The 61,927-nt window shown below is 42.3% G+C and overlaps 1 protein-coding gene across 2 annotated transcripts; it reads right to left on the bottom strand.

Moving 5' to 3' along the window:
• Nucleotides 1-5,102: 5,102 nt before the first annotated feature.
• Nucleotides 5,103-51,370, bottom strand: RIMKLB (ribosomal modification protein rimK like family member B). 2 transcript variants are annotated; one of them, XM_050898753.1, is made up of 6 exons: nt 50,051-51,370; nt 43,526-43,747; nt 12,257-12,487; nt 10,251-10,337; nt 7,116-7,319; nt 5,103-5,659 (listed from the first exon to the last, which is right to left on the bottom strand). In XM_050898753.1, exons 2-6 carry the CDS (start codon nt 43,698-43,700, stop codon nt 5,196-5,198), a joined length of 1,161 nt encoding a protein of 386 aa, XP_050754710.1. In that variant the 5' UTR covers nt 43,701-43,747; nt 50,051-51,370; the 3' UTR covers nt 5,103-5,195. The 2 variants fall into 2 exon arrangements, with proteins under 2 accessions (XP_050754710.1, XP_050754718.1); XM_050898761.1 differs by lacking the exon at nt 10,251-10,337.
• Nucleotides 51,371-61,927: the final 10,557 nt, after the last annotated feature.

The following is a 61,927-nucleotide window of genomic DNA, read 5'->3' as shown; positions in this document are numbered from 1 at the left end:
CAGCCCCACAGTCGTCTTCTTTAGCACACATATTCTCCCATCTGTCCTCTTTACAGGATCCTGCTCTATTGAATTTTAATAGATTTAATTTAACGTTCTTAGTACTAGTTTTTCATACCTATCAACTCCTAATTAATGTAGTTATATTTTATGTTCACTTGGCAAATGGAAAGCATCATATCTTTCAAAAACCTAAGCTAAAACAATACGCTTGAAGGCAAACTAAAAGAGGTGGAATTAACGTATTACAAAACTATCCCTCATATACTTACATGAGGGGACTCACTTTTGTCTCACTTGAGTAAAGCAAAGGACGACGACAGTTTTCTTAAAGGTCAACATGTATAAGGAGGGGAAATAAAGAAGAAAAGTAGGATTTTCGCTAAATATCACGGTTAAAGAAATCATTCAAGAAGTTTCACCCATAATGAACTGATGGGAAGAAAGGAAGGCAGACAAGTTAGCAAACTTATGAAGGTTACAGTAAGAGCAGAAAAGAGTCAATTTACCTGACAACAGGTCGGTTTGGGATGTCACCAAACTGCTGCGTTTACCATTTTACCCGCTTGCATTACTGGGGGGAAAAGTTTAGGAAGGAACATTCTCAAGGACTTTTCATAAGTTCTCACTCTCGCCATCAGAAAGGGGAGAAGGGAAGGTTTTCTCTGGATTGTTTGACTTTTTTGGCTCCTGAAAAGTTTTGCAAAGAACAGTAACAAAGTGTGAACTGTTAGAACACATTTCTGTAAAAAAAGGGAGAATGTCACACAAAATAGAGCAACAACAAATCCCACCCGAAATCCACACATCTAATTTGTGTCATCGGTTTAAACAAATAAACAAACCAAAAACTTTTCAACTCAAATTGGAAATATGAGAGGCTCGGAGACTTCCAACAGCAGGCCAAGATCCACCATCAGAATGCTCCAAAAGTCACCCTCAAAGGTTAAGAAAGACATAAAGAAATAAAACAAAGGAAAAGGCAGCAAACATCTGGTTATAAATCCTGCAGCGTTCAGTTTAAAAGAATTCCTAGAACAGTGAAAAAATTAAAAATGAAAAAAGACAGTAGCAACAGAAGTTACCTGTCCAAGCACCTACTATTCCATAGAGAGAACAGGAGTGGGTCGTGTGTCTCACACCAGCCATAAAGCCCATAAACCTCAAAAAGAGCGAGCCATGAGAAAGATACTGGACATGCGATTTGTTTTCAAAGTCTCTCTATGCCCTTAAGGTCCCTTATGTATTTAAGCGACAGATTTTTGCAATAAGGGGTAGAAAAGATTTAGCAAACGTCACTGGTTTCATTTGTTGGATTTCGAAGTCCAGTATAACATCTGAAGAAGTATCTCCTTTGCATCTGACATACACGGATGTTCCAGACGTTATTTCCTGAGTAAGTATCACACATGAAAGATAGCACACGAAGTGGGAGAAAACGCTCCAAGAGTGACCATCAGCTCAGAACAAAAACGTTAACAGTCCACATATGCATCAAGCATTGACACTGTGTTATGGACAAGGTGTTGTAACGTTCCAAGAAAAGATTTTATAAAACACATTAAAGCATTAAATACAAGGCTTAAGATACAATCCGTACATTGACATAGCAAGACATCAATTATAAACATGGTAAATTGAACAGAAGAAAATCTCCAGTGTTACAAAGAACAAAATTTCATCAGATGTAGTTTAAGAAACTTATTCTTGCAAACAAGAGTTTCTAACTGGCTCTTTCAAACATTAAAATATACAAAAACAGTTGCATCACCATCAGCTGTATTAGTACTATTGTAATCCAGCACTACGCTGACCATTTTTTCAGCACATGCTTCCAAACCCACATACTGAGGTAGTGTTAGTGCAACTGTATGAAAGTTTAGCATGTGTTTTTCAGCATACGGAACTGAAGGAAATACAGTGTATAAAGCTGATGTCTGTAAAGTTCACCTTCAATGGGAAACACTACCTGTTTACCACAGGCTAGATTTGTTGGTGTTTTTTTCCTTTAAGTAAAAACAAGACACCCCTCTCGCACCCCCAGCCCATTCTATACATTTCACTATTTCAGGAGCAATGGGTAAGTAGGGAGTAAATACATGAGACAAGTGTGCCCATTTGTACCAATGAACCCTCAAGCAAGGTTTTCATGCAGTATCAATACCCAATGTCCAAACAAATGTACATCATGTTTCAAACCCTGTCTCCCTCCCTGACCACTATGACTTACTTATCTCCAAGCTAGCAATGGAAGCACCAACCACAGAGTAGCATCTTATCCCAAGGGAGTCAAACTGTAAATCTCTCAATCCCCTGTTTGTCTTTCAAAAGGTCTTATGTTTACTTCACAAATTTTACTACTTTGAGGTGTAACCTGGATATTCTGAAAGGGTGATAGAAATGTAAAGTTCCTGTGAGCCACAAACTACTATGGAGACTCAAACACAGTCCAGAATGTTCAGTTACCAGCTCTTTCCTCTAAAAGATGTTTCCTGTGATAGAAATACAGAGGTCCCACTATACCGACTAGCACGTTTACTCCCTGCTGTTATTCCACATATGCTTAGTGTGTGACAGCTGAAAAGGGAAGGACTGACCCTATCAGCCTGTCAAGGAGTGCAGGCACCTACCAGTAAAAAGAAAAAAGAAAAAGAAAAAGAAAAAAAAAAATCCACCACCACCCAAATTCCCCTTAGATAAACAAGCAAGGAGAGAAGAGCCTCTGGAAGAGAGTTTACTACTCAGTGACTAGAAAATTAGGTTTCTTTCATGTTCTGTGGTTCTGCAACTCTTCATGGAAGTTAAAGACCTTTATATTCTTCAAGTATAACCTGTGCACTTGAAGGCTCAGGAAGAAAGATTTGAAAATACCTTTACTGCTGAAGCTCCTTTTGTTGCTGGACCAGCTGGTCCACTCTCCTGCTTAACACCAACAGTCAACCTTTCACTTGATTTTAATAATAATAATATTTAATTCTACAAAAAAAAGCCATTTTATTACATTCCTTTTAAAATAAAAAAACCAAACTGTACAAAGAAGCATGATCAAACCTCCATAAAGCAGGTTAATACTGTTCTGTTTATTGCCTCTTGAAGACTCTCTGCATAGTGTCCGTGAGTTGTGTTTAAGGTCCAAGTGAAGATAAAACAGCAGAGCAGCAGAGAGGTGAGGAAGGGCCACAGAGGTGGGCAGTGCAGAGCCTCAGAGGGTACATGGGACATGCTCCATTAAAGTATCCAGAAAACAGCAGCATTGCACACACACAACCCCCCTCCAAACAAACCCTATTTTCACAAGATTATTTTTCAATTGTAAACATTTTACTTCTTGTTTTTTAAAAAAGAGGCTTATCTTTTTTTATATATTTATATATATATATATATCTATAGTTCCAGGGCTTTATGAACCCAGAGAATGAGAAAGGAATGAAAAGGGAGGGAGGAGAAGGAGGAGGAAAAGGAGGGGGAAAATAGGGACTGAAAAATGGACTCAGTATCTGTTTTGGTTATCTGTTTTCCAAAACAGCTCAAGGCTAATGAGAAAATGCACAGCCAGAAGGACTAAGGAAAATCAGGCAGCCTGGAAAAAAATCAGGAGCTGAACAGCCAAAACTCAAAAAGAAATAAAGCAAAGCAAATGCACACACACAAACACACACAAGTGTGTGCACTCACACCACACACACATAAGGGTCCAGGATCAATTTGTTAATTGTTTGTGGACCTAGGTTATAGATTTTATTTTTTTCAATTCTGGCTGAGCTCTCTTCTTTTTATTCTTTTTTTCCCCTTCTTTTTTCTTTTTTTTTTTTTTTTAATTTTTCTTTTTTAAATCTGCTGCATGTTTCCCAAAGCTCAGAATTGAGTATTTCTCCCCAGTTATACTCTTTGGATTTCTGTCAACATCAGCTTTTATGTTCAGCGGGGAAGAAGTAAGCCTGGTAAGTATTGTATGAACTGCAGCTTTATTCTAAAGTACCTCTAGATGTCTAATCACTTTTAACCAACTTTTCTCTCCTCCACACCTTACCACATTTCCCCCCCAAAAAAAGCAAAAAATAAAAACAAACAAACAAAAAAAAACACCCCACCAATGCACAGGCTTTAACTCAGTGTTTTTGTAACAAATAGTCTGCAGTGTTTTCACTTTGGCCACTGTTAAAGATGCAGGCATAGAGAAGGGAGTGTTGGACTAGCATGTATTAAAGAAAAAGGAACATTAACATTACAGATCTCTCTCAAAAAGACTAAAACACTAACAAATACAAGTCGATGCACGTTTGCTTTAAACTAGTGTAATTCTTTTTCACATTGGATTAAACATTATTTTGTACACCAAACATTACAGTGCTGTTTATCTCCTCCAATCATGCAAAAAATAGTTTAAACGTGCCACTTCTGCCACAAATAGAATAGGACCAATTCCCCTACATACCTTCCAAAATCAGGATTTGAAATGAGAAACACAGGTACTAAAATCCTCCTTCAAAAGCTTTATAAAGAAATACAGACACAAAGCTGCCAATTAATACCAAGATGGCACAAATTACAGATTTGTACAGAAAGCTCACGTTAAGTCAACTGACACTTCTTTTGGCCTCATCATTTGAAAGGCCATATCCTGTAAGGTCAGAAAGTGATGACTTTAAAAGGATCCTGAACTTACAGCTCCCATCTACAAGAGTAAGAACAGTAGGTGTCCAGGAATTTTGAAATACCTGCTTTTTAACACCTTCAACTCACATTGAGAATTTGAGGCACTCGGCAATTTACAGGATCAAGCCTTACAGAGGTAGAAGAGACTTAACTGGTGCAGTAATTCACAGAAGTTTGTAGAAAGCTACCAGACAGCTTTCTGAAAATCTTCAAGTGTGAATCATGCTTCAATGCTTGCCAGTGAACAGACATGAACTGCAATACATCTGGGGACCAAAGCAGCATCCAAATAAAATTCCCACTTAGGTTGTGAACTGAGCATCTTCATTAGAAAACTGATGCTGAAGAATGAACACAATTTTACGTTCTGCAAAAAAGTAGGGGCAGCAGTCACAGCACGCGTGCCTTTTACTCTTGCCTTCTTGATTGACATACCCCCCCCCCATTCCTCTTAGCTTCTCTGATAAACAGCATTGCAAGTTGGTTTAAAAAAAAATTTACAAGAGAGAGTTCTGTCGGTCATCTATTTACATGTGGCATCACTCCACAAGAAGTTTGATCTCATTGGCTAATAGCTGGTTCATGTTGAATAAAGCCCCCGGGAGCTTGGTGAGCAACTCTCTCTCCGTGGTCTCAGGGTCGCTGTCGACAGAGCTGGAGCTAGCACTCATATTGTCGACAGCGGCACTAGCTGGAGGGCCCAGCTCTGGCTCGCTAGTCTCGCTTGCCGTGGACACCACAGAGAGCAAGGACATGCGCCGCGTCAAGCGACCGGGGGTAAGGAGAGAAGCGGCATAGTCCGCTATGATACCAGCTACATCTAGATTACAAGCCTTGTCAAAGGCAATGAAACCTACATTTGCATTGGCCTCGCAGACGTAGAATGAACCGTCGTCCTTCATCAGCAGGTCAATGCCACACACGTCCATCCCCAGGATGTTTGACACTTGGACTGCCAACTGCTTGCCTTGTTCACTCAGTGAGCACATCATCCCTACGCCACCTGGAAAAAGTGAAAAAAACTTGCTGTCTGTACTCTGGTCACAGGTGACTTGACATCCTTCTCAACTGGCTGGTGTTTTTTGACTGGGAATTTCCAAAGCAAGCCTGCAAGCATACTGCCGATGACTCAGAAAGCAACCTCCTTTCCTCAGTGACTACTAATGAACTTGAAGCCACAGCAGGATTTCAAAAGATTCTGACCTGCCAAAGCCAGGTCAAGATTATGACTTGTTTAAAAAACAGTTAAGTGCTGACCTTTTAGTCAAGAAAGATATCATACATTTTTATGATTCTGGGATATTAAAAAGATGACCTAACAAACCACCTTTGTTCCTTCTAAGGTAGCGGTCTCCCATACATATTTGTAAGTTATCACAAGAAATCTTTCAGCAAAATTAAACCAAGTGTTCCTGATAAGACTACAGCTTTAAGATATAATTGAGGGGGATGGGGGCTAAGACATATCACCTGCTCATGTCCCCCTCAGCTTGCTATCATAGATTACTGTCTCTAAAGCAAGAATTAGGGAACATTTGTGTCTGAACCTCAGCTGGTCCAGTTCACAGTCCATCATCTAAGTATTAACCGACTCAGACTTCATCTATCACAACACCTAAGTTTAAAAACAAACAAACAAACAAACAAACAATAACAAACCAAAGAACATTTAGCAGAAAAATCTTTCAGGCTGTATTTCCTCAGCATCAAGTAGTAACTAAAACCTCTCAAGCACTTTGGACATTTTGACTAACCAAAACTGTACTACACATGAACACATTTTATCCCATCCCTGCTCAGGTTCAGTACAGTTTCAGCCAGGCAACCTCAACCCTCTTTCCTCTTTCTAACCTTCAGAAACCTCCCTGTCCTACACACAAAGCTATGCAGAAACTCAGTTCTGAGTATGCCACAATCAATGCAGTAACCTTCCTCTTCCTCCCAGACATGGTCTTTGGGGGAAAAGGTTGCAGGGAGGAGCCTGACAGACTTAAGGCAGCACAGCAGCTGCACAATGCAATCCGCCTGTTTATTGCCTTCAACAGTTTCCTCCCTTAACGCTCTCTTCTACCCTCTTGCCAACTGGCTGTCTCCACCTCCCCGAGTCTCGTCTTCTGTCTTTCTTCTTTTTCTGTTCCTCTTAACACGATGAAATGAATGATAACATGGCATTAGCATGTCTGCCAGTACCACATCAGTTGCTCCATTTGTGTTCCTAGACCTTCCCCCTCCTTTTCATCCGTCCTATCCATCTAATACTTTGGGCAGAGATTGTCTCTCCTTCTGTGTTTGCTCAACACGCATCTCGTTTAATCCTCACTCTCATGTTTCCTCTATAAACCCCCAAGAGTAAGCACAATTAATACATCATAAAAGCTGCAGCTTATTTCAGTTGGGTTTGTGATTTTTCAACTGGATTGAAAAATTCTGATCAAAACCATGAACAATGCTTTTCCTACCAAGTGAGCAGTTACTCTGCATCCTCCCATCTGTTGAGCAGCGGAGCATGGTGCCCACCACACGGCCTCCTACTACGATGACACGTACATCCTTGCCATGGGACTCTTTAACGTATTTTTGAAATAAGTAAGGGGCATCGTGACGGATCAAATGGCTTAGGTCTGCCAAATGGTGCTTGTCTCGTGCCAGGAACACAGCTTTACCTGTATGAAGAAAAGAACAATGGAAGATTGGAAGAAGCTACCGATTTGAGCTGCATCAATGATTCAGTGCATAAAAGTAAAACCTCTGACCAGTATGCTGCCCATTCTCACAGGCCCCATCTGTAGCTTATACCCATTTACAAATTCTTCTGTGGACATCAGTGTTCCACTGCTTCAGTGCTTCTAAGTGTTCAAGTACTGACAGAGTTAGAAAGAAAAAGAAAAGAAAACAGCTTTAGATAAAGGAAGTGGTCTTGTAATTTCAACTCCTTTTCGTACAAGTCCTTAATGAGAGAAAAAAGGAAGAAATACTTAAAGAGCAGAAGACATTTAATTAATAACACAGTTTTGTTCATCCAAAAGGACTGGACCCGCAGCCTACAGCTTTGACACACACGAACCAATGACATGAAACTGTTAAACACCAGGCAGCTAAGAACTCTGAAGTCACTAGGGTGCCACTGCAGAACCAACCGCTTCTCTGTTGAGAAGTTGCTGAGAGCTGCTCTTCCCAATACTTACAAGAGCTTGCAACTCCAGAATGAGGCTTTGCAGTGAAACAACTACATTCAGAGGAAAACACTAGACTCCACAGTATCCAAGATAATTTAGCAGAAGATTCCACAAGACATAAAATGAACAGGATGTACTACAATTTTGAAAAAATCTCTTTACAAATCACTAGCTTTTCTGCAAGTAAGCATCTCAAGGACTTGTTTAACCTAAACCATGTCATTTCATTCCCCTTCATTTCTAGAGCACACCAAAGACTTCTTTGGTCTTTTCCAATTTTACTAATACTGATGAAAGTCACTCCTGAAACAGACTCTACCGCTTTCCATCTCATTTCTAGTCTCACAAGACGGCATTCCTTTCCATCTTTAGCTACATTTCCCAACTCCTCTTCCCCTTTCTTAAGGACTCTTATGTGTCATATCAGATTCATGTTTTGCAATCAGGCTGCACAATTTTTTTTTGTGGCAGAACTGTCATTCAATTATGCTACAATATCAACAGAGTACAAAAATCAATTGATAAACTGCCTATCTTAACTAAGGGAACAGAAATGCAGCAGTAGCAGAACTAGAAGAAATAACATGTGAAGAAGAATTCTACCAAGTGTTCCAAAGCCCAACTGGAGCCTCTGCTTCGTCAGGATTTAAGGTCTCCATAACACAGAACAGAGGAACACAGAACACTTGAGGAACATGGAATTTCTCGTCACAAACAGAGTATCAGAATGTAGGCTTAAAAATCGTGACAAGAAAGCAAAAACCTCCATGTGCTTTCTCCCATTCCCAACTTCAGCTCTCCTACAGGCACTTAATAATCCTACCGTATTCCTAAAATGGGATAGGAAGAATGATGCCTTGGAGGGGAACTACTTAGTTCTTGGGAAATATGCAGCATCATGACATCTTGGCAAAAATAGGATTGGCATATTTGCTGCAGCAGCAAACTATGCAGAAAATGGGCCTAGAAGAGTATGACTTTTATTCATCAGCCAGTACCTATGACCATGTTTGCCTGGGTTTTTTTTAAATACAATTTGCAAATGGCTGCTCTTCAATTCATTTGAGTAAGTTCCCCCAACTCTCTTAATGTGAAAGGATATGTACTGTGCACAAATTTGCATTAAAATGCCTGGAATTTTAAGTGCTCTAAAGCAAAACTTGTAAGCAGAGATTTACATGAATTCTGGCTAAAAAAGGGAGAAGAAAGTCAATAGCTGCAAACACTGTAATTATTTAGTAGATCCTAACAAGAAGCAGTGTTAAGTCAAATCCACTGTCTCAGATACCCCACAGTTGTCAAACTCAGCTTGCTGCAAAGTCAAACTCCAACTTGGCTTCACAGCTCCACAAGCACTTTAAAACCATATAAACAGAACTGCCAACAGAAGCAGGTCTGATCTTCCTCTGCCTCAGCCTTTTGCTCTCACTCTTCCATTACATCAACACAAGCATTTGTGTGAGTAAATGATAATTCATGTAAGGAATTAATCCAAGTAAAAATAACCCATCTAGATTCACCCAACATCAGTTCCTGAATCCATTTACTACATGGCTACAGAAACATGCATGCCAGCAGAAGAGATGCACCAGAGCAGCACAGAGTGGGAACAAACTGATGGACAATCAGAAGGAAGAAGTGGTGTCTTTTTGTTATGCTTTTGTTTAAGGTAACTGATGTTTTATGTCCTTAAACTTCAGTTTCAGTCTCTTTCTTCTAGTATTTATTAAACTGGTTTTAAAGTAAATTAAAAACAGTGCAACCTCCTGTGCAAATAACCTCTGAAATGGATTTTAAACCTGGTTTCCTTTAGTAGATCACTAACTAACATTAAACAAAATTGATGTAGTGTTTCATATTCAACACTTAAAACAAAAGACTGATAACAGAACAATTTCATCTGAACCTGCTGTATTACCACCAGCACTGTCAGAGATATTTTTCTGAAAAACAGAGAACCAGTTTGACAAACAATACATGAGATTTTATTTAAATCAGAATCCTAATTATAGACAAAGTGAAGTAGAAAAAAAGTCAAATTAAGACTAAAGGAACTAAGATTTAATTTCTTACGCCTATTTAGAAACACCCCTAAAATCCACGTAGGCTTCTCCCTGCTTCCCTAAGGCCAGACCTTCCATTATTCCAGTTCAAAGTTCTCCTCACAGAAGTCACCAATGCACCATAATTTTGAACCTCTACCCCTCCTGTTATTGCAAGACTAGGTTCTACTAAAACTGCTTCCCAGTGTTGCAGCCTACTCAACATTCAGAAGTCGAAGGGTGGTAGAATTTAGATGTACCTTGAAGAAGTCCAACACCTAATAGAAGACCTTCTTAACTATCACCCCTTGACGAGACAAAATCTTAGAGTGCTGCTCAGAATACTCCTTGCCCTCACCCCTGACCTCACACCCACCTCGGTGACCCCGCGTGTTCTTCACCACCATAGGGAACTCCAGCACTTCCGCCTCATCAATCATTTTGGCAAAATTCTCATGACCACCTGGCAAAAAGAAAACCAACAACATTATGTGCCACCAATCTGGTGAGGCCAAATTGGGGATGTAATTGCCACACATTCCTCCCACCCTCACAGCTTAGACAGTGCAGAAAAAACTATCAGTTAAGAGGAACTTGGTCAGGGAGCATGATCAGACTTTGAAGGTGTTTGTGACCTGTGGGATACTAACTCCTACTTCCTTTGCAATGGAAGACACAAGTTGACAAAGGCCTCTTGATCACAACCCCAAAAGGCTCAGTCCAATCCCTGAATGCCCCAATTCTACCATCTTATTCCAGTTTATCCCTTTTACTTTATCAATTCCCACCTTTTCAAATGTCTAGCAGGAAAACAGCACAGACGTAACACCAGTAACAGTTCCATCCAAACTACTAACCAGGAAAGCAACATGGAATACAAAGACAAGGCATAATCCAGAGAGCAGCAACAACCCAAATCTTGTCACTCCACCTCCCCCCTTTCCAAGGCTTAAGTCTCCTGCATCTCATTCTCCCTATTTCCTGAAGTAGTACTTCAACCTTTTCGTCTCATTGCATCTGTAAGGACCTTAGAGAGTAGCTTTTAACGACCATTCACATGATTATGGTTGATACTTCAAGGTTATTTGAGTTCAGTTCAATTCACAGAAGGCTGACCACAGTACAAGAAATACAGAAGAGAAAGTCAGCAGACAAAGGGATGACACTCCTCTAACAGCATGTGCAGTAAAGCGCAGAAGTCAAGCCAAGACACTGGTCACAAAGCCAGCAACAGCCATCACTACCCTGCCATGGATTTTAATGCATGTCATGGAATAACATGTCATTCAACACAACCTGTTTTTCTTGGCAAAGCCAGCTCTCACTGATAACTTGATACTTATTTAAAAAAAAAAAAAGAAAAAAGAAGAAAGAAAAAAGAAAAAAAGAAAAAAAAAAGGTCATGCTTCTGTCAAATTCCAGAGGCAGGCATTAAAAGAAGTGGCAGGGAGTTATGAACAAACAGAGATGTTCTGCAATTACCCCATCATTCGTGGTCTCCCCTTCCCCCCAAAAAAATTAAAAACTTATTCCTTTCTCAAAGAGCTAGAGCCACCACATCTATAAAGAAAGGGTATGTTTCTTCTCAAATGTGTTTTCACAGTAATTGATGGAAATAGTAATTCATAGTAATTGATGGAAACCCATGTTTTTGTTGCTGTCAAGTTCCCATTACAAAAGCCTATTGGTGCAACCACACAAAGGGGAGGAAAGCACTGCTATTTCCCAAGAAGGAAAGGAAGGCTGAGAGGTATCTTCAATTCTTTAATATATTGTAATTAAAAGCAGAAATAGCATCAGGGTAGCTCAGACAAATGGTTCCTCTAATCTAGCACTCTGTCAGGAACCACAGACTCCAGAGGCAGGCACAAGAAACATCAATAATTAACTGTTCTGGTGGGAAACAAACCCCAAACCATTGATAAAAGTTGAACACGAGGGCCTGTACTCTTTTTGTCCTTTCACAATAACTAATATATTTGCAGATATTTTTATTCATATGGAAGTTTAATCTACTTTCAGGTTTTACCAAAGTCTAGATCATTATAGTATCCTATGATATTTAGTTCCCCAAGTTCTTGTCTGTTGTTTCGGGCAATTGGAAAAAGAGTTCAAAGTGTTTTAGTAGCAACAGCCAAAGTTAGTTGCTTGGGAGGCTGAGGTACAGTTAAAAGTACTCTTCCCAAAGCATCACAGCTAATCAACAAAGCCAAAACCAGAATCTGAGTGTTGTGACTTTAATTTCCTTTTCTGGTTACTGAATACTGATCTGTGGAACTAGCCTCATGTTATTTAATTCTATGGATTTCCACAACTTGACTCATACCTTTTGCACTGCAAAAGCATAAATAGTATGCTATCCTTTTGATCCAAAAGCCTTACCATATGAAAAAGTGTCTGGAAGAGGCACACCATGACCAGCAAGTTCTTGAAATGTCCAGAACTTGTTGACACAGTTGAGGATGGCTTGGGGACGATTCATCAATCGACAGCCCATCTTCTCTAGGTGGCGAAGGACTGTGATATCACTGTCACTCTGGACCCAAGGTGTTGGTACACGCACAACCACCACTTGCGGGTAAGCAGTAATGAGCTCCCCATTCACCCGGAGACCTAAAGAAGGAAGAAAAAAACATCCCAATCAACTACACGGTCTTCAGGAGAAGGTAAAGAGGCAAAGAAATACTGCACTATATGTGATCACAACAGAGATCAACAGTGAGCGTTAAAACAGCGCAACTCTCCCTAAAATGCATCTTGTCAGCTGTGCTGTTTCATACATGTCACTCAACCCACTTAAAACTAGGACTAGGCAAAGAACAGACTCTATTAGGGCACACAATCTTGGGCTCCTTCCCAGGGTGAAGGACTTTTTTTATAGGTTGACATGTCATCCTTCCTATGGGTGTTAGCTGCACACTACGCTCACACCAGCAGTATCAATAGCTCAGGAGGCTCCTACCTCCCACCGCTGGTTCTTGCCTACATAATACAGTTCATACCTTTCCCAGTCCCAGCTGTATTGAGCCCTCTGTTTGTGGTATCATGTTATACAACATATTGCCAAAGTAACAGAGATTAGATATGACCCTTAAAAAAAAAAAAAAAACTAGCAGTATTTTTAACACAGATAATTTCAACGATCTGATTTATACTAAGTAAGTACTCAGAAATAACTTTATCAGCTAGCAGGGCAGCACCCCATGACATTAAGGCAGGAACTAGAAGGAAAGCCAGCTTTGCCACCAAGACCAATGTATTATTTAATCATGACCTATAGTTTTACAGACGATGCCTCTGAAAAAGAAACACTGAAAGACAGGCTGCAGGAATGGGAATACGATAGGATTGGACGGGAAGGCGTCAAGCTCAATGAAGATAGTCTGGCATCGGAAGATGGGAAAAGACAAACAGGATTTGATACTCACTTTATTTGCCTTATGTTCAAAGTAAAACTTTCTGACTTCAGCGTAAAACACACAGCTCACACTGCTGTCAGCACCTTAAGGGTTAAAAAGAATGTGAGCTGAGAAATCACAGTGCATCTGCATTTTTGTGCCTATGAAAGGCCAGCTGTAACTATTCAGATCCAGCCCAAATTAATTACCTGATTAGCTCTATTCCAAGGATATTTTCAAATACAGACTTGCAACCTGAAGACACATATTGCCAGGCAATATATTTCATGTCAAGGTGCATTTGAATTAAGGGGGGGCGGAGACAGAAGGGAGGGTCTCCCCCTCTCTGTACTTCCTGTTTTCTTTTCTTCTCCCAACCAGGACGTATTTTAGAGCTTGCCTTAAATATAATGAAGCAACCACCTAACTCCCAAAATGGAAGCAGAAATATGCTGCCCAGTCCTCAGGACAACACAGAACCACACTCTGGAAAGGCCAAAACAGAGCCATATCCAATACAAATCCCTTTTTCCAATCCTCATTGCCATAACTGCAGAGAGATGAGAAAACATAAGCAGACGGGTGCTCTGGCTGCTCACCTCATTAGCACCAAGCACTGCCGCATTGCAGCTGACATGACTTGCGTGTTTAAGCAAGCAGGCTTCAGACACACACACACACACACACACACACCATTTTCTAGAGGCATCTCAAGCAAGATTAAAAACAAGACACTGCTAAAAACCCAAGCAGAATGTGAACATCAGGAAATGGACTACCATCTCCTTTAGCCAGAAAAGGAGTACAGATTCAGCAAGCAAAAGATTTTTAACTTATTAGTCAGATTCCACCTTACACATGTATTTTCTCATTTAGGTGTACGCCCAATTACACCCACTTTTTGCATGTCCTGATCCACATGCAACCGGTGTAACAATAATTTTAAAAAGGACTGCATTTTCTACAGAGCCCCAAAATTGCTACTGTATCTTTGCTGGGAACCAAAACTACATAGTTTTCTAATTCATAATCTCTCAGAGTCTATTTTGTTGTTTTGCTTTAAAGTCACACCACATGCTGATGTTTTGCACCATGGAGTCTGAAAAACAGCAGTTTGAGGAGATGTATATGCCTCACCTCGAATTCTCCTGAATACCTGCATTAGACTTAACTATCAGACTAGTGTAAATTCAGCCAGGCCACCATTCCCCCTGGAGTGACTTTGGAAGTACAAAGATGTTATCAACAGACGAATCTGAGCTTTTGTTTCAGATTCAATCATTTTCTCTGGTCTGGATACTGTTCTCCCCAGAACAAAAAAAATTTCTCTCCCCTCATAGAAGACAGTTTACAAACAAAGAGAAGAGCTACTCAATGAAATGTATAATTTGAATCACTACTACTGACATGCGCCATAAAAATTAGCTGCAGTCTCCCAGCAACACAGCACTGCAAACAGAAGCAGCTTTATTACAGTAAAAAGGAAGAGCCAGATTCTGCCATTTTGGAACAAGCTTGTATTCAGCATTCCATCTGAGACCCAGCAGTTAACAATCAGGTTAATGGTCATTATTGCTGAGTGGGCTGATAAAATAATATTTTTTCACTATGATGTGCTGAAAGCAGTAACACAGAAGATATTAATGCAGACAATTAATTTCTTTTCCTAAGAACCAATTCATGACTGCAAAGAGGGAGAAAGGAAAAAAAGAGATGTTATAGAGATGTTACTTAAAGAATGGTTAAGAGGTAACCAAACTTTTTTTGAAAATGGAGATGAAATCTCTTTCCTTTGCAGTAATAGTACCGTCCTGGTCCCAGAACCATAGTAGTGAGTTACATTCACAGTTGCTTGTGCACAATGAACCGACCTCACAAACACGCAGAAGGCAGATGTTCAGATCATACAGAAATACCTTGACAAGTAACAAGTTGGTTCATTTGTTGGCTTTCTCAATAGATGCCCATGACATCACACACACAGCAAACAGACAGCTATACAGTCCTCTGAAGTACCAATACTGAGAGCCAGGAAAGGGAGATTTCATGCTTCTCTAATACTATGAACTTCACCAACATCTAACCACCATTTTACCACTGCCTGGGGAACAATTTCTTCGGTTGTTATAAAATTTTTTGGGTATTCTTTGGCCCCATGAGATAAAGACTCCTGAGTTGGAATATCACACTATAAAACCAGATGTAAATCCTTGAACAAGACTTGTTCTTTCACTCAGTACCAGCTTTCTTTCTTCTTCCTCTGCAAGATGAAACTCTCCAAAATGGAATATGGTAGACCTTTAACATTATACACCAAACATCACAGTATTCAGATTAAAGTGCAAAAGGAATTTTTGCAATGCGAACTGTAATCACCTGGGAATGAACTTGACCAGTTACACCACATCCCTCAAATAAAGCTGAAAAGCCCGAAGTTTCTCTCAAAGACAGCTCAAAGCAGCACATGATAGAACTGAGTGGGTAAACGCATGATTCCTCATCAGTTCGCCCAACCAGTCCTGCTGCTTTTCATTCCCAAAGAACAGCAGGTGAGCTTAAACTGCAAAGTAGCTGGTCTCTGCTAAAAAGCCTTATTTTGACCCAAAAACAGATTAGAAACCATCACATGAACCCGTGAAGTCCACAGAAAATGGATGCAGCATTAAACTCTAGTGAAGACAGAAGAAAGAGGCAGAAACTTCTACTGCTGTTACCAGTGAGATCAGAAGACATATATCTATACCCTAAGAAAGTTCTCAAGACAGTAACATCTAACATGGTAGAGCCTGTCTGCATAGCAAGACACTCAGGATGACAGTTGCCTCTCAACAACCTGTTTTAGTACAATTTCATGGTGGATGCATATATTTTGAAAAAAACACACAATTCTGGAACTTCCCAGCCCTCATTCATGCATGTGCAGTCTTTCTAGTACCTTCTGTCTTCTTCCCTATGACAAAATTATCTCATGATCACAATTTCTCAATTAAAAAGCCTCACTCTTAAGAGTTATCATTTAGGCAGCACACATTCCAAATGAAATGCCTCAAAATACAGACATACAAACAAAACTGAGTTATCCTGACTTAACAAGTTGCTGCCCATCAGCTAAGACTCCTGAGCTGACTATGTGCTTGTTCCCACCCTACAGCAAAACACAAGGCAAAATGCTTGACCTTAAGCCTCAACGAGTCTCAATACACAACTGGGACAAGCTAAAAGTGCCCAAATACAGGCACTGTAACAATAACCCGTAAAGCCTGCAAGCCAAACACACTTCTGCAGGTAATCACAACCACAGCCAGAGTATGTAAATTCTTAAACTGCAGCCTCACACCTTTTACAATCCGTATGCATTCATGCTTCATCTACCCAGTTATCCTACTTTCTTGTGCTTTAGAAACTCTAAGAAGCACTTCTGCATTGATTGCGTTATGGATGGCTAAAAAGGATCAAGATTTCAAGAAACTGTGCGGCTTCTGAACATCTTAATTCACACCCAAGCAGCATTTTAAATTGCTAGACATTTTTGAAACTCATTCTATTCAGTTTGCACTCTACACAAATTCCTTCCAATCTCTATAAGAATTAGTTCATCAGCAGATTAACAGCTATTGCAAAGCAATATCTCATGTCCAGTTTGCATGTTATGAACAATTGTACTTTCAGCTGAAACAATGAAAATGTTTTCACAGAAGGAACGTAGTTTCAGGAGATAGGTCTAAAATCTCAAAGTTTTGTAAGGACATAAAAAATAATTACAGAGCTTTTATAGCTCTCGTTATAGCAAACATCAAGCATTTTTAACAAAAAATAAATCTCAGTAATATCAAATAAATTTATTAAAGTATTCTCATTCCAAATTATAATTTTGGAAAACAGCCATAAAAAGCAAACTGAGTCACCAAGACCACGAAGTACTGAGTCGTCAAATTCAGGTCTTCAAGTACAGCATGTGACTGTAAGAACCATAGCCAACTTCTTCAATAAAATGGTATGACACAAAGCTAAATACTTAAAGTATTTAATACACAAGCAGAAGGAGATATGGGTAGGTTTACATGTAAATCAAATTATTGATATCAAGCTTCTATTTTTATACAATTTGAATCATCAGTATTAACTGAGAGACTATGATAGATGAAAAGACTGAAGTAGCTGGAAATGTCAGAAGCTATGGCCTGGGGAAGAAACTCAAAGGACATTGACACAAGAGTAACGAAGAAGAAACTTTCTCAGGGAGAAATACTACATTTACTTGTATATATACATTAGAAAAACCTACATCAGTAAACAGGTTTCCATGATGAAAAACACCAAGCGTTTCAATCTGTGCCTGAAGACAACTGATAACTGCCTTGCTACCCATGGAAGTTCATGACCTATCACATCACGTTTCTGACCAAATGGATCAAAAAAGCAGGAATGATGCACAAAAGGTGGGTATGCAGAAGTTCCCTATTCAGTGCTGCCATGAATCCAGCAACATAAAAAATTCTAGTCATTAAGCCTTCTTCTGACTTCCGAATGTATACATTTTACAGAATTTATCTGAGAACTGTGTGACTATGAGAAGTGCCCAAACATGACAACAAAGTTAAACTGTTCCCTGTAGAGCATGGATAGCTATGAAAGGAATCCTCGCCTCTGCAGCCACAGCTGCCACAAGCAGCCACTTCTCAAAAGAATCTAATTTAAGTGACTGCCTCTGTCTTTGGCAAAACCCCTAATAAATGTGCACTGCTCTGAAATATGTAAGTAAAACAAAGCAGGAAAAAAGTGTTTCAGTATTCAGACAGATCCAGTATGTGGAATACATTTCTAACAGGCATAGCATACAAGTGGAATAATGCATGGTCATCGTGCATGCAGCATTCCAAAAAATAAAATTTGAATCAAATTTTCAAAAGCACTAAACGTACACCAGCTCCCATCACATTCCCAACAGGAGCTAACAGGGACTGAGAACTTCCAAAAATATTACCGAGATTTTTCCTCAGAGATCTGTATGCTATGCTGAAAGTCGCCAGCTCTCTCAACTTCGTTATAACAATTTATTCATCCATCCATCCATGGAGTTGCTAACGTTTCCCAAATGAACAGTCACTCAGCAAGCAGGCTATAATGAATTCAACTTAATTCAGCTGGGAAAAACAGGCTAGCCTTCCAGCACACAAACCTTTCCTCGTTTTTTGAGGACATCGCATTCTGCTACCTGCTTTTCCCAATTCATCAGTTGTTCTAACAAAAATCACTGATTTTTTTTCCTACAAACCTAGACTCACTCCTGTTCTCTAAACAGTGCATTACTATTTCTGGTTCATTTGTCCTCCTGATATCTGTCAGCCACAAGACGCTGCATAATATTTGTGTTAAAGTTCTAAAGTGTTTAATAATTACTTACAGTTTACTTGCAGAGAATTAAATGTGTTTCATCCTAATTGCCGTATAAAAGCAAGCTTAAAGCTCAAAAGGGAAATGCCCAAACTTCAACAGTAGATTACTGGCAATGACTAGACATGCATTCCCTCACCAAACTCAACAAACAGAACTAGATCTCTAAAATTTTTAAAACTCAGCATACTTGGAACATACATTCTGCCAAGACAGTGGCAGAATTTAGGAATAATTAACAAAAGTAGAATTAACATTAACAAAATACTATTGTATACCTCAAAAGCTTGCTGCAAAACGTTGATTTAACCTTACATATCTATCTTATAAAACAAATGTAAGCAACATAAATGCCCACAAATTGGGTGATACATAGTAAAGTGTAGCACTTTAAACGCAATTGTACTTAAACTAGAACTTAACCTTTGAAGATCAGCTAAGCGCTGAATTTTTAAAAATTCACCAATTTATTAACACCAAACTAAACTTCCCCCTTGGGAGTTGCACAGGCATTTTTTCCTCTGCATCACTTACCACCTGACAGCCACAGTTTATTAGTTTGAACACGAAGTTGTCACAATTTCTCCAAAATTTCACTGCCATGCATAAGCCCCTTTGATATCTAGTATTACCAAGCTATTTTTTACTCTACCGTACACAGAAACAGATTTCTACAATAGTTCTGTGCTGGATGTTTTAAGTTCATATTCTCTCCCTTTCTATCCTACTTACTAGTTTTTCAAACCAAATTAACAAGTCCTGACATTTAACCCTATGGGTTTAATATGACCTCAATCTCCTTCTCCACACAAACTTAACCAAAAAAGGCTTTCTCGCCAAGATACACTTCCATAGCTCAGCAGTTCGAATGAAATCACACGTAGCAGAGACAAAACTGATCTCTCTAGAACAGTACTACGCCATTCTATTCTGAAACAGAGAACAGAGAAATAAAGAGGAGCAGCTTCAGCTTCAATTCATAAATTCCTAACGCAAGCATTGTGAAAACTTTCACATAGGGCCACTGCTGCAGCTCCAAACAGAAAGCTAGCAGGTACCCGAGTTAAACCAGCTCTACTTCATGTCCCATCCTGGACTCAAAGGACCTGTTCCCTTCCCCAGGAAGAACAAGGAATCATTCTTAGAAACGCACGGGCTATTGAAAACGGTGAAAAACTTGCAAAGGATGATGATGCTCAAAGTGATTATGGCCATTCTGGATTACGGGTTCTTTTTGGGCACAAGGGGGAAACAGACCAGATGCCTATATGCATACCTCACTAAATCAATACTAAGCAGACTAATTACAGCTAGATCTGTGTTTCTGAGCTACATTTCTAGTCACAATATATTGTTTGCTTATAATCCCAAACCACAAGCACTTCTTCAGAGTCATGCATAAATGTGAAGTGAATGGACCCAAATACAAAAACATATGTAAAAGGTATATTACAAACACAAATTAATTCTAGACCACCATCTTGCTGTGAGAATTGATTTTATGGTAGGTATATAAACATGGAAACTATACTGAAATCATGTTAAAGCCTTAGCTACCATTATTATATGTATACAAACACTCACACAACTAAGAAACTTTGCATCACTAACAAAAAAATACATTTCCAGAGACCACTTAAAAGACATTCAAACAAATATAGAAAGAAATATACAGTATTTTAGCCCTATTCCCAAACATGGATGCTTTAGCGATAGAACTGTTAAGATGCATTTTAAATGGAGTCTTGTAAAAAAACTGTAAAGAAAAATGCCACAAAAGGAGAATCAAGTAATTCATTAAACAGAACAAAACAGTGTTGGAAAAGACATGATTTGAAACACCTTGAAAAGACAATTTCTGCTTTTCCCACTGAGTTTACTTAAAGTTCTCATCACACATCTGCTTTTATAATTTGTTCCTGGCCAAAGTTAGAAGAATTTTAAATATTTTCCATAGCATAAACTCAAAGAAAAAATATTCAGGATGAGATCCATTGAAATTTACTGAAATTAAAAATGAAGTGTAGCTGTTGATCAAAGTTTTAAATTATTTGAATTATAACAAAGCAGAGTCTCTCACAGCTCAAGTTAAAGACTGAGTGCAAGAGAGATTGTTTTGACTTGAATGTTGCAAAAAGGTGCCCCAATTCTTATACAAGTATATGCGTGCACACATGCTATACAGCCACTCCATAAGCAGTGATTAGATTGTCTTTTGTCTATTACATTTCCCATCAAAGCTCTCAACGAATATAACGATTCTTCATATTAAGACAAAGCTCAGGCTCACAAACAGGATTTATGTATCCTGCCCTCACTCACTATGTGCCTTTAAAATGTATTTCTAGCAACTGCACTACAAATACTTTGTTTTTACATGTAAAAAACAAAAAACCTTGGGTTTCATGATCAGTTTAAGCTGATCTGATCTAAGCCAGAGCTGACATACGTGGGGACAATCTTGTCTTTTACTACACTACCAGCAATATGCTCCCATCATCTCTCCTTTGTCCAGGTGCTAGTGACCAAGAGGAAGCCGGGGGAGCAGTATTAAGTTTTCAGCTTACCATAGCTTTGCTGTTGTTAGTATCAACATTGTAAAAAAAAAACAAATAAGGCATGATGAGAGGGAGAACACCACTGCTACTTTGAGTAATAGAAAGGTATTAAATCAGCAAAAGCCAAAAAAAAGTGAAACTAACTTTGGGGTGAGGTTTCACAAGATAGCTGAGAGAACAAACTTATCACCGAAACCGAAGGAGGCAGTCTCACTGCCCTGTTCTGACCATTCAGTTCCACTCTCCTTTGCTCCATTTCTGGCACTTGTCTCATCCTCTCAGTGAGTTAGGTCAGATAGCTACATTTGCAGAGCACCATTCAGGGTTTTTTGTGCTCACTTACCCGACACATTTGTGAGGCAAGACCTCAGTTAAGCAGATCCCATACTGCAAGAGCAAAGGGTGGGTATGCACAGACAAGGAAAGGTGAAGAGTAAGACACACTGCCTTTTGGGCCGTGAAAGTCCAATCAGTTCTAATGTCTGACAAACCACCACACTCGGCCACAAACACTATAAATCAGCACAAGTCAGCACTGCCACCAAAAGAAATAGTCCTGCTCTTTTGCTATTGCAGCTGCTGCTTCCAAATCCCATGATGCCTCTCCACTTTACCTGCAAAAGTACTTGCACACCTACCTGATGACCTGAATCCACAGCAAAGAGAAGGCAGCACAGCAGCAAAAACATGTAGGTAAGAATAACAGGGAAGGCTTTCCTCCACTTCTTTCAGTGTTATCTTAAAATTTCCTGCATCTTGAAATCTTTCAGGTTACTTCTGAAGTAGACCAGAATTTTAGAGATTATTATTTGGATTAGCAACAACAGGTTCATCAGCCAGTGCTACTACCAAGTTTGTTGCAGCATGCTTAAAGTAACTTTTAGCTTTCTTGAAGGAATCTCAGTCAAAAACAGACAAAAACTAGATAGTCTAAACTCAGTAAGAAGTAAAAAAAAAAAAAAAAAAAAAAAAAGAACCAAAAGCATTTAGTATCTTTTATTATCTTTTACCCATTAGCTTCTTCTCTAAAAGGAAAGAAAAAATCCTTGGCCAGAAGAAAACAGAAATACAAATGCAAAATACAAAAAGGTAACAGAGGAAAAACAACATTTAAGAAACTCTATATGAAAGGAAGCTCTCAAAAGGAATTTAAAAGAGGTTCTAACACAGCACTTTTCCTATTTGCTTTATCAACTTCTTGTGTTCTCCTCAATGACCAATGGTGTTAAAGGTTGCAAAGTAATTCCAAATTTTAAGCTCAAAAGTTTGCTGGGAGAAAAGGTTTGGGTCATTCCTTCAATATATTAACACTGTACATTTATTAAAACAAGTAATGCCATTTTGATGCATGATTACAATTCCCAAGTTCAACAGTAATACAGATTGTGAACAGTAGCATCCACAATCAGGGAAAGCTTACACATCAGTAGTAGTGAGACTGTTTCAGTACTAACATACCGATTCAAAGTCTGACTGTGTAGACCATGGGAGTGGAAATGCTGCGCCATTGCTTCAGTAATCTCAACTGCTCAAAAACAGTGTGAAGGAATGCTGACCAATTTGGGGGGTTAATGCAGTTTCTCCAGAAATGTCTAGAACATGCCATAAGGTGTTGGTCTTCCCTAAAGATAACATGGAAATCTTTTTATGTAGGCAGACCTCATAAAACATGGATAAGACTCCAGAAAAGAGAACTGTTCAAATAAAATACGCAGTTTCATGTTATATTTAACCTGGTTCAACTGCATGCTGCAGCAAAAAGAAGTCATCTCATCTCCCGTACACCCATACTCCTAATTCTCACCTTGTATCAGACCTAATGATCATACAACCATATAGGAAGTCAGATCAGCTTGTTGCTCTGAGAGGAGGGGGGAAAAAAAAAAAAAGGAAAAAAAGAGGGGGAGAAAAAGAAAACCAGTTATTATTTTTGCATTTGATAACTAGCTAACTCAGCTCACCGAGTAGTCATGAAATCATTAGACTGCAAGGGAAGCAACAGGAACACTTAATGTGTGAGGGGACAGCAGGACCATTTCTTTCAGCAATGGTCTGCTTTTTATGTTAGGAAGCATTTTATTGTGTTTTTCACTTAATACTAAAGTTGCAGAGTCGTAAGACCTGAGTTTGCACTGGCATTTAAAGAAAGTGGTCCTATTCTGCTCCTAATACTCACACTCTATCTCCTCACACTGCTCCTTTTGTGCTAGCGGCAACATTCATGTGCCTGTAAAGTGACTCAGATGAGGCAATTACTCTGAATTAATACAAAACCAGCAACACTTTTTTTTTTTTACCCCAGAGCAATTTCTAAGTTTTATTTGTTGCATAGCCATAAAAAAAGTTTGAGCCAAGTGTGGAACCAGTGTGACAATTGAGCAGACACCTCTCTATATCTACTGAGAATGCATATTGTGCAGAGCAGGGTATCGCTGAACAAGACTTGTCAGAAACAATAACAGAAAGCAGTGAGAATGGTCAGGAATACAGCCCTATTTTTAAGGATTTTGTTTATTTATTTATTTATTTATAGAGGACTGTACTACTTCCTTTAGATTATGTTTTGTCTTTTGCATTATGGTTTTTAAATAAGATAATCAATTTAGAAAGATATTCAGATAATCAGATAATTTTTTAGAGAACTTCATTAGCTTGTGATTAGAAGATGAGTGGAAGCACCTGCACAAGGGAAAAATGATGGTATTACTGGGAACAGGGGTGACAGAGGGAAACAAGGGCTCCCCATTTTGGAGGCCAGGAGCTGTAAATTTAGCAAGGCCTCGTGATGAAACCTTTACCTAAAACTACTGCTCAGTACAGACCACGCTTCAAAAGCAAAAACAAGACATCTGTTTATAATCCAGATATGATCTTTTAGTTTCTACGTGGCTGTAGGTGAGACCTCTTGTATCTCGTTAGGATTTTTGTACAATGGTTCCCACTAGGAGATCTCAGAACATTCCTGGTTCAAATAAGCACGCTGTACAGTGTTTTAAAAGTCTAAAGCATCCTCAACTGACAGAACAGCCACTTGTGGCAGATATCTGTCTGTCCTTTTAGATCCATCTATCCAGAGCCCACCAACACTGACAGCCTTAGAAATAACAAGTTCTGGAATCCCCCCACCCTCAAATGCAGAAAGTCATAAGCATTAAACAATCCCATCCTCAAATGCAAGTCTTAAATGTTACAGAACAAGAATAGAGACTAAATGTATGCAAACTAACCTTACTGCCAACTCACTTCACTCTTAACAGTCAGTCTCTCCCATATTTTAAATGTCCAATTTCTGTTTATTTTAAATAGCAGGTGAAGAAAAAAATTAAGGACACACCTGAAAAAAAATTGATAATTGGAAAGGTGTAGTGGGTTGACCCTGGCTGGATGCCAGGTCCCCACCAAAGCCATTCTATCACTCCCCCTCCTCAACTGGACAGGGGGAGAAAATAAAACGAAAGGCTCGTGTGTCGAGATAAGGACAGGGAGATCACTCGCCAATTACTGTCACGGGCAAAACAGACTCGACTTGGGAAAAAATCAGTTTAATTTATTACTAGTCAAATCAGAGCAGGATAATGAGAAATAAAACCAAATCTTGAAACACCTTCCCCCCACCCCTCCCTTCTTCCCAGGCTTAACTTTACTCCCGATTTTCTCTACCTCCTCCCCCCGGAGCGGCGCAGGGCGATGGGGAATGGGGGTTTGGGTCAGTTCATCACACGTTGTTTCTGCCGCTCCTTCCTCCTCAGGGGGAGGACTCCTCACACTCTTCCCCTGCTCCAAGGTGGAGTCCCTCCCACGGGAGACAGTCCTTCACGAACTTCTCCAACGTGAGTCCTTCCCACGGGCTACAGTTCTTCGTGAACTGCTCCAGCATGGGTCCCATCCACGGGGTGCAGTCCTTCAGGAACAGACTGCTCCAGCGTGGGTCCCCCACGGGGTCACAAGTCCTGCCAGCAAACCTGCACCAGCGTGGGCTCCTCTCTCCACAGGGCCACAGGTCCTGCCAGGAGCCTGCTCCAGCATGGGCTTCCCACGGGGTCACAGCGTCCTTCGGGCATCCACCTGCTCCAGCGTGGGGTCTTCCACGGGCTGCAGGTGGATATCTGCTCCACCGTGGACCTCCATGGGCTGCAGGGGGACAGCCTGCCTCACCATGGTCTTCACCAGGGGCTGCAGGTGAATCTCTGCTCTGGCGCCTGGAGCACCTCCTCCTCCTCCTTCTTCACTGACCTCGGTGTCTGCGGAGTTGTTCCTCTCCCATCTTCTCACTCCTCTCTCTCGCTGCAACTGCTACTCCCCTGTAACTTCTTTTCCCTTTCTTAAATATGTTATCACAGAGGCGCTACCACTATTGCTGACTGGCTCGGCCTTGGCCAGCAGCGGGTCCGTCTTGGAACCCGCTGACATTAACTTTATCGGACATAGGGGAAGCTTCTAGCAGCTTCTCACAGAAGCCACCCCTGTAGCCCCCCCCGCTGCCAAAACCTTGCCACGCAAACCCAATACAAAAGGCCTTTCCAAAAGCAGAAAGAAATCCAGAGGAAGAATTCAAGCAACCCAGAATGGCAGAGGGTTCTCCTCCCATCTGAGATGAATCTAAAATTTTCCCTGCAATGCCAAAAATCTACTAAATACCTTTAAAAGGCATAACTTAGGCATCTCATCTCTCTCTGCTACCAAACAATACCTTCTTTCATCTCAGTAATTCACCCTTATATTACTTAAGCGAACTGCTGAATGGAGAAGCATCACATGTAACGGAGACATGTATCCTTCATATCTGTCTCCCATAACAGAAAAGACATCTAGAAGCACTTCTACATTGTCAGAAACTTTTAATAAATAATATCCAACTACCTGTCCTTTCCAAGTGTTCCTAAACATGTTTAGCTGAGCCTGAATTCTGGGGAATGGAAAGAGCCCTTCAGCTTACTGTTTTGACCTGTCATTGCAGTCTAAGGACTTTCTAGTCAAAACTGCATTAAATTTATGAATTGGAGGCACTTATTTAGGAGAAAAATGTGTCCTTCTTAAAGGAAGGAATTTAACTGTGATATTTCAGGAAAATTTTGGGTTAAAACTGACTCTAAAGCTTGCAGAGATAATATCAACTCCCATCTCCAGGGAGATTTTTTTTTTTTTTTTTTTTGGTGTGTCAGATTAAAACTTGATTTACTCAGATACACACTATACAACAGTTCCGGGTCTCTTCATGAGTACAGTATTTTCCTACACCAAAAAAACCCCAAACTAAAAAATTGTTCTAGACCAAAAGATACAACCAAAAATTTCTTAGTTTTGACAGACATTAACATAAAACCATACACAAAGCAAAGCTAGAGAAGGAAGAATTCCATTTTCCCCACACCTCTGCAAGCTTGCTCACTGGGCTTGTTTCCTCTTCCCAGCTTTAGAGGGTTAAAACTACACTGCAGTAGCTACACGTGTGCTCCATGCCCATACTGTAATGAAAATACAAGTATAACACCACAGTATTATTTCTCACCTGTTCTGGCTGTAGAAGCTTCCACCTCGTGCCAAAAAGATGTTAACTAATTAAAGACATTTGCTTAGTATGTTCGCTAATTAAGACACTCCACACAATCTGTAACTATCTCCTTAAAAGAAAATGCTCCTCAGAATTACACAGCTATACGGTCCTTCCAACCAGACCAGTCAAATAAAAACATCATGCAGTGGTAGCATTGTACTCACAGACAGCAGACTGAAGCAAGCAGAAGGGACATCCCCCACTGTCAGCTTGTTTTGACCTTTGAAGGCAACACGTTTAAGAGATTAGCCATCTTACCACTGATCTCTAGATTGTAAGTATAGTCCTGAGTTAACCAATGCCTACAAATCGACAAATATCCGTATATGCATTTACTCTGCACTACAAGCTCTAAAGCTCTCTTTGTCTTGTCTTTTCTGAAATAAGCATCTGCCCAATTTACGAAGAAACAAAAAGCACTGAGGGGCTCCTGATCTCATCACAAACAAATCAATGGCAGAGATGGGAAACAGAAGCTTTTTTACCAGCATCAGGTATGACAAGTCTCCTTAGTTCATTTATCTCACTCCTCCATAGATTCCTCTAAGAATCTCCTTTAAACATTTGCAGATTACATTTTTCTTCAAGTTCTTCCGCTTTACAGCAACACAATCACAGAAATCTCATTACCAAATGCCACTCTTGATCCGTTCTCAGTAACAGAATTGTAATTTACATTCACTCCTAGACTCTGCCTCTAAAAATTTAAAAAGATCAAAAATTCTTAGAGGAAAAGGTTTAACTGCATGCTGTGCACCTTGGAAGACCCAAGCAAGAATGGTGAAGAAATGAGCACCTCTTTAGAAATCCCTGTGTTGGACAAAACACTCACATAAGGTTGTGGTTCTAAGACAATTTAAGGCACTCTGTCTCTGCAACAGTTTTACTCTCCAGCCCCATGCAATCCTACAGTGGCACGTAGTACCACCCACTCCTTACCACTCATACTAGCGGTCATCAGACCCACTGGTGAGCAGGTAAGCTTCCAACACCAGCAGGAAACTATTCTGTTCTTTTGTGGAATTCGATTTCTGCAGGTATCGCAAGCTGAACCAGCTCACTGTAGGATATGATCAATCCAGATGTCAACTGCAATTGTCAACTGTCTATAGTGAGATTTTTGTTTTTTCTTCCTACATTCACAACTCTATGGTCACTATGCTAGCCCAGCTTCCAACTTTGTAAAAACAAGCCTGTCAGACCGATTTCTCTTTCTCCAACTCTTGCTCTCCTGTCCTATGCAGATCATACATTCTCCAGTGGCTCCCACTCTGCCAGGTAAGAAAAATTTGCAACAAAATTGCTATAAAGGCCCAGCTGCCAGCCTTGCTCGAGCATGACAAACAATTACAAGCATTAAGACATGCAGTTTACACATACGGCATCCCTTTCGCCTGCAGCCACAGACCTTATTCACCTCAAAGCATCCACAAAGGACATGCACTTTCAGAATCCTGCCTCACCTTTAGTCCCAAGTATGTAAGGAGGAGTGCACAAAGAACCATTTCAGTCTTAGGCCAGAATGATCCTGGGAAGATTGACAGAAAAAAACAAAACGAAGCAGGATATCAACACGCACATCTCAAAAACTTCCAGTCATTATTAAGTAACTTCTCTCTACCTTTCTACCTACACTTACGCCATGACTCCAACCCATAATCTCTCCTCACTGGCAGCTGGATAGTTCGCATGCCTGGAGTACTGCAGTGAATGGATAAAGGCTCTTTCAGAAGGACAGGCTGTGAAAGTGAGGAGGAGGGTTTGTGCTCCACACAAAGGAGCGGATCACATACATGCAGCTTTGCTTTGGAGTATGCAGAGCTAGTCAAGAGACTAGCAACAGATACAACTTGCAAACACAGTTGTGACCAGGTATTTGGCTTTTTTTCCCCCCCTCTGTGAGGATGGTCAAACTTTGTGACAGATTGCCCTGAGAGGTTGTGGAGGCTTCATCCTTGGAGATACTCAAAACCCAACTGGATATGCCCCAAGCTATCTGATTTAACTTCAGAGCTGGCTCTAGCTTTCAAGTTGGCCGCTTTGAGCCGAAGGTTAGTCCAGATGACTTTCAAAGGTCCCTTCCAATCTCAATTATTCTATGATTCTCTGTGGCATTCTCCTGCAGTATGCATGGCCTCTTACGTGGCTGCAACAGTAGGATGCATGCTCCTCAATGCATTATTTCACAGCTCAAACTAGATTTGTGGGTTCACTGGGAAATGTCCTTTCTTTCTTTTGCACAATCAAGATCATCTGACAAGTTTTTACAGTCATTAAAAAAATAAAGGTGTTCATGCTGAAAGTGGAAAGTGCCTCTATAGGTTTGACAGTTGCGGGGGGAACCACAGCCTGATTCCCTGACCACAATGAAACTCGGAAAGAGATCTAAGAAGAAAACCAGCATGTGGTAAAGGCAAACCCTGTCTAGAAAGCAAAGTAACTAAGAGGGCGAAAAAAGTTGTGAAGCTTTTATTGTTAAGCTATAAATAAACAACTGAAAACAGGTCTTGCTCACCACCATTCCGTCCTCCTGGCAGAAGCAGTCATCCAACAATACAGTCCTTCACAGAAAGATGCAGAAAGTTGTCAGGGGCACAAAGAGTAGTCCCCTTTAGGTCCTGAGTTGCGTTTGAATCTAGTTTTGTGGAACAAGTAAGAGCTACTCCAAACCTTTAAAGAATTTTTAAGGTACAACTACCAAAACTCTGTCTCACTGGGAATAAGCAGAGGCGGATTGCAACCCAGGCAAAGGAAAGCTAAACCTTTGATCTTAGTCTACGGGATGTTCACGAATATCATCTGAATCAGGGAAACAAGGACACATAGTAACGCTAGCAGGAGAACGTGATATGGCCTCTTTTGTTATCAATAAAAACCTTCTTCACTGAGGAGAAAAAGGCATGATATAGGAATGAAAGCCACCTCTCAACAATATAAGGAAGTAAGATTTGGATGGCTCTGCTTTCTAGAACAGTGAGCTAAAAGATACGTGCAGGAAGTCCTGGAACTCTAAAAAATAATTTCAAGATCATAACAACTTGACTGCCTCTACCAAGGCACTCCCTTCCTACTTCATATTAAGAAAAAACTCAACTCAAAGCATGGCATGCTGCCTGGCCACAGAACTAAGAATGTAGCTCACCCTGTGGGTCTGTTCCTCATCCAGGAACAGAAGGTCCAATACTTCATGTTGATATCCAAAAGTAATATATTACTTTTTTATATGTATATGAAAATGTTCTTAACCATGCAAAACAGCCTGCAAGGCACCTCATAAAATATGAAATATAAACATTGAAAACAGTGCTGTCAAAAGAACCCAAACAAAAAGAATTCCAGGAATGGAATAAGCCATTTTCCAAAGCAGTTGAGAAGTACAATAACAATGGGGACACGCCAATTTACATATTCATGAAACAAGTATGAGGGAGAACAAGGCACAAGTGCAACATCTCCAGGTATTTAGACTGGTAAAATAATTCCTCAGTCTCACTGACAGGATGCGTATGTATCTTGAATGTAAATATATCCATGGACTATTATTCAAAGACAGAGTACTGAGGTACCCAAGTAATCGGTTATCATTGCATCACTCCTGTTTTTCCCTACATCTACATCTTCCAAAGCCTGGCTAGTAAACAGTGTTGATGCATCCAGCACAGTCCCTACGTGACTGTACATACATTATTTACAAAGAATGTATGCATACAATATTACATTAAAAAGCTACATTAAGAGAAAACTAGTGAAGCCACAAAGTCAAGCACATAAAGCTTAGAAAAAGCCACAAGGTTGTGTCTGTAGCATTGGTCTGCTACCCCACCCACATACTGTCTTCAATTACACAAAAAAACATTATTTTTCCCCACAGCATTTATCTAATGTGCACAGGAGGTACAGCACTCACTTAACAAGCAGCTACTTAGCACTGTATTTTCTTTTATATTGTTCAGTGTGTAGTCCATGGATTGGTGTACTGAAATCCTTGCCTGAAACACACCATTATTAATTTCTTCTTGAGTCTTATTTATTGTGCTTATCACATTAACATCTAAGTAAGTGCTTCATAATCTTAATTTATTTTGTCAGCACCACAGGAAACCAGTGAGTATTGTACTGATTTCCCATATGGGGAAGGGAAACCCAGAGAGAAGTGTTAAAGAAGGAATTCTAGATGTCGCATTTGGGAGACCATGACTTCTTCTCAGTTGCTGACACTGCTCCGATTGATTTTATTTGTGGATACAAGTATTCAGCACTTTCACAAAGCTGATCCTAGTATCCAAAGTTCGGGCATTCAGAAAATGCAAAAACATGCAATTAAAGGCATTTTCTGAAGTCCAATTTAAATCACCAGACTAACACTTTTCTTCCAGCCATGTTCTGCTTCAATTGTCACAAATTCCTGTAACCACAAAGAAGGCATCCTACAAACTGTCCTCTCCTTCACTATGCTGCAGGTTACGTTTCCAGGGCAGAACACCCTGTACTTTAAGGAGGCTGATGAAAAAGTAGCATGTGATCAAGTAATTTAAAATGTAGTATCTGAAAACAAATACAAAACAAAGGAGTCAAAAATGCAAATTTGTTTTTGCCAATTTCTAATTTTTGAGTATTTGCTGTTGCTACTCAGTATTTTATCTTTACATTTGCAGATAATCAAAAGCAAACTTCATCACTTGGCATCCAAGTAACACATGCATGACACTGGTGGAATAGCGCATGAGGGTTACAATAGTTTTATCTACCATACAGACCTTTGACACTTGAGCTGACAGCTAAGTGTCAGCAGCACTGGGTCAGCAGCTTCTATGTGGACCAGCACTTAAGGTGAATGGGCTCCACTGTCAGCAAATATTTGTGTAACCAACTGGCAGAGGAATGTTTCTCTGCAGGACAAAAAACCTCTGGAAGGTTTGATTCCACTCCAGGCACTGAAGTCAGCAACTACAGCATGCAGCTTGCTTTGCCCCAATTTCTCACTCCCCACTCACCCCCCATAGGATTCATCCCTCTAGATGTAACATCTGTGCCTCCACTTCCTTTCTGTCCCACCTTCATTCTATTCTCCTTATTTTTCCAGTTAATTTCCAAACTACAGATTTTTCCTACTGTCACGTAGCTTCTTTGCCTGCAATTCTGAATACCACCTGAACAACTCAGTTCCCTGCCTTGCCTCCAACCGTGTTTTCCATTTGAGGCTCCTTGTTCAGTTTGCATCTCTTCAAGGAACTTTCAACACACAACCCATGTTCCCACTGGTTTCCAGCTCCAATTTCCTTCCTGAGGGAAGCAATTTCTTATCTAGCAAGAGTTTCACTGCAATCACTTCCTGTTATCATTTCTTGCTCCAGCATGTTTGCAAAGCATGCTGCCTTCACACCAGATTTTTCCCTACTGACACCACAGTCCCCAATCCCAAACCAATTTCACTCTTCTTGTCCCCGCTACATTTGAATGGAATTATTTACTCTGTTCAGGTCTTTGTGTCAGTGAGAGGAAATATAAGCAACATGAAAGAAAGCCTCCATTTTAAATTGTGTGCTCAGACCAAACTGTAGCCCACCCCACAGCAGACAAGGCCACAACACCAGAAGTCCTTTTTTTTTGCATAATACAGAGGTATGTTTCAAATGTTTTAGCTGTGAAGCTTAAGCAAGCCTCTAAGACGCTTAACAGATTATTTTTTGAAAGGCTAATAATTTGGGACAAATTTGTGTCTACTTTTACAGGTATAACAAGCAAAAGCCACTTCAGCCAAATTGAGTTCCTGTTCCAAGCTAGTTCTTCCAAAAACATCCTTACAAATTTAGGGAAAAATAGAAAAACTTTTTTTTTTTTTTTCCTTGAAGAGCCCTCCTTCCACTGAATCACTTGACAGAAAATTTCCAAAACTCCCTCAAAAAGACTTAAGGGGCGGGGGGAGCATATTAATAAGGAAGGACAAATTATGAGCAATAAAAATCTGTTTTATAATGGAAAGTTTTGGCCCATTGTAATGTTAAGATGGGTGATATGAGACCCATCCGCAATGTGAAAAAACACCTCATACAATGTTTCATCAGATACAGCACGTCGCTTAAGAACAGAATCAGTACTAAAACCCAAGATTTCCTCACCCAAACTAAGCAAAGTGACAGTTTTGTATCAGTGTCACCCGCCTGGCCAACAGATGAAACCATATTTTTGTTTTGCTACAGACAGAAGAGAGAAAGCAAGCAATATGCTCTTCTGACTGGAAAGCAGGGAAGAAGGCATTACAGATTAGGACATCTCATCCATTTACCATCTTGAGTGTCTGAAATTATACTTTTAAATAAATCCTGACTTTCACAGGAAATAAACATAATGTCAGTACATCAGTAATTTCAGCAGTTAGGTCACCCATTCAGATGTCAAAGCATAAAATGAGCAAATTAAGTTAGAAACACTGGTCTTAGTACACAGAAGCAAGCAGCTAGCAATCTAGTCACGGGCATAAATCAAGTCTTCTACTTACTGTGGTGCCTTAGACAAACCTTTTAACTTTCCTATATATTGTTTCTGCATTGGTAAACATGGCAAACCATTGCATTCATACTACAAGAATATTACTGAGGATTTAATCTGTGTTTTCAAAAAGCCCTAAAATTTTCAGATTAATATTATTTGGGGACTACTGAGTAAAACAGTTATACAACTGAAAGAAATCTGTGATCTCAATCTCCAAAAGCTATCTACTACCGATAGGTCACTCTTCTGTACTGAAAAAACATATACATTTATGTTCCATCATGATATATGGTACTGTCACTTTGTAAAATACTGTTTGAACAAATGGTGCCAATATAGCAAAAACAACTAACAAAAACACTAACGGCCACGATTCCCTTGAGTGCCAAATTTAATTCGTTCTAATCTACTTAAGTAATGTTTCTACCAAAAATTAAATCCTCAGATGATTCTCAATTGGGTGGTCTAAGCAGCTTCAAGAGCTAATTGAAAAATTAAGTCAGTAATTTTTATTGGCAGTAGGGGAAAGCAAGAGAATCAATTCATTAATTCAAGACCTTCACAGTACTATTTGGAGCATAAAAAGAAACTTGGAAGAAGCAGCTTGACTTTTCACACTAGGTTCACAAAGGGATTTTGGAACTTTTCACAGTAAGCATTTGGTGGTGATGGAGATATTCTTTTACCTCATCATTCAAGGACAGTTACTTGGATATGGAATCCAAATATTGACACAGTCATTAGGCTACAGAGTCTTCCTAAGTTGGTCTCTCTCTGTTCATATCAATCTCTTCTGTGTTACAAAAAGCAAATATCTACCAGGTCAAAGATGAAAATATTACATCTCCAAGGTCAGGGCATGAACCTGGGAAGAAATATACTTGTGTTCCATTACTTCCTCCACCTAAGACAGAAGTTGTAAGAGAAGTCTCTTACACCCAAGCAAACGCCCCAAACTCCAGATTCTATACACTGCCAGCTCTTCTCTCCATGTGATGGATCAATAAACTCCTGAGAAGGCTCAGTGGAGATGGGAAAGGGCCATGTGCTTGTGAAGCTCTGGGAAGAATGGGGGAAGTGACTGACCACACCTGTGGCAAAGAAAGCGGACCTTATACTGTAACAAAGAGGACCGGAAGGTGCCTTTTAAGATAAAGGGTTATAACAGGGGGATTGGCTGACTTTCAGTTGAGTGTATCAACTGGTTGTGTAAATGTTTGTCCAGGAAAGCAGCAAGATTGTGAATGTCTTCCTGAGATAACTAGACCAGCATGGGGGAGCGTATACAGGGCTCAGCCCAACCTAGAGTATAAAAACTGAACAACTACCCAAAAGAGCTTTGAAGAGAGCAATGGGCTTCAGCTGGCTTAAACCCCCTTATGCCTTCCCAGTGACTGGGGATGCCCAGCGTTGTGATGGTGAGCATATCAGAGACACCATTTGTATTGTGATCTAACAGCTCTGTCTATGCTACTTACTTATTTCTATTCCTAAACTACTTCTCAAACAATAAATAGTTTTATATTCTGAACAACTAAAGGGAACACTTACACAACTTTTTACAAACAACTTCCTCTTCTGTCCTTGCAAAAACATAAATTAAAAGGAAACTCCCCCCCCAGAAGTTCCACAGCATTATACCAACACAACAAGACAACAGGTTAGATACCTAAAGGACACTTTCAAATGAAGTTCTTAGAACTCAAGAGAGATATTTATTGATCTTCTGACTGCTATGTTTCTCTATCAGATCTAATTCTTCTTTAGACAGAAACTGCCAAGAAACAGGATTTGATAGCACGGATTTTGAGCATATTATTTCAGTGATGTTACAACTATTACTGTAATCAAAATCACCTACCCTATTTACTGTGTCAGTGCAGCCGACCCCCCTTCTCAGCTAAAAAAATCCAGGAGAGAACACTGGCGTATTTAGTCTTTTTACCTCGCCCCTTGCCAAAATGGATCAAATCAAGCCCGTCTCTTCCAATATCTGTTCCTCCACTATGCTAGTACTGGGCATGTTCAACTCTCCAATATTGCTACCTATATCATGCAACATCATGTGTCTGAAACAGAACTTTCTTCATGTTAAGCACACAGTGCAAGTATTCCATTGGATTACTTTTTTACTTTAGCTTAGAAAGCAGCACGCTCCTCTCCCCTCTCTTCCATGAAAATATATTCCTAGGGTCTGGAAGCCAAATTCTTCACTGGTACAATTTCACTGAAAGGAAAAAAAAATAAAACAGAAGCATGCCCTCTCAGGAAAAGAAAAAAAAAAATCAAACACATTTTACTCGCAGATGTGTCAAGGTGAGTTACAAGCACAGCAAGACAGTCCCCAGTTCAATACTTGCACTATACGGAAGTACAGAGCAAGAAAATCTTTCTGTATGATAGGAAAAGCCTTCTATTAGTTAAAGCAGTTAATTAGTGTAATTCTAGCAGGGCTTCTCTGACAACATGAGCAGAATACCTTTGTTCTCAGGTATTCTGCTTATGTTGTCAGAGCACATATAACACATTTTACTTACCAAAGCTTGCTTAAACTTTTGACAATTACAAAGGCATTTTAAAACTCCATATCACACTTTTAATTCTAAAATGGACTAGACCTTTAAACACATATAGAAATCATGTAAGCTCTTCCATTCAAAGAACAATCATTAAAAGGACACCATCACAGATTGTTGTGACATTGTAAATGTTAATTATTTACAATATAAGGAAATAAAAAATAAGTGATAGTTTCATTAGTGACACTTTTTTTTTTTTTGGTTCTCCTTTTCATTCCAGTCTTTTCATGCAAAGGGCAGACATAAAAGGAAAGTGTAATTCTTGAAACCGGTATTTCACCACATTTTACAGACAGTTTATAAGAAGAAGAAAAAAAAGGGACTTGTCCACGGCCGCTGGCACTCCTAGAAGCCCCTATCAGTTAAAACACAGGTCTGCACACTGGAAGACCCATCTCAACACTGAATGAAGTTCAGCAGTACCAGTCTCTCATACTCACAGTCACTGAGGATCAATCAACTGCCCATCATTCACAAATGGGTAACAACTAGACTTGGAGAAAAGGTGGAGAAAACCAAAGCTACTGTCATTGCTTAAAGAACAGGTAATACAGTACTTCTCTGATCACAAATCTAGTAAGGCAAGCATAGTTGTCAGTTTTGTAAGTTTTTCACATCAATACTTGTGGTATTGATACTTGTGGTATCTCCTAATCTCTCACACCCCAACACACACACACTTTGCTCTCCTGATTTAAGTGCTGCAGCACACTACTGTTTGTGCAGTCATGTTGTTACCTGCCTCAGAGGATAGATACAGCATTAAAAAATGCCCTTCACCAAGGAGAGGCTGGTTTGGTTTAAAACTACACCGTTATGCAGACCTGGTTCACAATGCAACTGCTCAGACAACTGTGCCAGCACAACTTGCTTAGGTGACAGAGCACTGGAACAGGGATTGTTGGAAAAGTGACACACAAACCCCCAGCCAGTTAAAGACTGTCTTGTGAAACGTTAGGCTAATCTTCCTTTCTTGACTGTGATGTATGGAAACACCTCTTTCATCTTGCTTTTGTCTTTTTTTACATTGTTTTTCCCCCAGATGGCCATTCCTGAGAATTCTTACAATAATTAAAAATCTGGCAATGCTTTCTGGCATTTTCAGATATGATAACATGCACGTGTGTTCAAGATGATGTGCCCTACAAGTCTGGTTTTCCTGGCTGACTGTTCTAGAACACGTGCAAATGAAGAACTTCAGTCATTAACATAGCCCTCTGAAATGACCATAATAAAATATTTCCATGCAGAAAGACTCCTACTTCTCCACCTTGCAAAGGTAGCTTTGGGCTAAGCCCGTATCTACCACTGATGACATACTGACATTTACTGAAGAAACAGAACGATTCTGAGATCAAATTCATTGTTAGCCTTTGTTATTTAGCATCAGCTTGAGATAACAAGTGATCGTTCATGTAAGAATAGAAACTTCTGATAGTAAGGAAGAAAACTGCAAGGACACGCAGGGTCACTGAGTATAAATCCTTTCTTCCTATACGCATCATAAGAAAGTTGTGTTTGGTGTCACAGTTCTGAAAGAAAACAATTCTTCCTAAAACATGTGGCAGCTGTTGAAATGCACTGTTATTAAAATGTGTTTCTATGATAATAAAGCAAATGTTTGAAATGCTGTTTTTTCTACTAGAGATGTGTTTGTCTTAGGTATCTAAAGTTGGGGTGGGTCACATAGTCACCCACCTCTAAACACAACTACCATACCAGAATCCCCTCTACATAGTCCATAACTGCTTACTAGGAATGCTTATGGCTCAATAAGGTTTAACACCAATCAGACTGGCAAGTGATTGGTTTCCACAGTGAAAGAGCATCAGAAACACTTTCAAGTGGTTCTGAGCCCAGCACTTTCAACAACACAAAATTCACTTCATGTCTAACCACCTTCCAGTCCTTTGCACACAATGCAGTTTCTTCTCCAGCTCTCACTATTGAATTACAAACCAATTTCCCAACTCTGCAGAGGAAGCAATGGCTGCTCTGGGTGTTGTTAGTAGCAGGAAACAGACCAACTCTGCAGTGCTCAACAAGGCACCTTGCCAAGGCCACTTGCCTCTGCTCCATCACTCCCAGAGCCATTGCTGCACACCGCAAGAAAAGCTCTTACAGTAAGGTGCGCTGCTGGACTAACAAGTGCCAGGGGACTGCTGAAATAGTCAGCAGGAAGAGGAGGTGATTATGTTCCCTAGTATGTCATAGAAGACAGTCTTTCGGTGACTGAAAGATGATTCAAAAATATTAAAGAGTTTTGATATTTTGATATAGCAACCGTCTTGTAGATGTAAAAGCCCTCTCTTATCGTGGATCTAGCTCAGAGTGCTTTTCCCACCATTACACTGAAAACACAGGAATTTGTTATCCAACCTTACCCTTTTTTCTCCAGCTTTCTATACTTCACAGAAATCTTTCAACTATCCTGATTCCTCCATGTTTAGTTCCAATGCTATCTAACCCAGTGTGAGAAAAAAAATCAAAGATCACAACTATTTGTTACTAGTTCAGACCAAATTAGAAATGAAGGACCGATCATGTGAAACAAAATCAAATTTTGCAAGATTAAAGACTTAAACGAAATAGTGACTAATACTGCAAATTTCAGGCCCACACAGGAAACCCAGATTCCTAAACCAGCACACCAGCAAACTTTACCAAGTGAAAAGAATCCATCCTCTAAATACTTCCTCTGCAGAAAAAATGAAGACAAGAGATCAGTTCCCAGATGTCATCCATCTGACTTAAGAAAAGCCAGCTGACCATGCACAAAGTATTACTGTTTAAGAACAGATGACTATTATGTCCTTTTCATTCCTCACCTAGGCTGATCACTTGCTTTTACATTCCCAAAGGAAAAGCCAAGAAAGTCTTAGGAAAAGTTCACACTTTGTTTTATGCTTTAGGGCACTCAAATTCCACTCACTCTAGCATCTTTAATAGTTGAAAGTTCATGAAAGCAATTTTCCTTAAAACTATTTTCCTTCACAGGACAGTATCAGAAAATACGGAGATTCCAAAAACCTACAACAAAGGAATTGGTAAGTTGCTGGCTCAGTGATCTCCAACTTCTGCTATTCTGGTTGCAAAGAATTTTAATGAAGATATTATTGTATATAATTTTAACAAAGGAAAGATCCAAATTTCCCTAGTGCGTTCTTCACCAACAAACAGTTCTTGAACTATGTTTCCCTACAAGTAAGGTGTGTAGTCCGTGGGGAAGGTTACTGCTAAGTCCTAGACATGGGGGAGAAGAAAGGAGTGTTCTATTCAGAAAGAGGAGACAACCAATGAATTATCTTTTGTCTCTTGTCCACTAAGTCTCATAGCATGCTTATTCCCTACAGGCTTCCTCCACCCCCATCCCACCCCACACACTCTTGCTCACAAGCTTTAATTTGTCTAGTTTCAAATTCCCCAAACCTGTTATATCACTGCGGTAGAAAACTTAGACAAATAGTTTAAAATTACACGTTTTAACAGGACTCACTGTTAAGACTTCAGATGTGTGTCTGAAAATGTCATGCAGAGTTCTGTTAAATTACCTGCTATGTATTTCAAATGAATATAGGAATTGCCAAACTAGATTAGGCAACTAGCCACTTAATTTCGTAATCCAGTGCTTTCCTTACAGCAGTAAATACCAGATGCTTCAACGAAACACACACACAAAAAATCCTAAAGCAGACACTATCAAGCATCCCAACCATAAGAAAATTCCTCTGTTTTAAAGTATGCCTTGAAGCTACAACTAAATCAACATAAACACAAGCCATTCCCTAAAAGAGCAACGCCATTCTCCCCTGCCCTCCTGTACCAGAGCTAGCAATTGTGTGACCACAAAATGGGTTGATGCAGCAAGCTATTCTAACAGAAAATTGTTAATTATTTGGGCGGAGGTAGTGTTCCATTGGATTAGCCAACTCAACTCACACAAATGCCAGATCCTCCAAACGAGCAGAGAATTTGGTCAACCTTTTTTTGAATTAGATGAGCTTAGCTACAACATGAAAGCAAGCCAAGAGAGACATGAAGTCCTTACACAAGGCAAGCAGCAACAGCAAGGCTGGGAAGGGACAAGAGGAACACGACTGCTCCATTCCGCAGTAGATCATACTAGACCGGTTTAGCTTCAAGAATTTAGCTCTTAAGAAACTTAGGCTACAGCCACACCATAGTTTGAGCCAGTTTAAATCAGAACAGCTGCAATATCACCCTCCACTTTTTTCCATACATGCATTCCTGTCCATTCCTGTGCACCAATGTTGTGCATGTCTGATTCAGTAACCATTTCAGCAGGTTCAGCCCACCAAAGCAGCAGAAAAATATTCACTGTTTTATGCAGCTGGACTTTTCCACTTATTTTAACTCAGCTTTTGCCCTGGAGATGTACAGAGTACTACTGCCAGTGTGCAAAGGAAACAGGAATGCATGCTTGGGTAGGCAGGCACTTACTTAAATAAGGCATAAACCATAGTTATTTTCAAAAACTATTTGCTGCACTTAAACTATTTCCAAAACAGTTTAAACATAGATCAGTTTAAGAGTTTCCTTCTAAACTTAAAGGAAAAATTTTATTTCTACATCTCTTAACTCGCATTTACAACCATTTTTGGACTCATGCTGTGTTGAGGCACCTAACATGGATCTTGAGCTGCATGCAGGTTCATCATGTGGCCAGTAATACTGGGGCTGTGGGGGGTGCTTGGGATGCTGGCTCATCCCAAGTTTCAGCTGTGGAAGAAAAGGAACCAGCAGGGACTGCTGGGGCTACACTGTTGGCTTGCCTGGGCATCCAGCCACACTTCCCATCCAGCCCTGCATTACAGCAGAGTAATGCCCCAAGGAGTCACTACTGCTGCATCCACTGACTGAAACAACCCTACATCTCCCTCTACCCTTTGGCCACATCAGGTACACGGCAAATCTTATCATTCTCTGATATACAGAGATTTTGTAAGAGTCTCAGCATCGCAGAAGTTTTCCACGTGTCTTTGGTTCTGGGCTTCAGTGATATTTACATCAATGTGCTCTACTGTCAAGGTATACACCACGTAATTGGTGGAAGGGCCAATTTTCAATTTTGGTACGTATCCCACTGTTCTTCTCAATCTTCCTAAGTTTAGAAGTGTCTTTTCCACTCTACCTCTGTGAGGTAAATAATTTCAAGCTTTTTAATGTCCTGTGCTGAATTTTTGGTCTCTGAAGTCTTCAGCCCTGTTCCTGACAGTCAGCAAGTCCACAAAGAAGTATCACTGATTATACCATCTACAGAAATACCGCATTTTTCAAGTTTTAAACAGCATCCTGTAATTTCCAACTTGACTCTGTCAAGTTAACATTCTTTTAACAATTTACTTAAGAAATTGCCTAGGTTTTAAAGGACAAAAAAACCCTCTAATCACAAGTGTGAGTATGTGAAAACCTATTACTTCCTCCAATACCATGTATTACCGTCAAAGTTTGAGCCCTGTATTGCTAAGCTTTCAACACAAGTAACGGTAGAACTGGAAGCAAAAGCAAGTTGTTATCCACTGAAGATACATTCTCTTCGCCAACTCCTCTATGTTGTACAAAATTTTACTCAACTTGGACCCCTCACACAACAGTAGATAACAGAAAGGGTACAGAATGCATTACCTCCTGGATTTTGTTCCAGGACACCTTTTCCTAGGCCAACTGAGGACTTTAACAAGGAAAATGAAAGACAAAACTTTTGCTGATGTCCTCCACCAGAAATCTGTATCAAAACATGTGTGCAAGCATTAGCAAAAAGAAAACTGGAAAACGAAGAGGGAAGATTTTTCATCTCACTCCAACAGAAAGAATTGTTTGATATAAGACAACTCCCACCCACACCCACCCCCCCCACCCCCCCAAAAAAAAAAAAAAAAAAAATCACAGTTAGCCAGTCCAGGTTATTTATAAGGAAATTTCTATCCGCAACCTTTCAGCATTTTTATCTCACTCCTTTTCAAAAGGTCAGTTATTTACATAGTTTTGAATGAACACTTTGTATGAAAACAGTTTCCTTTTTTGCATTCTCTTTCTAGTCACTTCCTTAATTTTTCTCATTCTTGTACTACACATTCCTCAGTATTAGTTTTCCAGCTTGCATACTTTATCTTTTCTTCTTGCAATAGATGCAGCGTTAGGAGACATTAAATAGAAGAGAGCAGAAAGGCCCACAATTGCTTGCCGTATTTAATTCCCCAAAAACAGGCAGAAGACAGGAAAGAAGAAAACATCACCAAGAAATAAAAACAATACTGAAATGCCGAACAACCAATTATGCATCTTAGAGGCTGCAGCTGCAGTCCAGGATGGCTGCCTTCGCAGAACACACTGTCCAAAGGACAGCACGCTCAGAGCAATAAGATGTTCAGACTTTCTGACAAGAAGTTGCCTTGATTTGAAGACATCCTACAGAACTTCAAGCCTCTGATAAAAATCATAGACACCTCAGAATAAAAGACAAAACACGTAAATAAAAGTTTAGTAATACCAGAATCAAAAATCCTGTTTTCCCATGCATTTGTTTTATGCTTGATTCATGCTACAATAAGGTACAAATTCTGACCAAAGTTCTTTCCCAAAGCCAGTTTTAAGATTTCCCTCCTATATAGATTCCCCAATAAGGAACAAGGTATAAGATCACATGGCAGCCTCTTCTTCAGGGCTGAGGGCACTTTTGTATTTTCTTCCCACACAGAATTATTCTAATACAACCTTCAGAAATGTAATTCTTCCCTGGATCTCCAGGGATTTTTTTTTTGACTGACATGGGGAAGAGAAATGGAAGAGGTAAAGGTACAAAACAACACTGCAGTCTCCTTCCTTTAGGAAATCCAAATTAAAAAGTTGAGGGAAAAAAAAAAATTATAATAGTGTTACACAACTTGACATTGGTGGTATTAATATTCTTCCTATAACATAAGCTTACTATCTACAGCATCATTTTACTTAACATTTCTAACACACCTTAACATCTTGCTCTTCCTTTTTAATCGCCACAGAAAAAAAAAGCTAATAGGAAAACAGAACAGAAATCTTACGATTTAGTTTAAAACACTGTAAGTTGTAGTAATAGTTCAAATTATTCTGATGCACATACTTTGTTTTTCAGCCCCGTTCTTTTTTGGCATATACGTAACTACACATCCATACAGCAGCATGCTTTAGTTATGTCACATTATTACCTCTAGCTCCGTGACAATTTGTACTGTCCATTGAAAATTCCTTTTAGTTTATTTCAAATGTGTTTGCCATCTTGGAGTCAGAACACAAACAGAAGAAAAAAGTCCCCCTGAAACTCTTAAATGTGACCCTTAAACTTCAAGCACCTATGCAAAAATGAAACTTCGTAATTTCTTCTTAATTCAGAGGTCATATAGTCCTTATCCTGGAATCAACCTACTAAAGCAACCTTCCTCTCTGTCCTACAGAGGGAAGGCAAAAATAGTTCTAATGCAAATTAGCAAAGTTAACAATTATATTTGATTATCACAATAAATGCTAAAGAACATGGTATCATGTAGATCTACATGATTTAGATGATGTATGGTAGTCTCGCACACATGGACTTCATTATTAAAGAGCATAGATGCTCCATTTCACAATCTTTTTCCAAGTACCCTTTCAGCACATTCCCAGCCTTAGCTCATTCTCACCAAGATTTCCATCCTCAATGGTCAGCACCACTTCATCCATCACCAAGGCCCGAAAATCTAGCTCCTCTTCACAGCACTTGGCCTTCAGTGCTCTCAGGATCTCCTGCTGAGGGTAATCTTCTCTGATGCGACGGTCTGTTAAGAACCACAGCCTGGGAGCAACTGAACTGCACATCTTGGGACTTGTCTTGCAACCTTCAAGGTTTCCTTTCAATGGAACTTCTAGATGGTGGAGAAGACGAGACTCTGTTAGAGTACATAGGCTCCTATCTTCACGTTCCCCACTATACCAAGTCCTACTCCCTCTGCACAAGTCAGTCCTTTTCAATGGAGTGCAACTTCCAACCTCCAAGTAGGAAAATAATGTCTACACCTAATCTGCAACAGATGTAACAACAACAGAAACAAATTCATTTACATTCAATGGAATGTAAATGCTAAAAATCAGGTCCTGGTCCTCATCCTAGTTTCATCCACAAGAAGTACACACTTGACGTAACTACTGGTACCGGTAGTAGCATCCCCCTTTCTTTACTAAGAGGCATGCCAAGGACTGAAAACATTTTGAATGGCCATCTCTGAAGGCCAGAATTTCAACTTCACAATTGGGATAATTCCTTACAATTGGAAATAACTCAGCCCCTCTCCTAGGTACTGCTAAAACACCATTGACAGACTTGATGTATCCCTTTCCACCATATATGGAAGACAACAGTGTGCCAAATTCTTTATGTTAAAAAAGCAGTCCAGACGAAAGGAAGAAATCCATTAACACAGAATTTTCCACATAAGTATTTCAAGACTGATTTGCTCTTACAAATACTTCACATCTACTGTGAAATGTATTTAGTATTATCCAGAACATATTAATGGAAAAACCAATGGAACAAGGAACATCAACAAAATGTTAAGAATACCAAACATTAATACATGTAACCTACAGCAAAATCAAGGTTTGAATCTCAGTGCTAGCCCTTTCCTGCTCCAATTAAAAAAAAAAAAAAAAAAAAAAGGCCTTTATACATAAACAGCACTAATGAATTCAGCACCAAAACCAGAAAAAACAGTTCAAATTGAAGAATTTCACTGGTGTTGTTAGAAGTGCAAACTTCTTTTGCTCTGAATACAGAAGACTTGGACTAGTTTTCACTATATACTAAAATATTTTAAAAGCTGTAAAACAATTACAGGCACGTTAATGGACTACTCATTTACACTCAGGAAAAACAAGCAGCAGCACGGTGTAGGGAAAAAGAATTCTGGAGAAAAACAGAGGTGTTTTCTGTGACACATTTTAAACTTTCATATTAAAGAGGCAGAAATCATTGTTTTCACCAATATAGCTTACGTGAGTTTCAAACAGAACTGAACTCTGGGATAGAAACAGGAGTTTTGCCTGGTAGTCCTAATGACAGGACCTGGTGTCAGCAGAAAATGTAAATGCAGAAAGACCACAGGTATACAACTGTTTTCATTAAATATTACAAAGAATTTTAGTTTCTGCAGCAGGTCTTGGGACAAAAGGATTGTTTTGCTACAACCATAAGAACAAGCTGATTTTTTTTGTAATTAAAAACCAATTTTTTTCTACTAGTACAGCTTTTTCTTAACAAGAAGATAGAATTTTAAGTGGCTATTTTAATTGCTGGTACTGACAACCATAATGACAACGAGCAAAGACTGTGACTTTTTTTCCATTGCTTTGGTACATGAGGAGCAACAATAAAGCCAAGGACTAAAGTTCTTCATACTAACAGACTGAAAGAAAGCAGAAGCTAGGGAAAGGCAATCACAGATGCAGACCAGCCCTTGACAGCAGTCAAGATGCTCAAGGTAAAGCAGGAAAAGGAGCGTTTGCTCCCTGCAGGAAAATAGGTATGGGAGGTTGTAAAGAATATCTTTTGATATCTCAAAGAACCCCTTTTTTCTTCAAAGCAGCTGAAAGTGAAAAGGGCAAGATGAGGCTTGGGCTTGCAATGGCTGACAACTGTCAGATCCTGCCCCACTTTTGGCTCTCTCAGCAATGGATTTCTCTACATGGTAGTTTCCAGAAAACTTCCTGGGACAACATCCTCAGCTAAGAATTGGGACAAGCTATATTTTTCAGAAATGGCACTGCTACGGCACAGTTCAGAAGGTTTCTCATCAATTGACCTTTATTTCTGCCATTTGCATGAATAACTGGGGAGACCAAACAGCCCCACCTACTGCCCCTCTTTTGAAAAGCAGCTCTACCTAACAGGCTAGCCTATCTCATTTTAAAAAACAGCTATAGAACATTGAGTACATAAAAAAAAAAATATACTAGACAGACTTTGTCATAATTAAAACAAACAAAAAAAAAATCAGAAGCCATTACAGATTTTCAGCCTGGTTGGGTTTTTTGGTTTGGTTTGTTGTTTTTGTTTTTTTCCCCTCAGTACTAGTTCTAACACTTGTGCAAAGAAAAAAGTATTTTCTCTCTGGCAGCCTTCTCCCCATTTTTGCTTGTTACTAACCCTTGATTTGTTTGCCAATAGGGACCTGCTCCCATTTTTCTCAAATCTCTTTTCTACGTGGCCCCACCTCCACCCCCTTAAATCTTCAGAGACTACGCCATCATCTCTCCTCGATTGCCATTTCAGCACTTTCTTTCTTAAAAATCAGCAAAGGGTTGAAGAAAGAAAAAAAGGTATATCCTTTTCTTTCCTCCATCTTTCTTCTCTTTTTGAAAGGAGCTACAGCATCATCAAGAAGAGCCATCCAGATACCTCAATTAGCACATTAAACCAGCAGGCATACAAAAATGCCTTGGGTATGGGTATCCATCGCCCTCCTAATACTGTGTCTCATTTCCTCTAAATCTTAGAAGTTTTATAAATGTATATACAAAGGCTCACATCTCATCATGACGCAGGGAGGTAACAACCTCAAGTCTGGAGGCAGAGATTAAGAAACTCACTTTAGATCAAGCCACAAGCCAGCAGCAGAGGCAGAAACTACTAATCCTAACTATCGTTTCCTTGACCTCCAACTCAATTCCAAATTTTTTTCCCACCTGGAGAAATATCCTTTTCACACTAACATTCTGCTCCTAAAAACAGAATCTACTTATCAGTTTCAGCCTCTCCTTATAATCTCTATTTTGATTGTGTAAGAAGTGGCACGGAACACAAAACCTGCAATTTACCCTATTAACCCAAACATCTTAACAATCCCTCCCACATTCTCAAGAAAATGGTCTGTAGGAGGAAAGCTTGCCTTGCAGTCAGACGCACAAGAGCATTAAGCTCTCAAGTTGGATATGATTTCCAGAATTTTTCCCTGAAAACCAACTCCACCCATTTCAATCTAAAAGACACAGCCTCAGACAATGCTGGGTGTGCATGGAACACTTCCTAATCCATGAGAGCATCTATTGCAAAATAAGTATAGTATACATAAGGGGAAGAGCAGATGTTTAAATGTCTTCAAGATGACCAGCTGAAATGCAGTGTTCACTCAAAGCTACTACGGTCCATGTAAGTACAATCTTTCAATAACTACTTAATAGATTTATGAAATGGAAAGGAAAAAAATAATCTTAACTGCATAAACTAGACCACGAGAGGTAAAAGGGTGGCATCAAAGCAAAAGCTCCATCATAAAAATCAAACTAACTGTGTGACACGCCAGCCAAGCAGACACCACTGCATCTGCTTCAGAGAGACACTGTGTGGAACAGATTCTTAGCAATTTATAGAGGGAACGGAACGCTCACCTCAACTTTGAGCTGTGGCATCCCTGTATTGCTTAAGCTAGGCTTTATTCTGGCATTCACACAGCAGCTTCCTCCCCTCCCCATCACAGGGAAACGTATTTCCTCCTGCATTCCTTGGATCTGTAATACATCTTTAGCAGCTGTTCTAACAAAAACATTCACTGTGCTACTTTTCTACTTTACATTATATGCGAATATGTTTTATTGACATAACAGGGAATTCAGCCAATCAGATCAGCTGTCTAGAGAGATCTGGAAATCTTCTCTGAAGACCACTCTTCTTCCCTTGAAGGGGTCTTCTTTTCACAGAGAGAGCCTTAGAGACCTGCCTCCAGGAATGGGAGACTGGTCGCCATTGTCCATTCACTCCTTGTCCTGTTGTCAACACCCAAAAGCAGGAGAAAAATGGACTAGTCTCTTTTTCTTTTTCATCATGATGTATTTTCCCCTAAGCTGAAACAAGAAACCAGTTATTAGGAGACACTAATTCATTTAAGTATTACTGATAAACGTGTAACATAAAAGATACCTACTATGCAAAAAGATCGTTCCGTGTCCTTTCTATTCAGAATGCAACTACTCAATGCCCTTGTAAATTAAAAAGGCTAGGTTGTTTCTTCCCTGTGGGAATGATGAATGGAATCCCAGAGGTTTTGTGGCATTAGGAATCAATGTGATCTAGCTATCTCAACTGCTCAACTTGTGATCTGATGTTGTAGCACACTCCCATTGACTATAGTGCGATCTAGGAAACAAGTTAGTGGAACAATTATTACCGTCAGCCCCTCCCAGAATCACCTCTTTTTTAGACCTTGGCTCAGACTCTTGGCCTCCATTACAGCACTATGCAGCTAACACAACTCCATGGATTTCAGCAGTTAATAGAGAGGTAAAACCTAATCTTAGTTTTAGCGTACCTCTAGGCATGTTTAATCCCTACAGCTCAGATAATGATAATAAAAATCTCACGGAAGTGAGAAAGAAAGAGTGAAGAGACTGACAGCCATGACTGCCATGGGAAAATGGAGAACTAGGAAAAATATAGCCCCAAGCACTCACCTCGCTACGAATAACACTGCACCTTCACATTTATCATTAATGCATATCCCTTAATACTTGTTTCCAGAACAGTGTTATTCAAGTTGGAAAAGGTATTTTGCTTTCCTTTTTATCATAAATTAGCTAAGGCTTCAAACTGAATACGCACTTCCAATAAACCAATTGTCTCTACCATTACAGCAGTTTCTAGAATGTTATTTTGGAGGCCACACCTCAAGACACTGAAGACCTAAGAACAGTTCGCAGATGCTCATAAGTTATCTCCTGTAGGAGATACCTCAAGGCAGATCTGAATTGTAGTCAATCTTAGGTAGCAGACCGGTTAAACAGCTAACGAAGGGTCGTCTGACAGATGACCCAGCATATGATCCATCATACGCTGTCATGGAAGTCTCTGTCTCATCTTAATGAGAGCAGTATTTGAAACATCCCAGAAATATGACTTTCTATGTCATAGGGAGAGCAGGTCTGAAAACAGTTCACAGCTGTTTCAAGTATAAAGCACAATTAATTTTTTTCCACACGAAGATACCAGAATGATGATCATCTAAAGAAAACCTTAAGGACATATGCATGGATGATGAATATAACCCATGGTGATACATAGAGAGATAAAAACTGACATCTTGAACCACTTGTTAAAATTGCTTTAGAAAAATAAATCCAAGATAAATCAACTTATCCCTGGCACTGCTGCTTCATGGTGATGCTTAAGGACAACCTCAAGAAAAATTACTATCTTACATACCAGACACTAGTTTTCCTAAGACTGTCACATAACTGTTTGAGAATCTTTGGAAAGAACACATTCTTAAAGAATCTGAAAAAATAAAATATTTATTTAAATGCATTTTATATAATACATTGAGCAGCTGCTGCGCAATCTGTCCAGTGCTGCTGCATTATCATCCGCCCTCTACACACGCATCATAGAATTTAAAGTCACTGCAGGCAGGTGAACCCCAAGCACACCTCTTTGAAAGCATATCACGGTATTCACCTCCTTTCCCCTGTGAGATTTGCAGACTGCAACAGTCAAAGGATATGGCAATATATTAATCGTTCCCATTCATCCCAGTACAACCCCCCCACCCCCGCAGACAGGCAACTGCACTCCCTGCGATGGCTTTCATCTGCTTGTCCCCACTTTGCACCGAGTGATGTTAAAGATGCTAGCAGCAATCCTTCCAGGCACAATTGCCTCGAACAGGCAGACATCCACACACTCTCCCCCCACCCCCCCACCCCCCGTCTTTCCTCCTCTATGTTCATGCTCGCAAGGAGGTGATAACATTCCTCATTCACACGCTCCAGTTCCTCATCTCCAGTGAATAATCCATTCTCTTCCCTTGCTGCAACACTAGCCCGATACTGGTCAGCATCAGCTATCCTTCTACTTCAGTCTTAGTACTTTTTTTCCTACAACAGGCTCTCAGCTTTTTCACCCCCCTCAACTCTGCCTGCGTGTGCATGCACGCCCGTGCAAATAAAACACACATTTCCTCCCACATCAGCCGCTTTTCTGAAGCGAGGTTCTTCCACCTCTGCCCAGGTTCCCCTGCAATGTGGTACAATACCCTCCTCTCCTCCCCATCCGTGTGCGCACAGCCAGTTTTCCCTCCTCCCTTCCCCCACCCCACTCTCTCTCTCTGTGCATGCCTCTCCCAGCGCCTGGAGTGGGGGAAGGGAACATGCACTGTATAAATGAATGGGCTGAAGAGACTTACCAGAAATTTGGCGAGGAAGGAGTGGAAGACGAAAAAGACACCAAAGATGGGTGCTTCCTTCAGCGTGCCAAGCGCTGCTTCAGTTCTGGCTCCCTTAACGAGGTCACGTGTCTTGCTAGGTACCCCTTTTCCTGAATCCTCTACTAACCAAAAAGGGTGGCAAGGAAGTCTTCTGGATGCCTCTCTGCACTGCACTCCAAAGGAGGGAAGGGTACTACTGAAGCTCCCAAAGCAAGCAAGGGATGATGATGATAACGTTCTCCTGGTCCTATAATGGGCAATGTCTAGCAGATGCCTCGGGGACCAAGGTAGATTTCTGAGGGGGGAAAGGGGGAGTAAATGACTGTTAAAATAATTCCCAAATTGTCCTCCCCTACGGAGGAGGAGGGATGGGAAGGAGGAAAAAGAGTATTGGTGAAGAGCTGTAGCTTTCTACGTAAAATAAGACTCAATCCTCGTGTCTCTACTTCCTCAGAACTAAACCCCTAAATGACTCTGAAGTCACCAACACCTACGGAGAAAAAAAGGAGAAACATCCCTGTTAGATATAAACAAGCATATAAAGGTATCTAATAAAGATGAACTAAATCCCAATGGAAGAAAATGTACCGTACAAGACAGTACGCAAAGCCAAAAGAAAAAGATGGGATGAACACAATCAGGGGAAATGTGCAACTTCAAATAATTTACAGAAATACACTACCACAGAAACCCATTTTATGGGGAAAAAACCCAGAAGATTAAGCAGTTTGTTCCTTTACTGAAGAATATGCGTTCAAATGAAAGATAAATCTGTATCGACACGTGAACATATGAAGAAATTAACCTACGAAAACTATTCCTATTTATTTGTGTGAGTCTTTAAACCCCTCCCCCAGAATAACATTTAGAATTCAGATGAGGAGACTAGACAAAAAAGTGTGTTTCAGGTCAGAAGCATATATTCCTATGCATTAGACCCCACTGCCACAGAAAATAAACAGTCATTTATAAACGGTGACCAAAAAAACCCCAAAATAACATGTCTAGAGGACGCCTGCTTAAATGATGGAGTTCATTAAAGATTAACAGTCGCACACTTTGAAAACGGACCCCTGGTAGATCCTAGGCAGTTAAGTCACCAATGTGCAATTACCTCTTTAAACATCAGAAAACAAAAGAGAAGAAACCTAGTTGTAAAGATTTCGTTGTAAGACTCAACAGCAGACACACACACCCCTACATCACGTGAAAAGCGGCCCCCAACAAGCGCAGATTTTCACATTCACGCGCACGGGAGCGGTTTTTCACCCCGTTTCAGCGGCTGCTTGCACACACGAACGCGTGTGAGCGCGCAGACGGCGTGCAAGCCCGGGTGCGTGCAAGGCGGGAGGCAATCCCCACCACGCACACGCAGCACTACACCCCAGCGCGACCCGCCCGCGGAGCGCGCTGGGCGAGGCGAGAGCAGGGCGACCGGCCGCCCGGCATAAGCGGCGCGGAGCCGCCTCCCCCCCCACACACCCCCCCGCGCACAACGAGCGGCCGCCGCTTCCCCTCCCCGAAGCGGCCGCGGCCGCCACCCACCTGGGCGCCCCGGCTGGCCGGCCCGCGCGGGCGCGGCGGGAAGGCGCCGGCAGCTCGGAGCGCTGCTGCCCCGCTCCGCGCGCGGGGGATGCACAATCACCATGGGCGCAACGCGGCGGCGGGGCGGGACGGCTGAGGGGACGGTCCCAACCCGCCCCCCCCACCCCCGGCCCCCCACCCCCGGGCACGGCGGACCCCACCCCCGGGCTCGCACCCGCTCAGCCCGACATCTCACCCGCCCCGGGCACCGCCGAGCCCGAGCCTGAGGGGACCCGCGGGGGTCCGCGCGCCCCGCCGGCGCCCCCCCCCCCCGCCCCGGCACCGGGCCTAGGAAGGGAAGCCGCGGGGCGACGAAGGCTCCGGGGAGACTCGCCCCTTCCTCCCCGCCGGCGGCAGTCGCTCGGCGGCGCGGTCCTAAAGGGAAGCGGGCGACGCGACGCGACACGACGCTCCGGTCGCCCCCCCTTCCCCCTCCTCGGCGTCCCTCCTCCCCGCGGCTGGAGCGAGGAGGCCGGCTGTTCCCTGCACCGAGACCCCCGCCCCCCGCGGCCGCCGCTCCAGCCACAGCGCGGGCGCCGCTACCGCCGCCGCCGCCGCCTCCTGCCACGCTCGCTCCCGCCGCCTGACTGAAGCGGCGACGGCGCTAACGGCCGAGCGGAGCTGGCACCCGCTGGGGGAGGGGGGCGCGAGGCGGGGCGCCCGGCTCCGGGGTGGGGTGGGCGCGGGGAAGCGCGCGAGGGCGGCGGCGGCGCGCTCCCGCGTGACGCCCCGCGCGCCGCCCGCGGGCGCGAAGGCGGCGGGGGAGGGGCGGCGCGTCCGCACCGCACCGCACCGCACCGCACCGCTGGCCGGGCCCCGCCGGGGCCCCGGGGCTGGGCAGCGGCACCACACGCACGCTGAGGCCGCCCCTGTCTGACGGCCGAGACCTCCTGCCCGCTCCTCTCTTCCACCTGCCCCAGCCAGGGGTTACGTCAAGCCCCCACCCCTCCCGCCGTGGCAGAGCCCGGCCCGGGCCCGAGACGAGAGACGGCTCAAAGCGCAGCAGCGTGCCGGCCCGGCTTCTCCTGCAGCCCGGCCAGGCACTGCGCAGCCGTGCCGGGCTCTGCAGGGGCGCGCGCCCCACCGTCCGCCCCTGGCTGCCCGCTCACGGGTGCAGACGCCATCCCACTGCCACGGGTGACCGGCTACGGCACAGCACAGGTAGCCCGCAGCCGCGCCGTCAGGTGGTACGGCAAAATGTTTATGATGCCGGTCGCGCTCGTCGATGCTGCTGTTGGTACGTGGCGCGCAAAGCCAGAACCTTTGTCCTTCGTGTGACAGATAAAGGTGTGACATGTCCCACGCACCAGCTGCCATACACCATCATGTGTGTGACATATCCAGCATGAAGCCGGGGCTGCATCATCCCTCGCTGCTATCATTTCTCTAAAATAATATTTGTTGCCAACAAACCAATATGACACATCCTGTGTATTAACCAACACACTTTGTTTATCAGTTTCTGTGGCACATCTACTCAGTTTCCTCCATACCACGCCCTTTTTATTCACTCTATCGCATTAGCTGTATATTCCACCTTGTCCTGTGTGAATTTCTCCTTTGCCAACCTTCATAACCTCTAGATACAGCACGCACAGTCTGCACCCCGGGGGAGCAACGTGGATGTTCCTCAACAATCTGTGCTACACTCCCAGCTTTGCAAACACGGGACATACCTGCTTGGTCATGTCCGACACCCCCAAACAAACACCCATCCTGTCACGGATGTAACCATTCAACCTGCTTTCTTCTGCCTCTTAAGCATGTGGCGGTTCCGTCCTAACCACCTTAATTTTCCCACCTGAATGACAGACGCTTTACAGACCCCTTGCTGCCCCAGTGCAGCTCATCTACGCGCGACACATCCGGAAACGTTCCAGACAGGCTCTAAAAGCTGCGGTTGCAGGATAAAGACGTGCCATCCAAACCTTCCACGCGGTACCCCCGATATTTAACTGACATGATGGGACTGATTTCCACAGTAGTAACCTATATATTACAAGACAGAATGCCCTAAAATCTGCGGCAATGTTTATTCATTCATACTGCAGAATGATGTACTGTGGTATCATATGCTCCGCCTTCTGCAAAATTGTAGCTGGTAGTTAAAATATTCACAATGCAAACATCACTGAGCATTTCTAAGACTGATTTTACTGAAGGGTACATATGTTTGTTCATTTGGTTCTCCAAACATCCGGGTCCTACCCCCCAAACCTCAGGCATGATTCAGACAGCTCTTCTGAAAACTATCTATCTGCCTCATGAGTATAAGGCAAGGCTACCTCACAGATGATGTCAGTGGCCAGAATCCCCGTCTACCCAGACATCATCTGATGCTCTCCTGTCTGCTTGAGTTGCTCGCCAAGACTGCTGGCTTCTCACGGCTGCAAGCCAGAGACCACTTCTGGATTCCAGGTTCCCATCCGCCTGACTGTACAACAGTACAGGGGAAAATAGACTATCACTCGCTTAAATGCCAACTGAAAGTACAACCTGAGAGCAGGAGGCAATCGTAGGCAAGTCCCAGCAGGGTGGATAAATAAATAAATAAACTACACCAAAATGCGGGACTGTTTTTGTTAATTTGACAGTAACAATACCTTCTTTGACAGAATTACTACATTCTAAGCCTTCTGGAACAGAGTTCCCACGTGCATCAAGTTCACACTTCCAAAAGTTGTAATTTCAGGTTGTGAGGTACACAGGTTTGTTTACACACGGAATTTGCTAACAGAAAGCTACTGTGGTATCACTTGGTCTGCTGAAGATGCATGCAACCACTGCACATGATCTAGCACACACACGTATTTCAGAGTAGGAATTCTTCTGGATTCATGGATGCTGTTTTTAAGATAGTATAAAGCAAAGAGGAAAGAAAATCTCCACACTAGGATTTATATAGCTATAACTGCAGTGATATAATAATAGCAGATTTTTTTTCTTTTGTATTTCCATAAGCAGACAAGCTGTAAGGCAGGTGCCTCTACCTCCCAAACACGGTTAACAGTTTGTGGAAAGAAGAGAACGGCACAGCTGGGAAATTCGGTAATGTAGATTTTTGGCCACACAAATACACCTTTGCTTATAAGACATCTGAGAGGAAGTCATTCTACAAGTCCAGGAAAGACACTCAGCATGGGGACAGTAAGACATTTGATCTGTATCTCAAACCAATTGGGGTATTTCAGCTGGGTCTTACGATTATCAGTAACAATTTATTCCACCAACTACCATTTGCCTTCCTAGCTCTCTCGCCTGCAAAATGTAGCCTTGTATCCCTTTTATTACTGTTTGTTGAGCTGCTGGAGCTGCAGTATGTTGAAGTTTGGCGCAAACAAACTCCGAGTATTGAAGCGAGAGCAATGATGGGAGTCAGTTGAAAGAGCAGGTTGGATAACCTGTGTGTCTAGAACAATGTCCCATCATCTAGAAACTTCATCAAAAGTCAGTTTGGAGGGATCCCTGAAAGTCTCTTGCTATTTCTTAGGAAGGTGGAGCAGGAGAAAGTGTCAATTCATTGCTCAGGACGTGCCCACCCAGGACGTGCTCACTGCTGCAGAAGCTTTTGAGTTCTTTCTAGAGAGTTGTCACTGCAGCTGAGTTGGATGTAGATGTTGTACTTCCCTAGAATTAGGCAAGACTTTTTTTTCTTCTTTCCTTTTTCTGTACTTTTTTGCCAGTGAAGGTGAGGTCTCTCCTGTCACCTATTCTCCGGACAAAATTCTCACTATTTGATAGCGCAAGGAGAATATTGGCTAGTGCCCTCAGTGTCAATGGTCCAGAGTACCAGGTTTCACCCTTTAGGAAAGAAATATAATTGTAGTATCAGCAAAGAATGGACGCCTCTGAACAGTAAACATTGCCGGCACCTTTCTTTTGAGATTTTTCCCATGCACTCTGAAATGCATAATGTAAGGACTGGTCCAAAGCCTTAATGTATGCAAAATCTGATTTCACGGTTGATTCCATGAAGCATCTTTTGTCACTGAGTTCACTAAAAATGCAAAACAGCTGTTTAGTCCTGAAGCCACAGTCTGCAGGGCATTATTCCATTATTCACATCAGAAAGCTTCATACACTGTCTCTGGCTGGGTGTATGAGCTTGTGATGGAAAAATGGGGGAAAGTCCAGTCTGCAAATGTTGCTGAGCCTAATTGTTTATACCAGTTTGCTGCCCGTGTGCTGCCTGTGTCTGCAGTAGCTACTCATTTGGTCAGCTGAGTCTCATAGCGATGTCTCTGCTTCCCACTTGGATGACTGAACAATAAATAAAAAATATAAGGCAAGGTAAATGCCTGTGTTCACACATGAATGCTTGGGTTCACATATGAACACAGATGGTCCCATGGAGGGAAACAATTTCTGGATTGTGCTTCAACGAGAAAATGGCCATATCATTCTTGTTTCACACTATGTAAAATGAGGACTATGCAAAATGGTGCAAAATCATCTTTGATTTCATACAACCCCGGTTTCTCATTGGTTCTGACTGTTATACTAATTCCTGTTCTGAATAAACTACCGTAGGATAGCAGAAAATGGAGAAATTACTGCCAGCACAAAGGACTCCCGGCTAAGGGGCTCCGCAGGAAGTTCCAGGTTTCACTGACTCAACCCCAAAAGTATTTCGCCCCAGCAGCACGCACATCTGCACATCTCCAGTCTCGCCAGCCAGCTGCTCCGGGCTCATCTCGCGGAGACGGCAACAGACTTGTCACCACACGTCCCCTCTCCAAAACGCGGTGCCCGACCTCGCGCCCGGCTCCGTGCCACACGCGTAACCCGCCCGCCTCCACATGCTTCCTCACACCGAACCCACCGCTGCCTTTGAACAAACGCCGTCCGCTGGCCGCCACGCAAAGGCTCCCCACGCGTGGCACTGCCCTGCTCCCCACGTACAGCTCCACGCCCTGCCGCGCGTGGCACCAACAGCCGAGCTGCTGCCCTGCCCCCAGCGCTCCCTCCCACGCGCGTTTAGGTGGACACCAGCTGCTCGCTAGCGGCATCGGGCCGGCCGCCGGGGACTGCCCGGTGCTGCCGGCACGGACAGACCGAGGGCCCGCAGAGGGGTCAGGGCGGGGAGGCTGAGGGGCCCGGCGCGGGAGGGGGCAGCCCCGGCCTCGCCCCCGCACCCCACCCGCACGTGCGGCGCGGGCACAGGCAGCCCCGCGCCCGGGTTGGGGGGGGGCGCGCATGCGCCCCCCCGCCTGTGCGCGGGCGCGTGGAGGCGCGCTGCCGCGCGCGGCTGCAGGCAGGCAGTCGGGCTGGCAGGCGGGCGGGGGAGGAGCGCTGCGGGCAGCGCACGCGGCCTGGCGGGGCGCGGCGGGGTGGTGGCGCTGAGCCCTGCCTGCGGCGGCGGCGGCGGCCGGCGCCCAGCGGCAGCCGGCTAGAACCGGCGGCGGCGGCGGCAGTAGCGAGGTCTCTGCAGCCAGCCTGGCTGCCCGCGCCGCGCCGCCATCCCGCCCGTCGCAGCGCCGGCCGGCCTCGGACAGTGCCCCGGGGCGGGGGACCCGGGATGGGGGGAGAGGAGCTGGAGAGGGTGCTTCCCGTTTAGCTCGGCTCAAGGAGGCCTGCTCCCCGCCCTGGGACGGAGAGCGGTCCTGCTGTGGAGGTGCGGTCAGTGGCTCGCCCGCTGGCAGGGGGAGGGCACGACTGTCCATTTCCTATGCGGGGCAGTGGGAAGGGAGCGAGCAGGCTGCTAGCGCGGAAAATAATTCTTTCGGTGTAAATACTGGGACAAAATAAAAGAAGAGAGGTCTGTGCAGGTGGTGGAATAGAAGAGGTGGGAACCCCGTCGTTCCCAACATTTGAAACAAGGACTTCGAAGGCCCAGGGCACAATCCTGCCAGAAGGAAGGGACTCGCAGGGGCATCGCAGGACTTTTCCTGCCAGACAGCAACCGTTTGGGGACATAAGGGAGGAGAGCACGCATCTGATTGAATAGGTAGCTTTGGAGAAGGTCAGAGGCTTCTGCTGTCCTTATTCTGGGCACAGTTTGAGAACTGAGAGACACAAAGAAGCTCAGGCAGGCAGAGTTACAAACAGAAACAAAGGGATGGATGATTAGCAGCTGGTAGGCTTCAAAGGCCGGTATATAACCAGCAGCTCCCAGTTCCAGAAGACAGGAGTGAATTTCTCCCAGCTAAGTTGCAGTTATGCTGCAGGGACACAGGGAACAGTACTGAGGAGCTGGACAAAAGGAAAAATGTGCTTTTGATGGAAACAGTGATTTGGAAGGAAAATGCTTCCTTCTCTCTCTCCCTTCTGCCTCTCCTTTTCGTCTGCCTGGCCCCTTCTCTTCTCCAGCTGTTTTTCTCACTCTACATTTTTCCTTTACCATCTTGAGAAAGTTCCTTTCTCTTTTCTGTCTGCCTGCTTTTGTTTCCTGTTTCTTTCCCTCTTTTTGACTCCTGTTCTGCCCTTCTCTGTCTGTTCCTCCATTGTCTTTTGATGAATGCTGTTGCAGTGATGACTTAGGATTTCAGTGCCTGTTGGGAAGGATCTGATGCAACCACAGGGTGGCTATACCTTGCAGGCACTTTGCTGCATTAAGATTGATAAACATCTGCTCTGTGAGCTAAAGAGCTGCAGACAGCAGGTTAAATGTCCCTGAGTTTTTCCCAGTCGTGTTGGTGTTTTCCTCCCGTGTCCAGCAATTCTGTGCCCAGAGCTGATGAGACGATGTTGCAGGGAGTCTGTTTTTTAAGACTTCTCTCATTCATGGGGAGCGGTTTCTTCATCTAACACTGATGCTCCCTCTCGCCACTAGCAAGTGTGGTTATACACCCAATGCTCGCTTGCCTGCCTTAAACCAATGGAGGAGATTAGGGGGCAGGTGCCTGCATCTCAAATTCGGGTCTCCCCTCAAAGGGTCTGGTGCCATTATGGGAGCAATGCTCAGGGCGCTCCCTGCGGTTCGAGGGGACCCTTCCCCTTCCCTCCTCCTGCGGCCAGGTGCTAAGGGAGGAGGGGGATGGACGTGCCTTGCAGGGAGGCCAGAACTAGGTCAGTATAGCTGGAAACTGCAGCTGGTGCAGTGCGGCGGGGGGGAGGAGGGGGGGGGGGAGAGCCAGCAGTAGCCAGAGCAGGGTGAGTGAGCGGAGCCATACTGGACAGAGGGGGGGTTCGGGGAGTCTCTGAGAAGTTGCAGGGGCAGGACAGCCTCCTGCAGACTGATGGCATGGCTGCCAGCATCGCCCCCCCCCCACATCCCCTGCCCCCCATCCTCCCCCAGCCCCTCGCCCCCTGCACCCACCACCGAGTGCCCGCCGAGCCCCTTCCCCGCTGTGCTGCCTGCCCTGGGCCCTGGGCGTGTGGAGCGCTGTGCTGGCATCACATTTAGCCATCGGGGAAGTAAGCCTAGGGGTGGGCAGGAGGAGGTCTGCAAAAGGGGAGAGGGAGAGGAAGGGAGGGTGGAAGATAATGCTGGAAGGTGGATTGAGAGAAAGATGTTAATAATGGAGGAAGGAGGCTGGATGGAAACGGAGAAATGGAGAAAAATCTGGACAATGAATAAGGAACAGATGGAGAAATATATATTTTAAAAAAGGAAGAAGAGAAGCACGAAAGGCAACAAACAATGACAACTGATGTTTCAGCACTTGTAATTGGTGCAGCGGGGAGGAGGTCATCTGCATTCCTCACAGTGCCCAGGCAAAAGGACACATCCCCCTTGCCAAAATCCACAAGGCAATAAAGCTGCTGCAGCCAGATGCTGCCAACATGCTTACCGTCACCAGTAGCTTCAGTGGTACAGATGTACCTCGCTACTGTCCAAAGGTCATACTGTTATCACCCTTTGGAGCGCAATGAAAGCCCATTTCAATACAGTTTGCAGTATGCCTTGTTCGACCTTTTGATCGTTTCTACATCTCCGACATTGCCTCCCCTGTTACAGCTCCAAAGAAATTCAGATTGCAAGAGTTGTGTTCTTTTGTCGTTGCTATACAACCTAAGCCTTACTTTCTCTCGCTCTGACTTTCTCTCCCTCCTCCCTTTCCCTATTGCTTTTCCATTTTCCCTGCCTGTCTCCCCGGCTGCCCACTGACAGCCTTGCCCACGCTGCCTTGTGCCTCCCTCAGACCTGGGCTCCCCACTCCGCTCGGAACGGCGCAGCCCGCAGAAACGCACGCCCTCCCAGCCATGCCCTCCCCTTCCCCATTTTCCACTCCCCCCTCCTCTCTTCTCATCAGCCCCGCTACATCCTTCCTGTCCTGACGCTGGCAGCGTGTCTTTTCCCTCCCTTCCCCCCCCCCCCCCCATCCCTCCCCCTCCTCTCCCCGCAGTGCTCCCAGCCCTCACTGCAGTGCAATCCATCACTCCCAGCCAAGGTCCTCACGCCAGGGGAGGGGGAATCCTGGCTCCCTGTGAGGCTGGGGGTGGGCAGGGGGTGCAACTATCTATCTCCTCCTCTGCTAAGAAGTGAGAAAAGCTTGCAGAATACAGACCCTTCTGGAATTGAAACCTCCCGTCTGCTTCCAGCTATTTTATTTGTTCATTTACTTATTTAGTCTCTTTGTTTTCAAAGAAAAAAATGTTTCTTCCAACATTCCAGTGAAGGTGACTGAAAGGAAACCAGGGAGACAGAAAGCCAGAGTCAGAAAAGCTTGTGCAGAGAGAGAAACCGGGAGAAAGAGCACGGGGGGGGGGGGGGGGGGGAGAAAGAAAAAAAGGCGTATACGGAAGAGGAGAGAAATAGAGGAGGAAATACAGAAATAAAGAGGGGGAGAAAAAAGATTAGATGCAGAAAAAAGAAAACATAGCAAAAACCCCCAAGAATTAAATCGGGGAGAAACCCGAGATGGCAGGCATGGCAAGAGAACTCAAGGAGGATACAATAAATAGCCAAAGGAGCTTTGCTAAAGAGGCTAGGTTGATGCAGTGAAATAACATTTAGATATTTTAACAAGCAAACCCAGCGTGCTTTGATTTGAATGCAAAAATTCTATATAGCTGCATGCAAATGAAATTCCAGTGTGTTTTTATTGTAAGAACAATTACAAATGAGGAAATAATGCGTGAATAGTTAAAGTCTTTTTTCATAAAAAGATACGTATCAGGGCAGCTGCATTGATGGACAGAGGCAAGAAATGATTAGAATAATATCAAATTAGGTTTTTCAGCTACCAGTGTTGTTGCCCTTTTACAGGCATCTTGGAAAGGTGTTGTTTATGTTGATAGAGAATGGTCTACATTTGGTGCTGTTTTCATCTCTTTAAAACTGAGGTGAGCTAAATCAGTGCAGGCCCTTTACGTGTATACATATCACATTAGGACAGATTTTCATTAACATCACTTGCCTTGGTTTCAGTTTGCCATCGAGTCAGAATAGCGACTACACATGGGGAAGGTCAGCAGAAAATTCAAGTGATCTGGTTGAAGTCAGCTGTGCCTACAGGAGAGACAGCGATTTATATCAATGCAGTTGCAGTAATGCCCAAAATCTTTGTTCAAATTCCTCTGATGTCAACTGTAGAATAAAACATAAATTAGTATTTAAAAGGTAAGTCAGCCTTTACAGTCCCTGTGAAGGTATAGGAAATGGAGGGATAAAACCTGAAAGGTGGTGCTTCGTAATTTTCCCCACAATATAAACTCTTATCAATTTGTCTGCTAACACGTAGCATCATTTGCATTTCTACTCAGTGCAGTTACTGTTCTCCTTTCTTACATCCTTTCAGAAGCAGGGTAAGTGCTGTCAATGCTGACACTGCGAAGGACTTCAACAGTTTGCATATTTTGGATGTGGCCAGTTTAAAAAAAGGCCTTGACAACAGATCTTTTTCTAAATGTTACAGAATGTAAAGCAAATCACTTTTAAAGTTGCCACTTTTGCCCCCTTCCCTGATTATGTTAAAAAGCTTATAGTATCCTATTTTATAATTATTTTATTTTATTTTTATTTTTAATTGCTATTCCTGCTCCCAGTCTCTCTATGTGCACATGAAACATCCTCTCTATGCATGTACCTGTACACCTACCTCCCTCTGATGCCACTTCTAACTGAAAGGGCATGTCCGATTCAGGCACTGCGAGCTGTCTCAATTTCATCACATCTTGTAATATCCATACTCTCTGTAGCCCCACTACTGGACTCGCGAGGTTGTGTGAGGATCTCAGAGCAACGTACACCTCAGCACTGCAACATTGAACGTCGGAGTAGCCCCTTCAGGGTGTGATTTTTGAAGCTGATCTGCTTGGGAGGAGAGCTAGGGGGGCACCACTCCTGGTTTTGGACTGTTAGGGTAGGCAAAACTACCAAAATCTGTT

Source organism: Gymnogyps californianus, chromosome 1 (genome assembly GCF_018139145.2).
Source record: "Gymnogyps californianus isolate 813 chromosome 1, ASM1813914v2, whole genome shotgun sequence".
Classification (NCBI taxonomy): Eukaryota; Metazoa; Chordata; class Aves; order Accipitriformes; family Cathartidae; genus Gymnogyps; species Gymnogyps californianus.
The sequence above is the reverse complement of the archived record's forward strand: the minus strand, read 5'-3'. Positions and strand labels throughout refer to the sequence as shown.

What these genes read in the sequence shown, in the direction of transcription:
- RIMKLB (XM_050898753.1), bottom strand. Translation starts at nt 43,700, where the DNA reads ATGTGCAGTTCAGTTGCTCCCAGGCTGTGGTTCTTAACAGACCGTCGC. An exon ending in GAACACGCGGGGTCACCGAG is followed by an intron (nt 7,320 to 10,250) that starts GTGGGTGTGAGG and finishes TTCTTCATACAG; the next exon opens with GTAAAGCTGTGTTCCTGGCA. An exon ending in GCAGAGTAACTGCTCACTTG is followed by an intron (nt 5,660 to 7,115) that starts GTAGGAAAAGCA and finishes CACTTTTTCCAG; the next exon opens with GTGGCGTAGGGATGATGTGC.